At 44.2% G+C, this 72089-nt stretch overlaps 1 protein-coding gene across 1 annotated transcript; it reads right to left on the bottom strand.

Annotated features, from left to right (window-relative positions):
* Nucleotides 1-24105: 24105 nt before the first annotated feature.
* On the bottom strand, nucleotides 24106-53760 carry ERCC4 (ERCC excision repair 4, endonuclease catalytic subunit). The gene is made up of 11 exons (XM_019468626.2): nucleotides 53509-53760; nucleotides 51818-51998; nucleotides 45926-46121; nucleotides 44336-44543; nucleotides 41080-41260; nucleotides 39721-39849; nucleotides 38441-38551; nucleotides 35437-36034; nucleotides 33038-33130; nucleotides 27151-27263; nucleotides 24106-24844 (listed from the first exon to the last, which is right to left on the bottom strand). Exons 1-11 carry the CDS (start codon nucleotides 53713-53715, stop codon nucleotides 24111-24113), a joined length of 2751 nt encoding a protein of 916 aa, XP_019324171.2. The 5' UTR covers nucleotides 53716-53760; the 3' UTR covers nucleotides 24106-24110.
* Between the last annotated feature and the right edge of the window lie 18329 nt (nucleotides 53761-72089).

The following is a 72089-nucleotide window of genomic DNA, read 5'->3' as shown; positions in this document are numbered from 1 at the left end:
AAGGCAGAAACGTGTTCTTAACCACAGTGCTATGCTGTTTCTACACTCCAGGAAATTACTGTCTCTCCTGCCTATTCTTATCTTATTTTTCTCAAATTACCTCCCTTTGCCTCCATGTATCATACATGGCCCTGGACCAGTGTTGACAGAAGCAGGGTATGATCAGAGGTGGGTAAGGTTATCCAAGGATGACGTCATTCAAGAACATGCTTCAAAGACCAGTGAATCCCTGAGCACCACATCTGAAGAATTTCCTGTCTCCATCTACCTCGATGCTTTGATGATGACTTAAGACACTATTGGTATATTATTTTAATTTTTAATGTTTATTTATTTTTGAGAGAGAGAGAGAGTGAGCATGAGCGGGGAGGGGCAGAGAGAAAGGGACACACAATCTGAAGCAGGCTCCAGGCTGAGCCGTCAGCACAGAGCCCGATGTGGGACTCGAACCCGTGAACCGTGAGATCATGACCTAAGCCGATGTCAGACGCTTAACCGACTGAGCCACCCAGGCGCCCAAGACGCTATTGGTATTATTAACACAACATTGAACCTTACTAAGTTCCAGGCACCATGCTAAGTACTTTTCACACGTTTTCTGATTAAATCCTAGCAGCCCTGTGGAAAGGATCCTCCTGCGCATTATTCCTGTTTACACAGGAGGCAACTGAGGCTTGGAGCACCTTGCACAGGTTTCATGGCCAGCCAACAGAGGTCTGAGCCTACAGCCTGCATGCCTGGGCATCATAAGGCACTCAGCACGTGCCTGGAACCCCCCAGCCACCTTCGCACCAAGCCTGCCAGGAGTTACCCGATTCTATGCCTACTCACTAAAACGGACCCTCTATCAGCATTTCTGTTGGTTTCCAACAAGTTTATTCGATTGGATCCAATCACACAGGGCTCTTGGGTCTTGATTTTTCTGGAGCAAAACATGTTACTTGCTTGGGGCGCAGGCAGAAGGATACGACCTGTGGTTATAAGGGTAGTGACAGGATATGGGTCTTCTCTACCATTTGAGATGGGAATACATGGGCCCCAGTCTGCAGCAGAAGCCAATATCCAATAGAACTTGGTGACCACAGTATGGATCTCTCTAGACCTGTGATCTATCCCACTGTGACATCAAGTAAAGCCTGTGCCTAAATTGTTCACCTCCTCCCCCAATGGGGATGTCTCAAAAATCTATCTGTAATTAACAGTATCTCAATGGAAACTAATGTAGTAGTTGCGAATGCAGGCTTGGGAGTCGGAGTGCCTTGGTTCCATTTATTAGCTATGAATCCTCCCCCCAGGCACTTCATTTCTGACCTTTGAGGTTGGTAAAATAGTGATAATAGTATCTTCCTCTTAGTATTTGTGAAAAGCCATCAATCTGTTCACAGATATTCCAATTCCCCTTCCTCTCTAGGTATGTGATAAAATCAATATTATACTTTTTATGCACTTTGAAGCGAACCACACCCATGTGACTTGCCTGCCAGTGAAATGATGACAGTGATTTCCTGCCACCAGGGGGAAGCTTTGCAAGCTGGTGTGCGGTTTGCTTTTTAACTTCAGGGGTTCCTAGCAGCCTGGGTCCCTGAGTGTCTGTGATGAGCACAAACCCTCCTCCCTGGTTCTAATCATCACTGGATACGTAGCATGAGTGAGAAACACATCTTTGTTGTTTTAAGCCAATGAGGTTTGGGGGTTGTTTCTTACTGCCATCACCTAGCCTATCCTGACTAATACACTGTTGGTGGGAGGGAGGATTCAATTAAAAACAAACAAACAAAAAAAAAAGCAAGCACAACTAAGATACTGCCATGCACCCACAAGAATGGCTGTAATCAGGAAAACAGACAATGGCAAGTGTTAGCAAAGATGCGGAGAAAGCCGGTGCCTCCTATATTGCTGGCGGGAATGTAAAATAGCGCAGCCCCTTTGGAAAACAGCTTGACAGTTTCTTAAAAAGTGAAACATAAGCTCACGTACCACCCGGCACTTCAACCAAGTATCTGCCCCAAAGAAATGAAAGGTATGTCCACGCACAGGCTTGGATGTGTGTGTGTTCCCAGCAGTGTTATTCATGGTAGCTACGAAGCTGGAGCAAACCAGATGGCCATCATCCGGTACCTAGATACACAACACGCGGTCTATCCTTACAAGGTCATACTACTCAGCAATAAAAAAGGAACAAAATGCCAATACATGCTACCACAGAGACAAACCTCGGCAACATATGGAGTGAAAAGAATCCAGATGTAAGATCATGGATTGAAAGATTAAATTTCTCTGAAGTGTACAGAGAAGGCAATTTTTTTTAAATTTTTTTTTAACGTTTATTTATTTTTGAGACAGAGAGAGACAGAGCATGAACGGGGGAGGGTCAGAGAGAGAGGGAGACAGAGAATCCGAAGCAGGCTCCAGGCTCTGAGCCATCAGCCCAAAGCCCGACGCGGGGCTCGAACTCACAGACCGCGAGATCGTGACCTGAGTTGAAGTCGGACACTTAACCGACTGAGCCACCCAGATGCCCCCAGAGAAGGCAATTTTGTAGACACAGCAAGCAGTTCCGTGGTTGCCTGGGACTGAGAGGGAGAGTGGGAATTGACTGCAATTAGGTTTGAGGTGGCGTTGGGAAGTGATGGAATGTTCTAGAACCGGATTGTGATAGTGACTGCACAACTCTATACATGTTCTGAAAATCAGTGAGTTGTACACTCACAATGGGCCAATCTAACGGTATATAAATTCTACTCCAATAAAGCTGTTAAAAAAATGAAGTAAGCGGCAGTATCTGGCACATAGGGAAAGATCAGTAGACGTTTGTTATTATGTATCATTTTAGGAACGGGAGTCTAGGACTGAGACTCTGCAATGAACTGATGAGGAGTAAAGATCTACATCCACTGAAGAAGGGAGGTCTGGCAGTTGACCTTTGTGTTTCCACCCCTAAACTTTGTATTTCCTCTATACTGACCACTACCTGCAAAAGGCCCAGGGGATATTTACAGTACCAACTGCTGGAAAGATGGGAGTCCCGTCCTTGACTAGAATCTTAGTTTGTTCAGGCTGCTATAACAGAGTATCAAGGTCGGGTGATTTATAAATAATGGAAACTTATTGTTCATAGTTCTGGAGCTTGGAAGTCCAAGGTCAAGGTGCTGATAGATTTAGTGTAAGGTGAGGGCCTACTTCCTGGTTCATATATGGTCATCCTCTCTGTATCCTCCCATGGCAGAAGGGGTGAGAAAGCTCTCTGGGGTCCCTTTTCTAAGGGCACTAATCCCATTCATGAGGGCTCTACCTCATGACCTAGATTCCTCCCAAAGATCCCATCTGGGCTACATCACACTGGGGATTTGTTTTCTTTCTTTATTTAAAAAAATCAATCAATTAATTAATTAATTAATTAAAACACAACACAGAGAGAAATCATGAGTGGCGGAGGGGCCAAAAGAGAGAGGGAGAGAGAGAATCTCAAGCAGGCTTTGTGCTGTCTGCCCAGAGCCCAAGGCAGGGGCTTGATCCCACGAGTCGAGAGATCACGATCTGAGCCGAAATCAACAGTTGGACGCTTAATGGACTGAGCCACTCAGGCACCCTGGGGATTAGTTTTTAAGCTATGAATTTTAAGGGACACAAACATTCAATCTATAGCAATTAGGGACCATGTGGGCCCTCTGGTTAGCAGGAAGCACCAGCAGAAAAGCAGTGATGCATTATCTGCTCACCCGGCTTTCTGGATGCACAGCCAGGTCCCCATCAGAGAAGCGCGTGCGTGGTCGTTTCTATTTCCAGGCGCTTCTCCCCACCTACAACATTCTCACAGTGTGTTCATCTCTCTGGCTACTCCTTGGAGAAAAGAGAAAGCTTGAATGATTTTGTAATTAAATAAAACAATGTTTAAAAGTGAGCAATTAAGCCCTGAGATAAAAACTAAGGAAATAGGGGCGCCTGGGGGGCTCTGTCAGTTGAGCGTCCGACTTCGGCCCAGGTCATGATCTCATAGTTCATGAGTTTGAGCCCTGCGTCAGGCTCTGGGCTGATGGCTCAGAGCCTGGATCCCGCTTTGGATTCTGTGTCTCCCTCTCTCTCTGCCCCTCCCCTGCTCACGCTATCTCTCTCTCTCTCTCTCTCTCTCTCAAAATTAAATAAACCTTAAAAAAAAAAAAACAAAGAAAATAACTCTACAGATGGCAGAAGGAAAGAATGAAAAGTAAAAAAAGCAGATGTAAGCAAGTTAGAAAACAGAAAAACAATAGGGGTTGGTAAGAAAAATCAAAGACCTAATTCTTTTAAAAGACCAATAAAAGAGAGAAACTTCTGGCAAGGTTGCATAAGGAAAACAAAATACAAATAAATAGTGCTAGATTGAGTCTAAAAGGGACTAGAAACAAAGACATGGAAGGAGATTAAGCTAACGAAGAGCCTATGTTGAAATTTATGCTGATAAAATATTAGCCAAAATAAGACCACATAATTCACTCAAGAGCAGGCAGAGAAAACCCAAGTAGACAAAAAGTCATAAAGGAGACTGCTAAAGAAGTCTTGGGCACTGTGATGAAACGTGTGTGCTCCGATGATTTGGGGGGGTGGGGGGCAAATTCCGGCAAACCTCAAGGTAAGAGATAATTTCTACGTGATTTAGTTGTTCCTAGGGACTGAGAAAGTTTAAAAGTGTCCTAATTAGTTCTACAAATCTAACCCAACCCTGATAAACAAATACTGAGAAGAGAGGAAGAGAGAGACAGAAACGCTATGGGAGAGAACGAGAATATTATAGACCAAACCTACGTAGGGATAGCGGGCTACACTGCCTGGTGTCCGTCCCCCCACCCCCCACCCCCCGCCATCCACATCCACTCGGAACCTCAGAATGTGACCTTATTTAGAAATAGGGTCTTTTATTTGGGGGGGGAGGGGCAGAGAGAGAGGGATAGAGCAAGAATCCTAAGCAGGCTCTGTAATGTCAGCGCAGAGCCTGATGCAGGGCTCGAACTCACGAACCGTGAGATCATGACCTGAGCCAAGATCAAGAGTCAGATGCTTAACCGACGGGGGGGGGGGGGGGGGGGGCCCTAGGCACCCCCCCCCCCCCAGACATAGTTATTAAGATGAGCTCCTACTGGATTAGGGTAGGCCTAAACACAATGACTGGTGTCCTTCTAAGAAGAGGAGAGGACACACAGGGACAGAAGAAAGAGGCCATGTGAATGCCGAGACAGAGATTGGAGTGACACAGCCATGTGGCAGGAACTTCAAGCATTTCTGGCAGCCACCAGAAGCTGGAAGAAGCAAGGAAGGTTCTCCCTTAGAGCTCTGGAAGGCACACGGCCCTGGTGACCGCCTGATTTTGGACTGCTGGCCTTCAAACTATGGAGAGCTGTTAAAGCATATATTTGCTCCCCAGTTTGTGGTATTTTGTTATGGCAGCACTAGGAGACCCGTATAGATAGGGAGGTAAGGATTCCCCTATTTCTTTGGTGACTTCAGTCTATTTGTGTTACAAAAGTCCCAGCACTGCTTCCTGTTGCAGTCTCACCCAGATGGCCTCGAAGGGTAGCCTCAGCAGTGGGCTTCCCCCAAGCAACTGTGGGGCCAGGGGGCCATATGCCATATGGCTAAAGTATTTAAAGCTATAAATAAAACTGTGTTTAAAAATTATTAAACCGGGTGCCTGGGTGGCTCAGTCAGTCAGTTAAGTGTCTGAGTGTGGCTCAGGTCACGATTCGTTGAGTTCAAGCCCCGTTTTGGGCTCTCTGTTGTCAGCAGTGTGGAACCTTCTTCAGATTCTCTGCCCCTCCCCTTCTCTCTTTGCCCCTCCCCTCCTCTCTGCCGCTCCCCCTTCCCCTCCTGCACACGCGCTCCCTTTTCCTCTCAAAAATAAATAAGAACTTAAAAAAAAAAATTGTTCTACTTCTCCGATGATGAATGTATTTTCCTAACCACTTGGGGAGCCAAGCTTGGATTTATAATTCTTTCAAGCTCCTTGGTGGTCTGAAATATTATTGTTGTAAAGACACTTGAATGCCCTTTCCTCATGGCTCCTGGCTCCTTCCTACATCATAACGGGCCTTGTGGGAATACTGCGGACACTCCAGCCCACGTGTCCGGGCTTCGTCTGTACTCCACACAACCCACTGTGCTTGGTCACTGGTCAGGCCCAGGGGTGCAAATGTCTGTAGTGTGGTTCTCCCTGGGGAGGATGGACCTAGGAAAGAGGCCGGCACCAGTGCTGGGTACAGGCTAGCACCATTTAGGTAGAAAATTCTGGGTCCTGGCTATTCAGAACATGGTCTAGAAGGCAGGGGACACGCAGGCCCCCAGAATTCCCAACCCAGATAGGTCTGTGCTTACTTGCAGGGCCTGTGGTGTCCCCACCTGCTGGGGAGGAGTGTGGCGAAAAGAGGGATGGAGCAAAGCCCTATAAAGCCGCCCGGGGCCGGGTCTAAGGGAGTGGCTGCTTAGCACTTTGTCACACTGCCCCAAAAGATCCAACCCAACAGCACATTGAAGACAAGTAGATAATTCATTAATAGTTTGGTGGGACATCAGAGAAAGGAACCACGTTTCAAGCCACAGCAGATACTCTTACACGTCTCTGTCCTGTTGTTTAAGGTCTTCTCCCAATCACAGAGCCTCTAAAAAACAAGATTTCTTAACATTTACTTGTTTTTGAGAGAGACAGAGAGAGAGAGAGGCAGAGCATGAGTCGGGGAGGGGCAGAGAGAGAGGGAGACACAGAATCCAAAGCAAGCTCCAGGCTCTGAGCTGTCAGCACAGAGCCCGACGCGGGGCTTGAACCCATAGACCGTGAGATCATGACCTGAGCCGAAGCCGGACGCTTAACTGACTGAGCCACCCAGGCACCCCCAAAATAAGATTTCTTTATGGAGAACAATCTAGCTTTAACCTCGTTCCCCCAGCAAAACAAAAGCCAAGCCATCATCTACCAATGCACAAGCATATCTAGTGGGTGTGATAAAGTGTGACGGCCCCTCCCTTCCCTCAAAGCAGCATATTACACTATTTACCAGAGGAAATCAAGTAGGGGACAGTGGCAGTATGAGACAGAGGGGCAATAGGTGAATCTTGCTGCTAAAAAAAAAAACCAGTTGAGTGCCTCCTATTTCGTAATCATTAAATAAAACAGAAGATGGAACACGACTGTATATTTAAAAGAATGATATAACATGACTGAGTACAGTTTAACTCCATCAGTCACAAATGCAAGGATAGTTCAATAATAGCAAATGTATGGATTCATCACACAGGTCACAGAAGAAAACCATATGAGCTAACAGAAGTCAACTTTCTTTCTTTCTGCAATACTCCTATTAAACCGGACAGAGGCTAGGGTGCCTGGGTGGTTCCATCAGTTAAGTGTCTGACGTCGGTTGAGGTCATGATTTCACAGCTTGTGAGTTCGAGCCCCGTGTCGGGCTCTGTGCTGACAGCTCAGAGCCTGGAACCTGCTTCAGATTCTGTGTCTCTCTCTCTCTCTGCCCCTTCCCCACTCGTGCTCTGTCTCTCTCTCTCTCTCTCAAGAATAAAATAAACATTAAAAAATTTTTTAATTGGACAGAGTCAGAGGCTTAATATGAAGAATAATAAACCCAAGAGACTACGAAAAGGCTAACTGGTCAAATAATTGGAGGCACTTTTGCTAATTTAATAAAAGATAAGGCAAGAACGTCTGGTAGTCCAACTCAATATATTCTTAAATTCTGGAAGCTTCAGCTAAAGTGGGGCACATTGTGAGCCTGGGTTGAACCTAACTGTCAGTCTACATTTGACTTGCCTGATGTTTAAAAACGTTGAATTCATTTCAACATTTAAGATTCTTACAGATTTCACATTAGAAATGATCTTTGGCATACTTTTTTTTTTTTTTTTTTAAATCTGACCATCCGTCAACATGAGAGCTATTCCCCAAACAGCAAAAATTGGCTGGAGCTAAGTATGGACTTCCCCCTTGAGAAAAGATCTGTGTTCTGTTTGCCAAAGGCCTCAGTTTGGCCCAATTCATGCATTAATGTTACCTGCCTGGGCCCATGGGCATCTGAATTCTCCAACCCATGCTGGAGAATGGGTAAGAATAAGAAATAGAGAAATAGAGATAAGAAATAGAGAAAGAGGCATAAATATTGAAAAGGGGACAAAATTACCATTATTATTATTATTTTTTAAACCCACCCCAGCGCCTTCCTCTTGGGTGGGGTTGCAATTTTTTTTTTAAGTTTATTTATCTTGAGAGTGAGAGAAAGAGAGAGAGAGAGAGTGCATGAGTAAGGGAGGGGCAGAGAGAAGGGGAGAGAGAATCCCAAGGAGGCTCCACACTCAGGGCAGAGAACGATACAGGGCTCAATGTTATGACCAACGTCAAGACCTGGCTGCTTAACTGAACGAGCCACCCAGGCACCCCTACTATTATTATTTTTGAATGCAATGATGGCCTACCTGTATTATCCAAAGGAACCAGCCGAGAAAATGTTAAGATGAGTTAGAGCTCTGCGAGGTAGCCAGTTATAAAAGCCGTAAACGTTAATGCCGCAGAATGATGAGAGGCTGGGGGAGGAAAGGGAGTATAATCACAGTCTGCAATGGCAACAAATAACTTTGAATTAACTTGGCAAGAAATGCGTCAAGGATTTATAGGACTCAAACCACCAAATCCTACCAAAGAACCAAAAAAACCCGACTTCGGCACAAGTAAAGTAAAACGAGCCATTTTCCCAACATTGTAAGAGTGTCTATTATCACCCAAAGAACATAAGTGTAACGTAATTCTAATAAAAATCAAAACATAACATTTGTTAGAAACTTGACCCCAAATGTCCATCCGGAAGGAAGGATAAGTGCTTATGGATGGCCAGTTAGCCAATAAAAATTCCAAAAAGCATAATGTTAGGGAGGTATCTGTCCAAAAATGTATACCCAAACTTATTATGAAATGATAATTAAACTCACAAGGTCTTATATAGGCACAATCCTCATAACAGGAACAGAATTAGAAGCAAAGACCATATTCAAATATAAATATAAATACAGGAGGACAAAGGTGCTAATTTGCACTAGCAAGTAAAGAAAATATTCTTTCAACAAATGGTGCTGGCAGCTGGCTAACCATTTTGAACAAAGTTAGCTCCATCACCACCTGACATGAGTTGTCAATGGAACAGAGATGGAAATGTAAAGAAAGAGAGAAAGAGAGGAAGAAAGAAAGAAGAAGAGAAAGAAAGAAAGAAAGAAAGAAAGAAAGAAAGAAAGAAAGAAAGAAAAAGAAAACCAGAAGAAAATTTAGGCTTTCAGTTGAAAAGCCTATATATTGGGATATATATTCTCCAATGAAAAGGGAATTTTGAAAATACTGAAAGATTTGACAACATAGGCAATTTTGAAAATCTGAAAGGCAAAAAAGCATAGAAAAAAGGACAAAAGACAAATTTAGAAAAATGTACGCAATGCTCATGAACGTTACAACCCTCCACAGATAGAACTTGCACAAATAAATAAGAGAAAGAACATTTGATGGATAAAAGGGGGAATAGACACCAATACACAATTCACACACACACACACACACACACACACACACACACACACACACACAAATACATACTCAAGAACAAATGGCCAGAAAACATGAAAAAACTGAACCTCATCGTCACTGAAGAAATATGTACTAAGTAAAATGGCACTTGAACTTGGCATACTGATGATAAAAGGCACAACAATACTATTGTTAGTGAGGTTGTGGGAGAGAATAGGTCATCTTATATTCTGCTAATGTGAATACAAGTGAATAAAACCTTTTTGGAGAGCAATTCAGCTGTAAGTATCATGAAGTAAAAACATGTTCTTACTCATTAGGAATTCCCACTTACAGAATTTATCCTGAGAACATGATCATGGATGTGTGCAAAGTTTTAGTGTAATTAAAAGATGCTCATTTCATCATTGCTTCTAATAGCGAGTAATTGGAAATGTAAGGGTCAACAGTATGGAACTGGTTTAATAATGCCCAAGGCTGAAAGGAGTGTGTAAGAGCAGTAGTCAGCATCCATTAGGATTTGTTGGTGGCTGTGAGGCACACTTGGTGAATATTCTAGATTTTACCCACAAAAGGAGATACTCTGTACCCCTCAGATCATGGTGTGGAAAATATTTCTTACACTGGGAAAATGGGATACGATGTTAAGCAAAATAACCAATCCCTCCCCCCCACAAAAACCCTTAAAAAATAGCATCTACAAGAAGATTCCATTTTTAATGGAATATAATACATATGTAAGGAAAGATATAAAAAAGTCTAGAATACACATCAAAATGCTAGAAATCATAATTCTGGCTAGTCAAATTAGACATCATTTTGCCTACCCTTATTTTCTAGTAACTGCACAAGACTCTAAGTATAATTTTGTTAGCAGAAGTTCATTGTATTTTTTTTTAATGTTTATTTATTCTTAGAAGACAGGGAGAGAGTGGGAGTGGGAGAGGGGCAAAGAGAGAGGGAAGAAACAGAGAATCCCAAGCAGGCTCCACGCTGTCAGTGCAAAGCCCGATGCGGAGCTCCGACTCAAGAACCATGAGATCATGACCTGAGCCGAAGTCAGATGCTTGACCCACTGAGCCACCCAGGCGCCCCTTAAAGGACTTCTTAAGTGAAAAGCATTAATTATAGAAGACTGATACAGTTTTCCTATTTTAAGAACTTGGATTCATCAGGAGATACCTTAAAGAAAGTGAAAAGATCTAAATTAAAAATAAATAAATAAATAAATTAATTAATTAATTAATTAAAAAAAAGAAAGTGAAAAGAAGTACAAAGGCTCAGCATGAGATTACATGAAGGGCTCCTTTCATGAGAAGAACGCATACAATGGTAGAAAAATGAGCGAAAAAATATTGATATTTCTCAGGAGATATGAGACATATTTGGCAGATCGCATAGTAGTTGAAAATGCCAGTCAGGACCCTATGAGGTTCTTTTTCATACACACTCCAGCAGTGACAGTCCAGTGTGTCAGGGAGGGTGTGGATCCACCCACTGGCATACACATTGCTGACACAAAGTGTGGGTCCGCACAACTTCAGTACCCAGGTTGGCATTGTGCCCTAAAGCTGAGCATACATATACTGTCCGACGTGGCGATTTTGCTCCGAGGTACGTACCCAAGAGGAATGTTTGTACCCGTGTAAGACCAGGTACGAGGATGTTCATAAAAGAACTGTTTACAATATGGAGCATCAGTGCGCAGTCCAAACGATGCGTACCGAGAGGATCGGTGGGGTCGACTGGGGTATATTCAGAGAATGCAATACTACAGAGAGGCCAGAAACAAGTGAATGACAGTAACATGCACAGCAGGTTGGATCTTACCAACATAGGTCCCACCAAGTTACATACGACATGGTATCTTTTTTTTTTTTAATGAAGTTAAGAATCACACACACACACCACACTTTCAGCAATACATATAACGCACATAAGAAATTTAGTTTAGTTCTGAAACTAAATTTAAGAAAAGCAAGGGAATACTGAACACAGAAATCAGGATGAGGGTTCATTTTGGTTTTGGAGGAGCAGGGTCATAGAGTCGGGAGGGTGGACCTTATAGGGTTAGACGTAGGTTATAATCTTCTCATCAAAGCTCTAGCATTTTGCAAGAGGGACGGTAGCTTCGTGAGTACTTTTCTGCATTATTAAGAATAACAGTCGGGGCACCTGGGTGGTTCAGTCGGTTAAGCGTCCAACTTCAGCTCAGGTCATGATCTCACCACTGGTGAGTTCGAGCCCTGCGTCGGGCTCTGGGCTGACAGCTCAGAGCCTGGAGCCTGTTTCCGATTCCGTGTGTGTGTGTGTGGTGTGTGTGTGTGTGTGTGTGTGTCTCTGCCCTTCTCCCACTTACAATCTGTCTCTTTCTCTCAAAAACAAATAAACATTAAAAATAAAAATCTAGGGGCGCCTGGGTGGTTCAGTCAGTTAAGCGTCCGACTTTGGCTCAGGTCATGATCTCGTGGTCCGTGAGTTCAAGCCCCGCGTCGGGCTCTGTGCTGACAGCTCAGCCTGGAGCCTGTTTCAGATTCTGTGTCTTCCTCTCTCTCTGACCCTCCCCCGTTCATGCTCTGTCTCTCTCTGTCTCAAAAATAGGTAAATGTTAAAAAAAAATTTTTTTTTAATAACAATCTAAATCAAAGCAAGTTGTGCATGGATTGGTGGTGAGTGTGTTTCATAAACCAAGATTATGATTACTCCAATTCTGGGTAGCGAGAATCCAGTTAAGAAAAAAAAAACCCCATCTATTTTAAACAAAAGTTAGAATGTGGTAAGAGAAACAAGATTATTAATTAGAGAAATCCCACAAAGCTTGGATTGGGATGACAGACTGAAGATGCCATTGGAAGGGACAGAGCAAAGGCTAGGAGCACCTACTAAGAGCTGCATTACCAAGGTATCTTCTAAAGGGCCCTAAGGAGTAACACGTTAAACAGACCTACCTGGAGAACGTCTTTCCTTTTGTAACAATTCTCTCCCATTTCAAAAGTACCCTCTGGCACCACTCAACGACACCAGTATCTAGCCGGAAAGATCCTGAACAATGCGGACGCGGGTCCTTGGCTTTTCAAGACAACTGAAGTCTCTCGCCTGCTCGAAAGACCCCTCTCACGCTATCTCATTCCTACAAGGCATTAAATGTGAAATAAGGCCTTTTGCCTGGCAACGTGCCACGATGTATAGTCTTACCACTTCTGGAACCTGTGCTCCTCACAGCCCAGAACTCGGTAATGCATATCACAGCACTTTGAAAGTTCGGTCACTTCCAGGCAATGAGCGGGTTTTTGTTTTTGTTTTTAATAAGAGTAACACTTTACCGTAATTCCATTGTTATAAATACAAACTCTGGCTCTGCTTTTTAGACTCCAAGACGGGGAAAAAACGTCCTGTAACTCCAGTCTATGGGTCACGTTCCACTTTCCTGGCACACAGTAGGCCCTTCAGGAACATTTGCTGAGGAAACTGGCATTGTTTGCCAAATCATAACATGAAGACCCTGGATGTCAAGAGAAAACACCTGTCGGGAGAAACATTCTTCCTACAGGTTGTATTTATCCAGCAAAAACAAAAACAAAAACAAAAAAGATCTAAAAAGGTATGAATATATGTATGGGAGTATGGGATTACGGGAGCAAAACGAATTGTTGGAATTTGGTTCTGCCTTTGGAGATTAAGGACACACATAGCCATTATATGTGAGATCAGCTGCTGTGGGCAAAGACGTACCTTCAAAGTATACACAGAATCCAGGGAGTCAGAAAATAACACACACACATACCCGTCCACCACCCACGACCCCCACACACATACTCAAATGATCTCGTACGCACTCATATGCACACATACACACACACGACTCTCCCCACCCCCCCACAGTCTCTCACACACACATTTAGTGACAGCGACTGACTGAGAGATTAGGAAATGAAGACAACCCCCTCCAACGTTAATGACCCTTTTGTTAAAGATGACAGCCGGATCCCCCCACTTTGATGTGTACCCTGAATTTCTTCACCCAAAGACAGCAACAGGAAAAGACGTACAGAAACATGAAAGAAATAGGTAAGGCCTTTTCCTTAAGCAGTCAGAAGCAGGTATTTGCAAGATGAGTCACTTTTCCTGCCCACTTGAGAGCATAGTATCTGAAAGGAGAAAAATGTCAATTGCTTTTTGGAAGAAATGCATCAGCGAGCCCACGAGCAAACACGTGTCCCTATTTTCCTAACTGAGGTCGTCGGCTTTTATATCGGGGCCACCCCTCCTCTGCTCGCTGCTTTCTTTGGCTTCACCCCACCCGCCCGGCTACTTGGTTCTTTTCCACCATCTAAGCACATACATGTTCGTTTCCCTCTGAATTCACTCGTGCTCTGGCGGCCAAGTGTTAGGTCATTCACGTGTGCAGGATCTGTCGGCACAGCCCGTCCTCGGAGCTCCCGACTGCAGTCATGCAGCTGGCCTGACCTGACTTGTATGGGCTGAAATATGAAGGCACCCAGGGCATAAACAGCCTCCTGCGTTCTGCTGGCAGCCGGGGAGGCGGCGAGGAGCAGGTACATCGAGGGGGCTTATTTCTCCTTTTGCTCCCCGCCATCTGCCCTGACTCCAAATTTGTTGCCAGTGCTCCCTCTCCCTACCGCCTTCCTTCGGGAGAAATAAATAACTCGCCTACCAACACACACTCTGAGGGTTGGGATCGGCCTACCAGCATGAGGTTCCGTTCAGGTGCGGGCACCCTGTCTGGGTTTGCACCGAAATGCAAAGCAACAGAAGGGTACGGATAAGGGAGTGAGGGGGTGTGCAGGCAGCTTCATGATAATTCACAATAAAAATGGGTTGGCCAGGTTTTTTTTTTTTTTTTTTTTTTTTCCCCTCCTCACTAACTTGTTAACTGTATTTCTTCTTAAAAATCTTTGCAGTGAAGGGGCATCTGGGTGGCTCAGTCGGCTGAGCCTCTGACTTTTGGTTTCAGCTCAGGTCATAATCTCAGGGTTCCTGGGATCTAGCCCCGTGTAGGGCTCTGTGCCGACAGCACAAGGCCTACTTGGGATTCTCTCTTTCCCTCTCTCTCTGCCCCTCCCCAGCTTGTGCACGCTCTCTCTCTCTCTCAAAATAAATAAATTAAAAAAAAAAAAACTTAAAAAAAATCTTTGAGGTGTAGTTCACATACAATAAACTGCACATACTTAAGGTGCACCCTTGGATGATTTATTGGCAGGTGTGTATGTTGTGAAACCATTGCCGCCAGATTGCAAATGCTTCCATCATCAACTCTAAATGGGTCCTTGTGCAGGCGGCCAGTTTTATTTGGAAGCCTTTTTGGTTTTTTGTGGGGGGAGCATTTGACCTCATCTAGAAGCCCAGGGCTCACTGTGGGGGGGTGGGTCACTGATTGTATTTAAGAAATCACCTCTTCTGCGAGGGGGAAAAAAAATCCCTTCCACCCAACAAAAGACTTGCGACTTCCAGTGTGACTCACCCTCAGGCCTGGGGCACATACTCGGGCTCTGATAAGAGGCAGTCGATCTGTCCTCCGTTTGTTTATAATGAGTCATGCTGGAAACAGGCAGCTACTTTTCTTCTCTCCCATGTCACGGTTAGGCAAGAATCAGAGGCAGATACACCCCCATTCAAAGTGCGGTCGGCCTTAAAGCGTCCAGCGACTCCAGCGAAGCTGGCTTAAGGAGCTGTGACTCGATGGGGACCCCTACTGGTGGAGACAGGGAGCGCCGCGTCCCGGAGTTGAGGCCTTGCTTCCTCGCCCCACTCCAAGGACGGACAGATCCTGTAGGAAGTTACAGATTTGCAAGAGGAACGGGAAGGACCGGCTGAGTTTTCTGTGCATCCTGCCCAACCCCCGATTATTAGTGACAGAGTCGGGCGTGAGTCACAACCTTCAGCCTATGCCCACACTGGAGCGATTAACCACATAATTGCTTCAGCGATGGACCTTCTTCCAGCTACAACCCCCATCCCTCCCACCCCCGTGGTCGGGCTCTAGGCCCTGAGCCAGCCGTCTTCAGCCGCATGAATTGTGAAGGCCCAGGTTTAAAAAACCGAAGTTTCTATTATTCTTTTAGACAAGGCCTCCTCGGCCCCGATCGAAAATTCCTACACACAAGTCCTGATGGGAGGCACGCGGGATGTGCCAACCAGAATTAATGTCGCGATCAAATCAACATAAAGCAGATTTATCTGCTGTTTCCGTGTATTGCGGCAAAGCGCTGTTTGGGGAAGAAATCACCATAGCAACCCAGCCGCCCCAGTTACAGTAAGCTCAGGGCGACCAAAATAAAAATCCTTCCCAGTCTTAGGATTGGCTGGGAGAGCTACTGAACATCCACTTTGTTTGCAGACGACAGTAGCCAGCATACATTTTGGTTTCATAGTTCACTGTAAGGGATGCTTTAAAGAATAATAAAACTCCACAGCCAGGTTACAAATGGAGGGGTTCTAGGCCATCCCCCCTGCCAGTTTAAACGCAAGCAGACCTCACTGCCAAACAGCAGCATTTTGTTGTTAAAACAGGTTTCAGAAAAGGGCTCGTTGTGACTTCTTGTGGCCTGCCGGTTCCTTCCCAAGTTGGGGGTACATGGTACTATAAATGTTAGCTTTTAAGACCAGGCAAATCAGGGGCGCCTGGGGTGGCTCAGTCAGTTGAGTGTCTGACTCTTGATGTCGGCTCAGGTCATGATCCCGGGATGGTGGGATTGAGCCCTGCGTGGGGCTCTGTGCTGAGCATGGAACCTGCTTGGGATTTTCTCTCTTCCTCTCTCTCCCCCTCCCCTGCTTGTGCTTTCTCCCACCTTCTCTCTCTTTCTGCCCCCCTCCCCCAAAAGAAGCAGCAAATAGATACAAAAATGGGTTTTCTGTGGTTGTGAAAGGAAAAAAAGTAAAAATCACTTTTGTTTCCCTCCACCCTCAGGACCCCCAACAGTGGGTTTTGCTTCCACTAATGATCTGTTCTCTCTCTAGCATCTTCCTTTTTTTGTTTTTTAATTTTTTTTAACGTTTATTCATTTTTGGGGAGACACAGAGAGACAGGGCGTGAGCGGGGGAAGGGCAGAGCAAAACGGAGACACAGAATCAGAAGCAAGCTCCGGGCTCTGAGCTGTCAGCACAAAGCCCGATGCGGGACTCGAACTCACGAACTGTGGGATTATGACCTGAGAGACAAAGTCAGACGCTCAACCGGCCGATCCACCTGGGCGCCCTGCATCTTCCTTCTTTGGCTCCACTGCGCTCCTTTCTTCTGATCACCAACACACATGATCACCTTGGGAGTGCTGCTTGCCTATTCTCCTTGTCTCCAGACTCACCGTGCCCCTGTCTGGTGCGTGCCCTTGGGATCCCAGGAACCCCTGCCCAGGATGCCCTCTCATCACAGTGTGAGGCCACCAGCGCGTCCAAGCTCAGCTCCCAGCCCTGTGGGTCTCCCTTGAAGTTCTCTGCCGCTTTTGATTCTGGTGGCTGCTACACATTGAGGATCTTCTAAGAGTCTGCCTCCTCTATGCTCTCACTCCCAAGATTTGGGCATTTTCTAATTTTCTCTTGCATCTTTCTCTGTGTTAACCATTTATCTGATGCCTTCGGTTCTCACTTCCGTGCAGAGGTCAACTGCACCTTGAATTGAGACTGTCTGCCTATCGGCTATCTTGAAATCGACTTGGTCAAAACTGAACTTCACTTTCTTTCCAACACAACGGGGTCCTTCTGCAGACTCTTTGTTTCTGTTCACAGCATCATCGTTTTCTGAGCCTGGGACACCTGGGTGGCTCATTCGGTTGAGCATCTGACTCTTGGTTTAGGCACAGGTCATGATCTGGCGGTTCATGAGTTCGACTCCCGCACTGGCTTCTGTGCTGGCGGCATGGGGCCTGCTTGGGATTCAGTCTCTCCCCTTCTCTCTGCCCCTCCCCTCCCCTGCTGTCACTCTCTCTCAAAATAAATAAATAAACTTTAATGACAACAACAACAACAAAACCCAGAACTTCATTTTCTTTCCAACACGGCTGGGTCCTCTTTGGTTCTGTTCAAGGCATCATCATTTTCTGAGCCTGGGCTTAAAGGCAAGTGTTTAGACTCCCTGGCATTGACTTTCTTTGCCATTCCCCTTCGATGCCTATTCAATTTCTGTCCTTCTTTCCATTTCCAAAGCTATAATCTTCGTTCTGGCTGTCATTCTCTATTGCTTGGGTTATTACAAAGCCTTCTGAATGGCCTTTCCACCTCCAGTCCTTCCTTCTAGGTAGAAAGGGGCCGCAGAAGGAAAGGGGGCCGTGGAGTTTGAGTCCCGCCTCTGCTGCTTATTTCCTCTGTGACTTTCAATTCTTGCTCTCTCAATCTTACCGGCCCCATTACCAAAGCAGGGATGTTCCCTGCTTCAGGGCGTGAGGACGTACTTGGGGTACCAAAGCAGGGATGTTCCCTGCTTCAGGGCGTGAGGACGTACCTAAAATATCTGGCACACTGTAAGTGCTCAATTAATATTTCCATTTCAAACTCGCTACTCCCAGGCTGCAGTTGTAAAACAGACTTCTTGCTCACGCCCTTCCCTTATTTGAGCATTTCTTTTTCTACGAAAATAAGAACGCCTCGAGCCTAGCACTTGAGACCCCTAGGATATGTCTCCAGCGAATTGCCCCAACTCTCCCGTTCTCGACTCCTTCTTTTAAACACCACCATTTTCTCCATGTCTTTGCTAAAGCTCTTGCACATGGACATGCATGCTCCGCCCTTCCCTCTGAGGCCATTCTAGATCCCTACAGCCAGATGCGGCATCTTCCTCTGACCTCCAAAGCACTTCTACTTCTCTCGTGCATCTGAGTTGTTTTAGTCGCTTGGGTTCTTTCTCTGACTTGCCTTCACTGCAAGGCTGAATGTCCCTTGATGGCATGTGCTGTTACGGCATCGAACCCAGAGCTGGCCCTCTGCCCTCTGCAGGAAACGCCTTACGCTGAAAACGAAAACAAACCTGCCCAGTCATGCTTCTCTTAGTCTACTGAACTATCTTCTTCCCTGAGCTTCGGTTGGGCGTCCCCCTGCCCAGAAACAAAGTTGCACAGAGAAGCAAATCTCTCAGTGAAAGGCACGCACTGACACCAAATTCTGTTGGAAAAGGGTCCCCAAAGATCATCATCTTAAATATACTGTGCCGCTGCCGTTCCATCAGACCTGGTCTATTTACTGTTTTCATGAATCCCGGGAAACTCCCTTGGTGGAAATCACAAACTGATTTTGTTTACCTGTCTCCCAGGCCCTTGGGGAGCACTGTTCTTTTCATGTAGAAATATCTTTGTAGGGCAAATGGATCCTTGGGAATATCTAAAATTCCTCTTCTTTCTCATTCATGAATCAGTCTCCCGAACACTCATAGTCAGGGGCTGTAGGGAAACAGAGCTGAGATGAAACATTCAGTTAAGCTTTTGTAAACAGAGAAACAGGGGTCCACAGAGCATCTTAAAATGAGTCTATAGTTCTTAAATTTGATCCACTTATAGTCTGTAGTATTAACATCTTAGTTATCAAACCACAGTTCTTAAACATATGCATATGTATATTACCCATCTTCTAGTTTACAAGGTGCAATTTGGGGATGATTGAGGCTGGAAACACGGTTTTATCGTCATATGGAAGCTCATGTTGGCAACACCATTTGCAAAGCATGATTTTTTCAGAAAGTTAGAAACGTGGCTCTCATACAAATAGAAACAACAACAAAAGGGGTCAAAGATTTTATTAGATTCAATGCACGAGGAAACCAGTTAGATGTTAAGACTGATTTGAAGGAAAATTAAAGACCCAGAGATTGGTAGCTGGTCAGATGAATGCGGAAATAAAGTTGCTAATGAATGTAGCACTGGTTCATGTCTCACCAGGCAATAACCTTGCAACACTACTGAACAGGAATGGCTTGTATTGCTTTCAGGTTTTCTACAAGTTAACCTCTAGTCTCATAAAGTTGTGAAATAGTAAGAGGTACGCAGCCATGGAAAATCAGATAATCCCCAGGGAGGATATGCGTCTGGACAACATCCAGCTCTTTTTTACTTTATTTTATTTTTTAAGTAGGCTTCATGTCCCGCATGGAGCCCAACGTGGGGCTTGAACTCACAACCCCAAGATCTAGAGTGGAATGCTCCAATGACTAAGCCAGCCAGGAGCCCCGACATCATCCAGCTCAGTAATCTCTGACCTTTTTTCAAATTTTATATACTTGCTTTTGAAACTATTAACTAAGAGAGGCATGAAAACAAACCAATTTGCTTTCTCTGTGACATATTTGTAATGAAATATTTGAAAGTGGGCACAAACCTCTCTCCCCCCACCACTCATCACCATTGTTTCAGCATGGGCTCTGGAGTCAGACTGTTTGAGTTCAAATCAAGGTTCCATCATTTACTGCTGGGTGACCCTGGGCAAATGACTTAACCTCTCTGCTCCTCAGTTCCCCCACCGTAAAAGAGGCTTTTAAATAATAGCACCTTTGTCTTTGTGATGAAAAGAGATCATGCACAAGGGCTCAGTAAATGTGAATTGAATTAAATCACTACTACTAAAAAAGGGTTAATTATTCTACCAGTCTTTATTCCAATATTAAAACATTTTGCAAAATAACCTGTTTTATGCCTTGTTACAAAGGGATCAGTTCTACATTTTAAGACGGAAATGAAAATAACGAAATCCTCAAGATGAGCCAATTAGTAAGCTAATTAAATAATAATTAAACATAAGAGGTTATAATAAATTCTAGATGTGTCGCAAGGATTATTTACTTTCAACTCTGACGCTGAAGGAACAAGAACTTATGAGTCAGGGGCGGCAGGAAATTAATCTCTCTGTTGAGTTAAGATGTTCCAGGCATTGTGCTTAGCACATATTCATTACACGTCAACAAACGAGTGTTTTCAGAAGAATACTCTTTTTCTCCCCCACTCCTTAAGGAAATACGCACAAAATAAAAGGCAGTAAAGGAAAAATAACTGAAAAGAAAAATGTGCTGCAGCCTTAGAAAGTGGGTTTGTCACGCAAGTCAAACGCAGAAGCTGGGGTTTGCAATCATTTATTGTGCACAACAAAAAAGAAAGCACGTTACATATTGTCTTCGTTTCTGATTATAGTTACCAACATGTTGGTAAAAACTACCCGCTGGGAACACATGTCCTTTCACTATACATTGTTATTTTTATTTTGCCCACAGAATGCTGAGGAAAACACTGAATAAATACACATTTTATTAAACACACACACACACACACACACACACACACACACACACGCCTCTTGTTACAAATTGATATGAATCAGTCTCCCTTTTGGCTTACATAACCTTAAATTAAAAAAAAAAAAAACAGCAGGGGTGTGACCCACTAAAAACCTGTGGATAAAGACGGTTAAGTACTGAAGTTCAGAATTGGGCAGGAAGTAGCAATAAACCAAAATAGAAAGCAAAATAATTAAGAAAAATGACAACTCGTGTTGAAGTCTGGATACATTTGAATGTATTCAAGACTGAGAAAAGAACTTTCCTAAACTGCTGGGTTTTAGGAGGATGTTTCTGGGCTAAACTGAACACAAAAGAGAAGAGAAGTTCCCTAAAGAAGTTTTCTGAGCCAGAGGAAAATCAAATTACGCTTGAAAAACAAAAGCAAAGACTAACAACACTCTGTCTCTCTGCCCCCACCCACTTCTTTGGACTGACTTCGGGGTAGGCTTTCTTGCTGGAGGCCATTTATTAATTCTATATTCTGTTACCTCAACACAACCAAATCTAGACTTAACCCTCTGTGTCCCGATGGGTGCATGGATGGGACAATTATTTTCAGTCAAAGTGCTCTCTCTCCTATTTCATACGTGCTGATTTTTTTATGCAAAAAAGCTCAAAAAATAGTATAATGCCGATCTCAGGTTTTTAAAAAAGGTTTGGAAAAAAGCTAAGCGTGAGTTCATAAGTGAACTAGATATTTACTATTTTGAAAGGAAAAAAAAGGCAAAGGTAACAATATGATGCTGGAAAATAAAGCGATACGTTAGTTTTGCTTTAGGCAAAACTAGGACTCATGCATTAGTCCTTTGCCAAGAGTCTCAGGTTGTAAAAATGTGTCAAAGAATGTGATAAAAGTGAATACACGATGGTTGTGCTGAAGGCTCCCCACAACTGGACACACATTAAGATGTATTTCCTTAGTGGGAACGGGAAGTGGCAGCGGGAGACTTGTGTCTACAACGAGCACGTTCGAGTTCATTAGAAACTATCGTCCATAAATTAAATACACGTGAGGCAGCACGCCTGCCTGTCTTCAAGGGTCCGGTAGGTCCAACAGCAAATGACAGAATCCGAGCAGGGAGACAACAGCGCTCTGAATACAATTAAGACTGTTATCTATGTGGGACTAGATAACAAGGGCTGTTTAAAATGGTAGATTTAGGACTAGGGCTTATTTCTGAAGACTTCTATCGGAGGGAAACCCACATCAAAAAATGTGCTATGTTCGGATTTGCCTTTTATGTAATGGAAGAACAAAATACGGCAGGTGGGATTACACAAGAAGAAAACAAAAATAGCAATTTCATCTGCCACAAGCAGAAGAGCTAGAACTGGGTGAAGAAAAATTGTTAATAGCCATTTCCATTTGGTGCGGGATGTCTATTTTAATGTACTTTTAACTCTGACTGGACTCTTAAAGAAATACAGAATGTTCTCAACATTTTGTGTTCTATTCTCAAGGGTGTATATTTATTTTAATGTTTATTTATTTTTGAGAGAGACAGACACAGTGTGAGCAGGGGAGGGGCAGAGAGTGAGGGAGCTACAGAATATGAAGCAGGCTCCAGGCTGTTAGGTGTCAGCCCAGAGCCCCACCCGGGGCTTGAACTCAAGGAGCGCGAGATCATGACCTGAGTCAAAGTCGATCGCTTAACCAAGTGAGCCACCCAGGTGCCCCTCAAGGGTGTATTTTTAACTCTGGGGGAAAAAAATGAGTAGCCCAACTATTTATTCTACCTTAAACTAATTTTTGTTTCCTGTCGTCTTCTCCATTCCTCAGATCACTGTACACGGTTCCATGTAAGGACACGGTTCCTTGATCTCTCTCAATTCATTCTTGTCCTACCCTGGCAGAGAGCTGGAAATCCACGTCTGCTTTAACCTTATCAACAAGTGTTAACATATGGAGGGATGGAGACGTCAACATGAGTGGAAAGGCTGGTGGAAAGAACGTCTGTGGAGACTAAGACCACTCTCTGTTCGGTGCTCCCGCGTCCACTCGGAGTTCAAACACTGTGACAAACGAAAACATGGCCGACGCAGAAAACGCGAAACTGTGCGGTGTGGCTGGCGGCACTGCTGTCTACGCCTGCATCAGCTCTTGAGGTAGAAAATTTACTACTCGTTACTAGATGTGTGAATAATGGCTTAGTAAAGCTGAAATAGAAAAGTTTAAAAACTGCACAAAGATGCTATGAATGTCCTGTATGTGCACCTCAGTAAAAAGCTAACCTAACTCAATCGGAAGGTTTGAGAAGGAGATGGCTTTGTGAATTTTTAAGTGTGTAAATTTCTCTAGAACTCTTAGATATTCTATGCGCCGATCTTCCATTTACTTGTACTTCTTTTATCTCCACTCCAAGAAGGAAACCCAATCTTAAAGACTCGGGGGGGCCACCCGTTTGCTTGTCCGTCGTGAGTCCTCACACAGACGGCAGCGAGCACGCTGGCCCAGGGACAGAAGCGGGGAGCAGAGGGTGGGCTGACGCTGCGCGTGGAGAGGATGTGGCGCTGGTGGTCTCAGGCGTGTGGGGAGAGGCTTGGGGGGAAAGAGGAAGTCTTAAGAGACTCTAACGAGCCCTTCGGGCTTGGAGATCTCTGCGATTCAGGAGGTGAGATGTCTGCACAAGGGCGCGTCCTCAGTGCTCCTTCACCATCAAATTCTGGAAACAGGGAACAATTCATCTCACGTTTTAAAGCTGCTGGCTTTGCACAGTCGAGTTCTGGTACGCGTCACACACATTCGGGGGATGAGGAACCGGCTAGTTTCACGGGCGCCATCTTAGGTCAGTACGAGAAAGTCCCCATGGGTTTTTCTTAAAGGGGGAAGCGCGTATTTGCGGAAAAGAGGGTGAGAACTGGCGAGGAATGGCAGACAAGGTTCCTTCTCGGCGTTCCGGGGGCCCGTCCTGAACAAAGAGGGCAGGGACGTGACAGCGTGTCTTATCGGCCTGCGTGGGAAACATAAATCGCTGCTTGCGTCAAGAGCGGCCTCCTATAAGCCCCCACAAGACGCCTCGCCTGATTCTGACTCCCGACCGAAGAGCGGGACACGCTGCCTCTGGCCCTGACGGCGCAGGGAGGGAGGCGGGCCGGCATGGGAAGGTTAAAATCAGTGCCTAGACACAGAGTCCAGAGGGGCATCTGGGCTTGTGGTCCGCTGACCCCAGAAGCGGACTGCGCGGTCGTCAGGTGCTGAAGAGAGCGGAATTCTGAGCTCGTGATTCATCTCGGTCTGTTCATTCCGGTACAGGGTGGCTGGAAGTCAGAGTCACGGGATGAGAAAACGGCCGCCCTCGTTCACTTTCTCATTTTGCCTTTACACACAAACTCGGCATAAGGGGTGTGGATGAAGTCATAGAGCTGCTTCGCGTTCGAGGCGTTGCCCAAAATACCCGCCAGCTTGTCTTGCGACAAGCTCGCCAGCTCTGCGATGTTCTTAACGTGGTGCATCAAGGCGCGACAGTTTTTGGCATTTACCCCTGGCATTTTCAACAAGAAGTCCTGGGGACCCGGATTATACTTTTCTGACTCCGGGAGGGTTTCCGAATCCGCCGTGACGGCCATGGCCGTGGCCGCGTCGGGCTGCGGCTTGTTCTGTTTCAGCTCCTCGAACAGCTCGGCGGTGGCGTGGGGGGAGGGGCACCAGAGAAGCCGGAGTCTGGGGAAGTGAAGCGTGAGGAGGGTGAGCTTGGCACTGACGTCATTGCCGGAGATCTCCTGGTGGAAGGCACCTCGGGAAGTGAGCGAGAAGGGCTTGCTGGGGTCGAACTCGATCAGGAGCACTGGGCGCTTGTAGTAGCGGGACATGGAGATACACTGGCCGTAGAGGCGGCCGTTGTTTAAAGAGCCAATCAAATCACTGATGCTCTTGCGCTCCACGCACATTTCTGGAGTCAGAATGTAGTCTCCGACCTCCAGCGTCACCGGTTCAATGTCAATGCCCCGACGGTGGATCAGGGATGGGAGTTCGCTGCGGAACTCACGCATATCCACAACTATACTTTGCTGTGTACCGTTCTGCTCCTGGCCACCTGTTAACAAAAGGTGGCACGGTAAGTGATGTCACTGAGGAAGAACTCTCAAGTACGAAGCCGAACAACTAAAGTTTAAAATCTGGGTTGCTGCTGCTAACCTCGGATCCGCTGTCATATAATAACCCATGCTTATTCCTCCTTTTTCTCTATTTTCAGAAAGGTCTGTTTACAGAGTCACTAAAGGCGATTTTCTCTTAAACTGAACAGAGTTAAAAGGAAAAGTCACAAATGACTCCCGAACACCAGCATTCACTGTTGCCTTCTCTCTGCCCCTCTAAGAACGGTCCCTGATGGTTGCACACGGCCCCACTCTACTCCTGATTCCCACAGCAGAGTCCGGCACATACTAGATGCCTAAAAAGGCTCGCTGAGTAAACTGCCTTATAAGCTGCTATGAGAACCTTTGGAGCTGTTAGTGTTTGTACCAGTGAGTCCGGAGGTGCGAAAATGGAAGAAGGTGGAAAAACCGTAAGCCGGTAGATCAGAACTTCTCACACTTGAATGTGCACAGAACAGCCTGGGAGCAAGTTAAAGGCGGTTCTGTGTTCAGAGGGTCTGGTGTAGGGCCTAAGACACCGTGTTTCTAATGAGATCGCAGGTGGGTGCTAAGGATGCTGGCTGAAGGACTACACCCGGAAGGACCAGGGGCTGCTGTAGGCAGAATGGTGGCCCCTTTAAGATGCCCGCATCCTAATCCCAGGAATGTGTAAATATATTACTTTACGTGACAAAGGGGACTTTGCAAATGTGACTAAATTAAGGATCTCAAGATTGGGAGATTATTCTGGATTATCCAGGCCCACCTCAAGGGTCCTTACAAGTGAAACAGGGAAGCAGGAAGGTCAGGGTCAGAGGCGCTGTCTTTGAAGGTGGAGGAAGGGCCAGGAGCCAAGGAGCACAGGTGCCTCTAGAAGGTGGAAAAGGCAAGGAGATGGGGTCTCCCCTGGAGCCTGTGGGAGGGGCACAGCTGGCTTATACTTTGGTTTTAGCCCAGTGAAACCCATTTGGACTCCAGAATTTGAAGAAAATAATCATAAGATAATAAATATATATGTTTCGGGGCACCTGGGTGGCTCAGTCAGTTAAGCGTCCGACTTCGGCACAGGTCATGATCTCACAGTTTAGGGGTTTGAGCCCCGCATTGGGCTCTGTGCTGACGGCTCAGAGCCTGGAGCCTGCTTCTGATTCTGTGTCTCCCTCTCTCTCTGCAACACGCCCCCACTTGTGCACTCTCTCTCTCTCTCTCTCAAAAATAAATAAACATTCAAAAAAATGTATACTGTTTCAAGCCACTGGATTTGTGGCAAGTTGTTATGGCAGCTGGAGGGCCCGGAGGACTGAACTCAGAAGGACGGACTTCTGTAAACAGCGTTCTGCGTGGCATCTACGTGCTCAAATCTCACTTCCTTCGTATGGCTGATGTTCGGTAGTTCTGCATGAAATGTCAGCAGCCTATCTGAGTCAACGCGAATCTTCTTCAAAAAAGATATAGATGCTCTGAGGCCAGGTTTCCCAAAGTAGGGTCCCGGGATCACTCCTATCAGGAGGCCCTGAGAGGCCGATCCCATTCCAGACTCACTGAGTCAGAATTTCCATGGAGGGGGGCCTGTGGATCCGCAGCTCTGACAAGCCTCTGAGGTTATTCCCGAGGACCCTGACGTCTGGAGTCCTGCTGCTCTAACCGATCCCGCTCTGGACGCTAAGTCAACTCAGTCATATTGCTTTCCTCATGCCACCTGGCTGGCAGCAGCCACCGCCAGGGGCAAATGGGGACTTGGGGAGGGGGACAGGGTTATTCTTGGGTCACACCGCACTCGGAATTCAGCAGCTTTTGCTGGCATGCCACAGTGCAGACCGCAATGAGGGCGCCACACACCCGGGATCTGGAGACGTGCCAAGAAGCAACACGTGGACGCAGGAAGAGAAGTGGGGACGTGCCCCACACAGCTCCTGCCTACCTGTGAGGTAAACCGGCTTCTCTGGGTGAAGGTAAGAACCTAATTGCCACTTGTACAGGTTCCTTGAGTTCTGTATCTCAGCCAATCACATTTGCGAGCAATGCCGGGGCGTGACGGATTCCGAGGTTGGGGCGCCTGGAGCACAGCCCCCTTATTTTACAGATGAGCAGCCAACGGCCCGGGAGGGACACATGGTTAGCAAATGTCAGCGCGGGCACTGGGTATGGGAGCAGGCAGCCACCTGTACGAGGTTGCTGAGAAAAACCTCACCTCTGCGGAGAAGCTCTGGAAACCCACAGCCTCCTTTACAGGCGACGGGGGTGCCCAGCAAAGGGCAGGACTCACCTGCTTTCCGCGTGTCGGTGGGCGAGCCTGTGGACGCGGAGCCTCTCACCAGGTCCAGGTTCCCCTCATCTCTCCCTTCCCTCCCTTCAGGCACAACCATGCTAGCCTTCTCCCTGGGGCGGAAGATATTTTAAACATTTGTTTCAACTAATTTCAAAATTCCAGATTTTAAATTTCCATACATTATAAGAAAATGATCTGCGTGACTATAGTGGCAAAGAGAACACAAGAAATATGTTAGACCAGCAAGCACAGTAAATACACACGGACGAACAACGGGCAAAGGAAGGAGAAAAGAGTTTCTTGGTTGGGTGCTACTTCTGATCTTCCGGAGTCACAAAATCTGTTGTTTAGTTTCCATTCTGTGCGTCCTTCAAGCACTCTGACACATGAAATAAGCATGCAAAAAATGGCACAGAGAGATGGAGATTTTTTATAAAAATGTGCTAATGCGTTTCTGAGCGTTAAAAATAATGCAAGCCACTTATATTCCAATACTTTCAGAGTAAATCATAGGTAGAAATGTTAAAAATCAGTGATTAAGAAAATGAAAGCACAGATGATACAACTTTGATTTAAAAAAAAACAGGTGGGAGCCCCATTAAATACTTGCAATTTTACAAGACAATCCAGAGTAATACAAATTTCCAACAGAGATTCAACACAAAGATCGACATCTCAGGTGAGACAACGGAGCAGCACGGATTCATTCACTCGTGCATTTGCTGAAAAACCTTTCCGGAGTGCTCCTCCCTGCTGTGCTAGGTGCTTTGGATTTAAATATGGTTACACAACAAATCCTGTCTTCGAGGTAGCTCAGTATCTCACAGCTGGTCGACGGACAGGACCGAACTATCATAACTAAGGTTTGTGGTCAGGAACTAAAATCCTCAATGACCAAAGAAACAGCGGACCAGGTTTGCCACAGTCATATTTTTCAGAACCAATGAAGTCGGTTATAGTCAATTCATGAGCCAGCAAGCGCTGTGCGTCTGACTGGTGCCGGGAACGGCAGAAAGGATGCACAAGGCCGGGTCTCCTCCCTCGTAGAAACGGAGTCGAGAAAACAGAGCGAGGGTGAAACAACAGCGGCACTGACCAACGGCGGTCACAGAGCGCGGCGTAAGGTGAAACAGAAGGGGGATATTTAGTACTCACTAATAATTTCAGGAAGGGCTGAAAAACAAAGATTTTCCAGTTAAAGGAAATAAAACCAGATGGACCAATTTTGCGACCAACTCTGGATAAGTGATGTTTTAGCCACTACGAGCTACCACCAAAGAACAGAAATTACGATTTTAAATCCTATATATACCCTTTGAAACAATATACAAAGTTATTATTAGTACAACGTTTTATAGCTAAATGGCACAAGGGGGCGGCCACAGTACCAGTTCCATTTTTCCTATTTTTCTCAAAGTCAGTGTCCACCGTGGCCCTGCTGAAATCGGCTTGGCAGTGGCCATGGCCCCAACAGCCATTCGTTACGGATCCGTGACACCTACTAGACTCTAGTTGAGGACAAAGAGCAATCTATTCAGAAAAATAATTGCTCGTTGACTTCTTTTTCTTTAACATTTGGGATTAATAGTAGGGATTTTTTTTTTTCTTTATTTCCACTTACTTTACTGGTTACGCTACATATCACACATGGGGGCATCCCAATTTTCTGATTAATTTGTAGTCTGTGAGCGGCATAGTGGGTTAGCGTACGAACCCGTATTTTGTGGAATCTGAAACCACTCACTGGCTGTGTGGTCTCAGGCAAGTAGTTTAATGGCTCTGTGCCTCAATTTCATCTGTAAAATGGGGACAATAATAAAACCTACCCTAAAAGAGGCACGTTAGGAGGATTATCCAATACATGTAAAGTACTCAGAATAGCGCTTGGCATATAAAAAGCATTATAAAAGGTTAGTTGTTATTATAATTCTACTTTTCTTATAATGTGGTAAGTTCACCCCTTAATTATCCATGATAATGCTAAAACACTGGAGATCTGCCTTCAAAGGATTCCACGAGGGTTTCAATGAATATCGTTCTATAAAAACAGCCAGTTTACCGTGAAATGTTGTACAGCATAACAGCAAATGGAATCTGAGAAAAAATAAGCTCCTGAAATGAAGCCTGGATTGGGAGGAAAATCAGAAGTCTCCCTCAAATGAACAGAAATCTGCCATAATTATAAACATTCACTCCTTCGCCTTCAACATTTAGCATGATTACCCAAGTTCCATATGACAGAGAGAAAATAATTACAAGTGCAGACCCCTCTTCCCACTTAATCTAAAGTACTGAGGTTCCTTATTTTTACTTCAGCATCTTTAATGATATTTGAATAGCTTGTATAACGTGATGATGTAGGGAGGAGGTGCTGAACCGTAAGTCTCTTCCAACGGGCACGCATTCTGGCCTTCACGCTAACTCACTTTGGGATCACGAGCTATTCAAATAAGCTCACCCCCGCCTTTGCAAAGCAGTGACCTCTCCAAACTATGTCTACTCCGAACGTTACGGCCAATCTTTCTACCCGGGGAGCGTTTTATTATCAATACTTAGGAGTGCCATTTTTTTTTTTCTCCTGTCATCGGTAACCCACTGATCTTGCCCAGACAAGCCATCTGTTCACTGCCAGTTTGCGGGATTCATTCCTTTCTGGTTGTTTTAAATAGTAGCACTGCTTTTATTCTTACGACATCACCCACGGAGGTCCTGGCAAAAGCACATTGTCTTTTTCTCACATTAAATTTCTCAGTGCGGGCTCAGTGCAAATGCTCTTTCAGCACCACACCTCATATATATTTTCCTTTTCAAAACAAACACTTCTCAAATTCCCCAAGTTTTCTGGGAAAGTAAATATCTTGAGAGTCTAGATGGTGTAACTTCCCGATTGCTGTGTAATATGGGAAGATCTAACTTCTAATAAGTAGACAACCACCATTGAGTTAGGAGATTAGGCTGGACCACAGATAAAATTACATTAAACTCTGATATGGAAATGATCATGTAGACGGAAAGGCAGGGGACAGTCCGTATTCCAGATTCTGCCAGCTGGTTTCTAGGACGTGCCAGGCTTACCCACAGCTTATCACCGAGCCCTTTGATGTGGAGGCTCGCTCCAAAATACGAATGGCCCGGGGTCCCCGGCAGCTTGCTACAATCTACTAAAAGGACTCTTTTCTAGATGAGGTTCCCTGATGTGTTCGACAAGAGGCAGCCTGGAGCACAAAACCTCACACGCTCAGGCCTTCTCCCCCACCCCCACATCCCACCAGGCTCCTTTGGCTACGCCGCTGCAGGAAAGGCCCAGTCTCCTGAGGACTGGCCCTTGACCAGCTTCTGGGAGTTGAGCTCTGAACCCTTGCAATCGTCTGCCTCATCAAGGGTTTTGCACACAGGAGGCCTGGGGCCACCTGGCCCCGGTCTGATCAGATGCTTTATGCTAACTTGATGTGGTGTAAATACCTGCTTTTGCTCTGGGGGGCTGGAGAACTACAATCACGATGGGTACTCTGTGCTCACGTGACTGATCCCCAGTAAAAACTCGGGGCCCCAAGGCTCTGGTCAGCTTCCCGTTGACAACCCTTAGCACGTGCTGTCACTCTCCGCAGCTGGGAGGATGAAGCACATCTATGTGACTCCACGGGGAGAGGACACCTGGGGGCTTCCGCCTGGTTTTTCCTGGACTGTGCCACATGGGTTCTTACCCTCTGCTAATTTTAATCTGTGTCCTTTTGCTGTAACAAACCATGACTGGGAGTATACCAGTGTTTTCTGGCTCTCGTGGGTCCTTCGGGTCAATCCCCGAATCTGAGGAGGGTCTCGCGGACCTTCACACGAACGCCAGTAACCTAATCTGAATGGTCTTAGCTCTACGTGCTCATTTGGGACTTGGTGACCATCAACCAGAGCACGCTTGGGCAGAGGATGTTTTAAGAAGAGCGAAGGAACAGCATCTGCAAATCTCTGAAATCTGTTCCCTTCTCCTCGTCAGCCTAATCTTGGCTACCACCTTTTCTCCTGACTCGTTTCCCTGTTCCATCCCTTCCCCAGTTTGATGCCAGAGAGCGCCTCTAAAAATAGACTTCCCACTTAGAACGCTTCGGTGCTGTCTCACTGCCTCCACAGTCACGTTCTCGATCCTCACCAGGGCTTCCTGTATCTCGGCGCCTTCAGGCACACTCCTCTCCGCCCTGTCGTCTTAGCACCTAGGGCACATTCTTCACGCGTCGGCTTACGCGTCACCTCTCCAGCGAAGCCACCCGTTGTCCCCACACCGGGCCTGGTCTCTCTGGCACCCACTACCACACCCTGTTCTTTCACCACTGTGGCCGGGCTCCATGCAGGTCCACTTAGTGTAATATTCATGGTCACTTAACGCTCGTCTTTCCCACCAGAGGATGAGCTCGAGCAGCGCAGGGACTTCCGGCACTGCTGTGACTACAGCATGTTCCTAGTGGCACAGGGCTTGGCACCTCAGAGATGCCCGGTACGTGTCTGTTGGCGGTTTTGAGTCGTGGGGGAGAGAGGGTCTAGAAGGCACAGAAGAAACGCTAAAAGCTTTGGACAGGAAGAGGCAGCCTGTTGAATACCTGGTTGGTTATCACACTTTCTGAAATATTTTGCCAAAAAACATAAGTACACGCATATAAACCATCCCACAGAGCCTGTTAATAGAAAATACTTTCATAGGCTGAAAGGACTGGCCAGAAGCTGGAAGAATCCAGGCCAAAGCACATCGTATTCACAGAGGATTTGGCGGGGGGGAAGGGTACTGCCCATGTAACGAGCTGAGCCCCTCCACAGGGACCCAGTGGCACGGATTCAGTAAGCACCCGTTTCCAAGAAAGCATGCCCCAGAGGAAGTGGGGTTTGGGGACATTTTACGTGTATACTGAGAGCCCACAGCCAGTATTAGAGGAAGGCTGTCCATTGTGAAATTCTGTGGGGAGCCCTGGTGGGCTGATAGCCAGTGACAATGATTTCCGCCCTCTCGTTGCCACTGATACACTGCCAATGTCTGAGGCTTGGACGATTGGTCAGTCCAAGCCACGGTCTCCTCCACTCTAGCCTTTTCTCTAGCTCAGCTCGAGGATGCCCTGTCCAGCCCCTGCCCTGGCTTTTGAGGCCCCTGCCCTGGCTTTTGAGGCCCCTAAGAGATCATGTGGCCCATCTTCCCTCACCAAGCTGCCACCTCCTGGACAGCATCCTCTGGTGCAAGGTTATCAGATTTCCCCAGGACCTAGGGGGGTAAAAGGTAGCTGACTGGTTTGTGCATACCTCACTTAGAACATCTGCCTTATGTTACACAGAAGAGCATTTTCGATTTGGATTCGGCACACTGCCAGACGCTCGTCCTAAAACTCATACACGAATGTTTGGGTAAATGTCACACCGTCAAAAAAAATATCTTCCTGGGGTGATTCTACTGCTGGTGATCTGAAGTGACTGGGTTGTAAAAGCATTTCCCGGCCAAAGGGAAGGCAGTCACCCACCCCCAGACCATGGAAATTTTACAAGGAGGAACTAAATCATCACTCCAAGGCAAAGGAGAAATCTCGTGCATGGGGGTATGGGAAATTTAAGAACGTTATTTCTTAGGAAAGTAGTCGGTCGAGCTGTATTTTTGGTGTTTTGCGTCGCACGTCTTTACAAGCAGAGAAGCAGGTCTCTCCACGTTTCCAATATTCTGTCAAACCATCGAAAGGCAACCCGAGACGGGGGAGAAAGAAGAAAGGTGCACGTACCCCAGGGATGAAGCGGACCACAGGTTTATCTTGACGCGATCCTCCCAGGGTCTCCCCCTCTCCATCCCTCCTGAGGGTGATTATGCTATGCCTCCACTCAGAGAAGCCCCTAGACCTTGAAAATTTCCATGTATTATTACCTTATGAGTTTTTCAAAAGCTTCCTTTTCTTTCCGCAAAGCAGTGAGATAGCGCTGTTCCTCTGTTGAGCCTCCGTATATAAGAAAGTAAACCCTGCCAGTTAAAACAGAACTCTTTTAGGCTGTAAAAACATAATTTTTAATCCCTAAAAGGAAGAGCACAGCACAGCATTTGAAATCAGCAACCTAGAGGGCTGCAATAATAAATATTTGACCAAGAATAAAAGGTTCCATTAATCACACACCTAAAAACGAAGCTGCCTAAACCCCCACCTGTTAAAAGTCTCATTACCACATTTTTTTGCCCCCTTCACAGAAAGGAGGAACAGAGTTTAGGTAAACACTGAAATATAACTAGAGGGAGAGAGTAAGTCTTGCCTCAGAAGTATAAACAAATCAGAAAACACAGAATCTCGGCGGCTTCTCTTTTGTCACTTTTCTCTTTACCCCTCTGCCAAACGATAATTTGAAAAGCTGGCTGCTAGTTATAAAACGCAGCTTGTGAAAGTTCATGCCAGTGAGAAATAAACACATGAAATCTATATGACCTTTATCTTCCTTCTCGGTTCTTTTTTACCCATGTCTTAACAGAACCGAGTCAGTGCACGTTTTATATAAACACATGGGCATGGAAGACATATGGATGCTATCAGCCTCAAGACAATAATTCGATATATTATTTTCTCTTAGGAAGGGCAGCTTTCCTATCTTGTTTGTTGCTAAGAGGCTGAATTAAGCACCTCGTCTGTCCTCCTTCTTCACCTTTTACCGGAGGTTTTCAGTCCTCAACTTTTCTTCCAGACATCATACTCCTAGGTTATCTTTCTTTGAAGTGTGGACAGCTCAAAAACAAAAAAACATACAAAAAAAAACCATTGGACAATGAGTCCAGAGACCTCAGCTGTCCCCCAGAAGTGCGACATGGCCACGGGCAAGTAACTCATCACTTCTGGGCCTCAGTTTCCCACTGATGGAGACCAGTGGAACCCCAAGGTCCCTTCCAATTCTCACATTTTGTTTTCAAATATCACACTGTTCCATTCTCAGGCAACAGAGAACTTTACAGCGAACAAGCTATCTACACAGGTGATCAATAGCAAAGTATGAAAAATCTACCAGCCTGTAATTATTTGACCAGCTTCGTCCAATCTCTTCATCCTGTGTTATTTCTGACCCACCTGCTCCATTCATCTCTGCTCGGGAAGGTTGTGTCAGTTAAGCTGCTAGGAAGGTTTCTTTTGGCTCTGTTTTTGGTTCAGACTGAGTTCAGGATATTAATTTTGCTGTTTATTTCCTTCAGATAATTGGAGGGCCAGAACACTATATTCTTTGAGAGGCATCATTTTCTCAATCTGATATTTCTCTAGATTTTTTTAGCTGCTAATTCTTGAAACTCAAGAAAACTTGGTACAATAATTCCCCAAACACTTTCATTTTATGTGGATGTAACTTAGAGTCACTTCAAATTTATAAGGATGACCTTTCAGAAGATTGAAATTACAGAGGTGAGTCATAACTACAGTAATTTTTGGTGGAGGTTATGATATTATAGATTTTCTGGCCTTGTTCAGATCCAGTACCCCAGAAGCTACAACCAATGCATAAGGCACACAGTATGGAACAGCAGGGCAGTAAGTAATGGGAATACAAATCATTCCCTAGACTTGTTGTTCTGCTAGGACATCTGACACGCTTCATATGTAAACTTCCTAGATTGGTCAGAAAGCAAAAGAAGGTCTCATAAACTCCACCCACCCATCATGACAACAGAATGTTAAAGACAATCCATGTGTAGCTGGTGCGGTGTCTGTGTTAAAGCCTGAAGAACTGTGAAATTGGAGCCTTTCAGAAATAGTTCAACGGATGGAATATTACTTGGCCACGAAAAAGAATGAAATCTTGCCATCTGCCACAACGTGGATGGACCTCAAGGGCAGTGTGCTAGGCGAAATACGCCAGACGGAGAAAGACAAATAAATACCATATGATTTCACTTATAAGTAGAATCTAAAAAGAAACAAAACAAATGAACAAACAACAACAGAGAGAGAGACTCAGACAGCGAACACAGTGATGGTTGCCAGAGGGGGTGTGGGGAGAATGGGCAGAATGGGCGACGGGGATGAAGAGGTACAAACTTATAAAATAAATAAGCCGCGGGATGAAAAGTACAGCATTGGGAATATAGGCGATGATATCGTAACACACTTATCATGGTGAGCATTTTAGAACGTATATAATTGCCCAATCACTGTGTTGTACAACTGAAACTAATCGAACAGGTCAAGCTATACTTCAATAACAAAGATTATGTATATATATATATATATATATATATATATATATATATATATGCATCAAAAAAGAGAGAGGAAAGAGCTCATGTTCTTTATAACTTGCCTCAGAGGCTTCCCAGGCCTACTCGCCCGGTAAATCTCAAGTTGGCGAACAAACGTTAGCTCGGCGTCGTACAGAACCACGTATCTCGGTTCCACCTCGTGCAGCACCCTTGTCAAAGCGTAGGGGTCACTGCAGCCCAAGAGAGGGTGGATGATGGTGAGCGGGTCTTTCAGTATTCCATAAGCGGCATCGGATGACAAGTTTAAGTCAAATTCCTCGTGCTTGATTTCTTCTAAGGAACTGTCTGGGCTACTGCCCGTGTCTCCAGGACAGCCTTCCTTGGCATCCCCTTCCTCTTCCGGTTCTTCAGGCTTTCCTATCATCTGTGTTAAAGTTAACCGCCGCTTCTTCTTCTTGAGAGTCCTTTCTTTGGGGGCAGCCCTCTGTTTGCTGTGGGGGTCTTTAGGCCTTTTGTGAGATTTCGCCATTCTCTTTGCACTGTCCTCATTTCTAAATTGCACCCACACGTCCTCGGCTTTGCTGTCCCTCTCAAAGGTCTTCCTGTAGAGCCTCAACAAGAAGGCCTCTGCTCCGATCGTGATATACTCTCTCAGCTGGGAACACGTTCGCTCATCACTTGCACAAATCAGTACCTGACCTAAAATTACCAAACAGCGTAATGTTACCATTACCTCACGTGTCCCCCCACTGCCACCACACCCCCGTTCTCTGTCCGCCTGCTCGCCTCCTCCCCTGACAAAGAAGACACATCTGACCCCTTGGCGCATTTACAATTTGTTTAAAAAGGGTCTCAGATGCTTATCAAATGCTTTCCCTCTCTGACAGGATTAGTGAAATCTTTTGAGTAAAGTTGAAGCCAGAAACATTTAGTCTTAGGAAAGCCTAGCCGTGGTATAATGGAGGCTTTACAGAAGCTCTTTTTAATTAATAATTTTCCAGAGGATTTTATATGCCAAAATAAATTCCAAATGGATTACTGAGTCAAATGTTAAATATTAAATCATTAAAAAAAAAGGCAACTACTCTCCATCTCTGTGGATGGAGATGATTTTCTAGGCTTAAAAACAGTGGAAGATATCTCAGACAAGACTGATATCTATAATCTGAGAGGGACTCTATATAAGAAAAAAACTGTGCATTAAGAAAGCTAAAGACAGAAAAACGACTTTACAAAACAACTATCATAAATGATAGTATCTTTAATATATAAAAAGCCAATACAAACCGAGGACATACCCTAATTTGGCCAAGGAAAAGAAAGACAATTCACCAAAGAGGAAAAAGCATTAAGAAAGCATTGAACTTGGGGCGCCTGGGTGGCTCAGTCGGTTACAAGTCCGACTTCAGCTCAGGTCATGATCTTATAGCTCATGAGTTCGAGCCCCACATCGGGCTCTGTGCTGACAGTTCAGAGCCTGGAGCCCGCTTCCGATTCTGTGTCTCCTTCTCTCTGACCCTTTCATGCTTGTGCTCTGTCTCTCTCTCTCAAAAATAAATAAACATTAAAAAACGTTTTTTACATTAAAAAAAGAAAACAATGAGCTTAGCAAATACCAAATTTCAAATGAACATTTTTCTCCAAATTAATAAAATTGTTACACATATGTATGTATACACACACACGAATATATGATCTCCAGTCACTGCTAAGTGAAAAAGAGATGAGCTCTAACATTGCTAGAAGAAATGAAAACTCATAAAAATTTCATGTAAGTCAAATGTGGTAATATGTCTCAAGAACGTTATCATTTGACTTGCTAATTATATATCCAGAAATTACATTGCACTGTGACCTTAACAATGTGAAACAGAAAATACAGAAAAGAAAACCTGGAGGAAATACACCAATGTGGCTTCTAGACAGAATTTTTTCCTTTCTCTTTTTTCTTGGTACTTTTCAATTTTCCTAAGGGAGCAGGCATGACTTGGAGTCTTAAATCAAAGTACCATACGTTCTCAGATAATATCACCAGCGTATTTACTCATATAAGAATTATGTGCTTGCCTTTACTGATTCATAGGAGTTCAAAGTCTCAATACACTAAAGAAAAATCTAGTTTTTTTAAACATCTGGTTTTGGGGCGCCTGGGGGGCTCAGTCGGTCAAGTGTCTGACTTTGGTTCAGTCATGATCTCACGGTTTGTGGGCTCGAGCCCCACGTCAAGGCTCTGTGCTGACAGCTCGGAGCCTGGAGCCTGTTTCAGATTCTGTGTCTCCCCCTCTCTCTGTCCCTCCCCTGCTTGTGCTCTGCCTCTGTCTGTCTCTCAAAAATAAATACACATTAAAAAAAAAAGTAAATATCTGGTTTTATTTAAAAAAAAATTTTAGCGGGTTTGGTCTACGATGCTAATCTACTAGTATACTCATGCTTGAAGAGAGGGGCCCTAAAATCTGGAATTTTTTTTTTCAGGGCCACGTCAGTGTTGATCCATAGAACAGTTGAGACGTCTTTGGAAAGACACTTGCTGAGAATATAAAAAAAGCCCATTAGCTTTCTCCTCGGGGGATTCTAGATTGAAATCGTGGTGAATGTGTATGTGGAGATTAGCTGCATCTTTAAATAGAAGTCCTGAGAAGTCAACCAGCCCAGCAAGGCAATCTGCTTTCTACAAGTATGCAAGTATTCAACCAGGAGAAAATCACATCAAACGAACAGAAAGGAGGCTGCCACTAGGATTTCTGTGTTCATCTGGCACTTATTCTTTTACATCTGATAAACAAAATAACAGTAAGTTACTTTTTTTTTAAATTTTTTTTTTAATGTTTATTTTTGAGACAGAGACAGAGCATGAACAGGGGAGGGGCAGAGAGAGAGGGAGACACAGAACCGGAAGCAGGCTCCAGGCTCTGGGCCATCAGCCCAGAGCCCGATGCGGGGCTCGAACTCACGGGCCGCGAGATCATGACCTGAGCTGAAGTCAGACGCTTAACCGACTGAGCCACCCAGGCGCCCCAATAACAGTAAGTTACTTTTAAAGGACTAATAACGAAGACTCATTTGCTTCATTTTGAAAGCAAACGTCCTCTTCTCTTTTTTTCCTACCTGGACCCCCAAGGGCTTCACTCTCCTTATTTTCCGCCTCAATTTCTTTCAGTACTTCGGTCAGAGCTTCCCACTTCGGGTTGCTTTCTAGCACCAATTCCTTTTTTGTTTCTGTATGGGAATAAAAGGATAACCTCATTCTCCAGGGTAGTATTCACCTGTAAAGTGTTCCACAGGCTTTCAAAACAACACAACACAGACAACACAAGCGTCATTCCAAAAGCTTGTTCTTTTGAGCTTCCTTCCTGATGCCAGATAGAAACTACTTTCTTGAAAAAGGTCTCTTTAAGGTCTAAATAGAAGATATTTGAAACTGACATTAACAGAGGTTTTATAGTGGGGTGCCTGAGTGGCTCAGTCGGTTGAGCGTCCGCTCTTGGTTTCGGCTCAGGTCATGATCTCACGGATCATGGGTTTGAGCTCACATCAGGCTCTGTGCTTACAGCATGGAGGCTGCCTGGGATTCTCTCTCTCCCTCTTTCTCTGCCTCTCTCTGGCTTGCACACATGCTCTGTCTCAAAATAAATGAACTTTAATTTAAAGGAAAGAGAGGTTTCATAGTGCCTTGAGAGAAAGTTACATGTGCGTCATGAATTTCAGATGATTCTGTATTAGTTGTCATCCATGATACTATATATAAGCTGCTACATAAAACGAAAGAATTAGTACAGAGGAAGAGTATTTATTATTTCTAATCCGCATGACTTTCACATTCCTGAAAATGGAATACAAGGAGACCACAATCAAACATTTCTGTAAGTACCCAAATGCATCACTAATGTATTTAAGTTTTGAACTAGACCTTTGAACTAGGCAGAAAGTCAGCATCAATCCTATCCCATGCTTTAAAAAACCAATGATATTTGTCATACCCACTAGATAAGTATTGGAATAAACCTATTCTCGCCTCATTCTGGTATATTTATTTTTGTACAGCTAAAAGGAATGTTAAATATTCTGTTAAGACTGTAAGTGCCAAAAGTAGTTATTATTCTGAAGTAAAAAAAAAAAAAATGTATCAATCAATAGTTCTTATATAGCAGTAAGAACACTCTTGACTGATATTTGGCACTTGTTATCCGGAATCCTCTAACAACGGATTCTAGGACTTGCCATGCTGGATACTTTTAACTTACGTTACACATAACACGCCTTTAACATACAGGCACGCATTCTTCACACAGCTGAAGGAGACTGAGGATTACACGTTGACTTGGTAAGAATTTTCACACCAAATACTTAAATAAGAGACACAGTTAAAGATGAAGCCTACAGGATACCTTGTACTTGTTCAATTTCCATTTTTTCAGACACCTTGCCTTTTTTGTTCATTTTGGCATCTGGAAGATGATAAACCCTTGCTCGAGCATTAACAAACATCGAGGTGCTGGACTCAAGAAAGAGCCAACCTAATATGAAAAGTTAAAAAAAAAAAAAAAAGGCCTTCAATTTGGGATGAATTTTAAAGACTCTCTGATGGTCACATGCCCTATCTATACAACTGCCTGCCATAGTGTTCTCTGAACCGTACCTTCTCCCTTACTGAGGCCTCAATCACTGTTTGATTAGGCCAGTGGGCTTTCAAAGTGTGGCCTAGTGACCTCTGGGGGCCACCAAAATGTTTTCAGGGAGTCTGGAGCTCAAAACTATTCTCAGATGAGTAATAATTCCTTATTTTGTTTTTTTCCCACTGTGGTGACATTTCTGGTAATGGTGCAAAAGCACTGGGGGGTAACACTGCTGGGTGCCTGAGCATCATCAAGGCAGTGGAACCAAAGAGTACTAGTGGTCAATGTGTTCTTCACTGCTGTGCATTCGTAGCTTATTACTTAATGTCCCTGATGAAGCAATAAAAACTATTAATTGTAGGGGCGCTTGGGGGGCTCAGTTGGTGGAGTGTCTGACTCCTTCTTTCTGTTCAGGTCACGATCTTGAGGTTGTGGGACTGAGCCCTGCATCAGGCTCTGTGCTGAACATGGAGCCTGCTTAATATCCTCTCTCCCTCTCTCTCTCCCTCTGCCCCTTTTTCCTGCCTGCTTGCTCTCTCTCTCTCAAATAAAACAAAATAATTTTTAAAAGTTAAAAACATTACTAATGGTAGTAAATCTTGGCCTCAGAGGACAATGGACCCCATTTTGAAAATCAACGGTCTAGTCAAACAGTGACAGAGGTCACATTAGTGGGGCAGATGTGGCTGGTAGAAAAATAAGACGGTAGCCAACTGTTTAAGTATGTTTCTCTACAAATCTCTTCAGTCTTCAGCACTCTAGCTGATGAAACCCTAAACTCCCTTGCTGTTTCTTAGGAGAAAATGAATTTGAAGTTCTTAACAACTAAACTTCCAGAACACAACCTATTTCTAAGTTGGGGACTGCCTGTAATATACAGAGTCTTTTCTAGAAATAAAATTGCCCGGAATGGATATGAATATTTATTATTATACAGAACAGAAGTTCAGTAGGCGGAAACATTAGCTATCAATAAAACCTACATCCTTATGCTATGAACATAAAACGTAATTTGAAAGCTTAGTATACCGTGTAGTTGAATATAGCACTCCCCACATCTGATTCCCCAACAAAATCCGACACTTTATTCAAATCAGCTCCCATAATAATATTAGTATTTTTATCTCCCACCTGAATTCTGACCAAAAGCCTTCTCTGTCGCTCTCAGAGATTCCAGAAGATTAAGGAATGTGATACAATCATACTGAGAGAGATACTGCAGCAAAGTTCGTAATATCTTCAAATCCTGAACCAAGGACTTAGTCTTGGCTCCAAGCTGGTGCCACAAGGGATCCAGATAATGGCGGATCGTCTAAAACAAGAATACAGTTTAGTATGGCTAAAAATATATTGGATATAGCTATTATTTTTTTATTTATTATTTGAGAGAGAGAGAGCGAGCGAGCGAGCGTGGGAGCAGGGGAGAGGCTGAGAGAGGGAGAAAGGGAATTTCACACAGGCTCCATGCTGTCAGTGCTGAGCCTGATGTGGGGCTTGAACTCATCAACCATGAGCTCCCTGAGCCAAATTCAGACGCTGAACTGACTGAGCCACCCAGGTGTCCCCAATCATTTGTTTTCATGAAACATCAAAGCTTACAGCTTAGACCTGCCCAGTTTCTGCCGAATTTGGTTGTGACCCTATCCTGGATACATAAAGATGTGGGATCCAGCTGAACAGGGAACAGAGGGCACATACCAGGGAAACTACATGATATCAAATTAAATAACGACGTACCTTAACTTTGTGGTGTAAGTGATTTGCTTGGGTTTTCCGCCCCCCCCAATGTGATTCATGGATGGAAAAGAATTTGTTAAATTAACAAGGGACTACATTTGAATATTTTCTGGGATCCTAAAGTGTTGCCTAAAATGAAGGCTAGCTTTGGCATGTACTATGTAGGTATCTACGTATCCACTGCTACGTATATACACGTCCTTCACAAACTGATTCTTTTTTTTTTCCTTTTTTTTTTTTTACTGTTTATTTATTTTTGAGAGAGAGACAGAGTGCAAGCAGGGGAGGGGCAAAGAGAGAGGGAGACACAGAATCTGAAGAAGTCTCCAGGCTCTGAGATGTCAGCACAGAGACCGACGCAGGGCTCGAATCCACGAACAGCGAAATCATGACCTGAGCTGAAGTCGGACGCTTAACCGACTGAACTACCCAGGCGCCCCACAAACTATTTCTTAACTAAAAAGGATAATACCTGTAGCATGCTATGGAAGCAGTATCACTACACGGCACTTTACCCAACAAATTCATACTCAGAAGGAGTATCTGGGTGACCATATAGTTTACTGTCCAATCTGGGGCTCTTATGAAAATGAAATTATATTATTAATAATCACTCCGGGACAACAGACAGATCCTAGAACTATCCTAGACAAACTGGGACATATAACTGCATGCCTGTTTTGTAAAATAATCTACAAAAGTTAAATTTTCCGGGCACCTGGGCAGCTCAGGCAGTTGAGCATCCGACTATTGATTTCTGCTTGGGTCAGGACTCCAGGGTTGTGGGATCAAGCCACGCTCAGCGTGGAACCTGCTTAGGATTGCCCCTTCCCCACCCCACCCCCCCCGCCCCGCCCCTCTCTCTCATTCATGCTCTTGCTCTCTCTCCTATTCTTTTTTTAATGTTTATTTATTTTTGAGAGAGACAGAGACAGAACGCGAGCGGGTTAGGGGCAGAGAGAGAGGGAGACACAGAATCCGAAGCAGGCTCCAGGCTCTGAGCTGTCAGCACAGAGTCCCACACGGGGCTCGAACCCATGTACCATGAGATCATGACCTGAGCCAAAGTCGGACGTTCAACCAACTGAGCCACCCAGGCGCCCCTCGCTCTGTCTCTTAAACAAATGTTAATTTTCTGGGGCGCCTGGGTGGTTCAGTTGGTTAAGCATCCCACTTCGGCTCGGGTCATGATCTCACGGTTCGTGGGTTTGAGCCCCGAGTCAGTCTCTGTGCTGACAGCTTGGAGCCTGGAGCCTGCTTCGGATTCTGTGTCTCCCTCTCTCTCTGCCCCTCCCCTGCTCATGCTCTGTCTTTCTCTGTCTCTCTCTCTCTCTCTCTCTCTCTAAATAAATAAATAAATAAATAAATGTTTAAAAAATTAAATAAAAAATAAAAAAAATTTTAAAATGTTAATTTTCTAACAAGATGAGAGTCATGTCTGCATTTACATCTGGTTGCTGAAAGAATACCCAAAATAATACTTTGACCTTTACCAGGGAATGAGAAACAGAAACTTAGTACAAAACCTATCAGGTTATATTGTGTTTTTTAATAAGGACGCACACATTCTATTAAAAGAATGGGAAGGGTTTTTTTGTGGTTTTTCTTTGTGGCTTCACATGCACTAAACTGTAAGAACAGAGGAACAAAACATAATGTAATTAGTTTTATGTATCATTATTTCAATAAAAGCACTTTCTGGAAGAATCAGAGATACGAGGAGTTAAATTTTTCCTTTTAAATAATCACTCTGAATTATTTCCAGTGACACAGAGATGCATTCAGAGCTTAAAAGACAGGAACTTGTTCCACCAAAATATAGAAAAAAAAAAAAGCTGCCTGGAATTTTTTAAAAAGTCAGCGTTTTCTGGATCTACAATTCAATTTTAGACATTTACGCATCTGTATTAATATTCATCTACAATAGAAAACATCAGTTAGAATAAAAGTTCCTTGAACTAAAAGTCTTAACATTTTCTCAACTGAAAACGTAATTTTAGGACACAGCAAGGTTCACATTCCTCAGTAATGAAAACTCGTCCCAATTATTTTTATTCCAAACAAAAGATCATAAATTATGAAAGCATTCTCATGTAAAACTCTTCTATCTGTAGATATCCAAATGCTGTCATTTCAGAGCAAAAAGGTTATTTTTCCTTCTCTTAATTATCCTTGAAATACAAGATAATCACTGTATAACTGCAAAAATAAAGAGTTGTGCTTAGGGTCAATCCATGTATTCTACTACAAATTATGACTCTCCAGTAAACCGAACAGGTTGTACTTAAATCGCCTCCAGATTAGTTTTAAAATAACAACAATTTCTGGGGCGCCTGGGTGGCTCAGTCAGTTAAGCGTCCGGCTTCGGCTCAGGTCATGATCTCGCGGTTTGTGAGTTCGGGCCCCGCACTGGGCTCTTTGCTGACAGCTCAGAGCCTGGAGCCTGCTTCGGGTTCTGTGTCTCCCTCCCTCTGTGCCCCTCCCCTGCTCACACTCTGTCTCTCTGTCTTTCTCAAAAATGCATATAAAAAAACATTAAAAAAAATAACAGCGATATCCTATTGAGGACACCGCAATTAGCAAAAGAACCGGGAATTCTTTAAAGCTGTAACCTAACACACTGCGCTTACAAGGAAAAGAGGCAGAGTACCTTGTCAAACGGTTTTCCAATAGCATTTTCTAAAGACAAATCTTCAACTTCGAGCGATGGGTTGTGGCATTTCAGTTCTTTCAGACACGCATTTAGGATGTCCAGGATGGCAGTCTGTATGGCGAGCATGGCAGGCGTCATAGAAACGTGAATTTCTACAACTTCAGGTTTGTGCTGTTCTAAGAATGAGTTTACTGCTACATGGAACCTGAAGAGACAAATCGTTTCCAAACGTTTTCTCCGAGACCAGAAATAACACGGCTCTCAGTTTTTGCTCTCACAGGGGTTTTGGAAATGCAACTAAGACACAAACCAAACAGACAGCAAAATGACAATGTTTTCAGAAGTACTTTTAATCTCAACGAAAGGATGTATTCGTTGAATAAGGCAGGGGGTCAGCAAAAATATGGTCTGGGCCCAAACCAGTGCCTGTTTTTTTTTTTTTTTTTTTTTTTAATGTTTATTTATTTTTGAGAGAGAGGGAGAGAGAGACAGAGCACAAGCAGGGGAGGGGCAGAGAGAGGGGGGAGACACAGAATCCGAGGCAGGCTCCAGGCTGAGCGGTCAGCAGAGCCCGACGTGGGGCTAGAAACCATGAACCATGAGATCATGACCTGAGCCAAAGTCAGATGCTCAACCGAGTGAAGCCACCCAGGCGCCCCGTTTTTGTTGTTTCTTTTTTTTTCATTGCCTGTTTTTAGAAATAGTGTTATTGGAACACAGCCGTGCCCAGTGTTTATGTATTGTCTATGGCTGCTTTCCTGATGTAACAGCAGACTGGAAGCATTGTCACAAACCACATGGCCTGCAAAGCCCAAAATATTTACTATCAGGCCCTTCACAGAAAAAGCATGCCTATCCTTGACACAGCATAATCAAGAAAGGCAAAAGACCCTGGCAATCACTCTCAAATGCCATGTAGTGTAACCAAAATACGTATCAGCATAGGTGCGAGATGTTTGAACATTGGAACCTTCTGGGTTTTCCTAGACATTTACAGGAATTCTTCAAAAATCTTTTCGCTTTGGGGCCCCTGAGTGGCTCAGTCAGTTAAGCGTCCGACTTCCGCTCAGGTTATGATCTCACGGTTCATGAGTTCGAGCTCCGCGTCAGGTTCTGTGTGACCGCTCGGAGCCTGGAGCCTGCTTCGGATTCTGTGTCTCCCTCTCTCTGCCCCTTCCCTGCTCGTGCTCCGTCTCTCAAAAACAAATAAACGTTAAATAAAATTAATAAAACAATCTTTGTGCCTTATTCCCCGACGGGTAATTTTCAGAGGGAGTTTAGTTCTCCTAAACCTGTTATATACCTTAGGCTCTAGATTCCCTGGGGGTTTCGCTAAACGTAGAAGAAGCAATAAAGTGGCTGCCCTTGGATGGATGTGACGGGCTACCAGAAAAGGAAATATCAAATCTGTCTCTCCTTTTAAAATAATCACAAATGAGGTAACCATATGTTTCTATTTGATGCACTTGGTATGGACCTGGCTATCATATGTCAAGTGCAATTCCTCTAAATTTTACATCACTTTCAAGTGCACGCTTAAGTCGGAGTGGATTCTCTCACAGAAATCTGTCACATAAGGCTATTTACCTTGGCCACAGATACAGCTTCCCTACGAAAAGATTTCGCATCACTCTTTCCACGTGACAAAAACCAGTGTCAAAGGCGACAGCATTGTCTGTGAAAGCTTTAATAAAACCACGCTTGTTTTTCTGGCGAAACAGACGCAAGATGAATGCTTCTTGACAAGACTCGATTATCCTGTGCGCTCTATACACCAAGATGCCTGGGAAGAGATAATAATTTAGATTACAGAACAGACAAGGAAGTTCATGCTCGTTTTCATTCACTGATTTCACCACATTTCTCTTGAGCACGGGCGGTGTGCTCATCTGGGCCGGAGATACAGCAGTGAACACACAGATGGCAATCTGTGTCCTTGCGGTACTTACGATACACAATATAAACAAAGAGACGATTTAGTAAGTTGTACAGCGATAAGGGCTGGGGAGGAAAAAAGGAATCCGAGGAGGAGGAGAGGGAGTGTGTGTGAAGGGTGATGGGGGGCAACTTTAGGCAGGGTCGCCTCGTTGAGGCTCTACCTGGGCCAAGGCTAGATGGAAAAGAGGAGGTGAGCCTTGGAACCACGTGCACCAAGACCGTTCCAGGATGAGGGGACAGTAAGAGCAAAGGCCCTGGGGTGGGGTGTGTCTGGCACGGCGGAGGAAGAGTTTCTGAAAGCAAAGTGCCTCACTGACTCTCCTTTCATATGTGAACCAGATGTGGACTACAGAAAAGAGGGCCATTTCACAAGTCTGGGTAACATCTGTACCACCTACTAGAATAATTCAATTTTTGGAATCAGAGGATATTCAACTGAGAGATAAACTAGTCCATTAAAATAAAGACCTTTAATGAATATATTTACTACATCCGGGTTTGGGGGTGCTGTGATTAGGACACTTCTGAGATCACAAAAACAAGGAAATTATTATACGTTTCCTTATTTATAAAATGAGAGCACTGACCAGATAATCTTTCTTTTGTGTGTATAATACATCCACGAGACATGACACATATATGCCATTTTGATGCAGTGTGATTAGCAAGAAATTAGGAAGACGTATGACGTAAGAGTGCACGGATGTCATTTCTGAATCAAAAACTCAATTACTCTGTGATGATTGTTAGTCTTTGAGACCGACATCAAGCCAATTACCTTACATAAAAATTTGTCAAAAATGTGCTTCTGTGTTTTTGTACCAGTTCCCATGACTCCTAGCATCTGGGAAATGACACTAATAGTGATTTATGACCCCTTTTAGTAGTTCAGGAGGCTCAATGCAGATTCTGCTCTTTTGGCGTTTAAATTTTGGACTGAGGTGGAGAGAGCTACCGTCTATTCTAATTCTAGCTAAGCACACTATTTTTCAGATGTGCTAAAAATCAGTAAGTGTTATTTAGGAATTTACAAAGGGTTTTCAATAACTGCAATACGTGTACCTAACAAATTTACAACTCGGAAAAGATCCTGGACTTAAGACGCTGGGCTTTTCCAAGCACTTCACTGGGCTACGCTTTGCTGGCCTAGACTGAAGTATTATACAAGGTTGAAGTGATAAAGGTGGGCTTCTAAAGGAAAGATGGGCCTCAATTTAAGACAATGTTCTGCTCCAGCTCACCTGGTGGCTCAGGTGGGTAAGCGTCTGACTCGTGATCTCAGCTCAGGTCATGATCTCACGGTTTCGGTTCGTGAGATCGAGCCCCGTGAGATCCTGCCCAGAGCCTGCTTAGGATTCTCTCTCTTCTCCCTCTCTACCCCTCCCCCGCTCATGCACGTGTGCACACATGTTCTCCCTTCTCTCAAAATAAATAAACAAACATTAAAAAAAGAAAAAAGAAAGAAAATGCTGTGTTCCAAAAGGCTGTCATTCTTTTGGAACCCAGATGGAAGAAGAGAATACTCGATCCCGGGCACTGGGGTCAGGTACTTTTGCAGACTGTTATTCATTTAATCCTCAGAATTCTATGATGTAGGTATTATTATGAGATCAGGAGAGGCAAACAGGTTGATCAAGGTCATCCACCAAGCAATGGGAGGCTAAAGGTCCCAAACCATGTGTGCCTGAAGACAAAGCCTGGTTTCTCCTAAGTGACACCCCCTGAGGACTCCCCACCACCCCCGACACACCATTTGAAAAACCAGCAACAAGAAAACACGAGCAGGTGTATTTCTGGGGGCAACTGCGGTCTCACCAAAGCCTCCTTACATTTCATTCTGATGCTCCCACAACAGTTCGTTATCTCATCCTGTACTGCGAGTACTGCTTTCCACCTGCCTCCTCCACGACACCGCTCAAGGACAAGGACATCACAACGAGCAGTCATCAGAGAATGCTTGACTGTGTGCTGAGCATGAAGCTAAGAATTTTACAAACATGATCTCATTTCACCCGTGTGCTAAGCCTAAGAGGAAGGCACTGTTACAGTCTCCCATTTATGGGTGAGTAAACAGAGTCCTGATGACATTAAGGAACGTGCCAGGGGTCACAACTTTGGTACACGGGGGAGGCGGGGTCAAGCCCAGAGGGAGCCTAGCTCAAGAGTTCACCAGTCCCTCGTGCATCTGTCTCCAGGACCTACCACATCCCTACCAAACAAAGGACCCTTAGGACACTAAATGTTTGTTGAGTGAACAGAAAACTGGATTACAGCACTGGGCACACGAACCTAACATGTAACATGGGAGGGTTTTTAAGCGTCCCGTGGAAAGCGTGTTCTGAGTTCTAGTTGGGGATGTCAGGAGCCGTTTTAGCAATGAAAGCCTCCTGTCCTGTCTCCTGCCAGTACAACCAGGGTCGCTATCTACACAGTTCTCTCCGCACCGGGGAGTTGCGTTTGGCAGGGACCCTTGGGTGGGGTATGGTGGCGGATACCACGAGTAGCAATGGCAGCGGTGGAGGTGGGGGGGCAGGTTAGGGCCGGGGACATTCAGAACTTTCCGGAGGGTTACCTGTCTCAAGGACTGCTGTTTGGTCTGTCAGAGTTGTGGTGAAAGTGTCATTGCCAGCCTGGCGGGAGCGGGGGGGGGGGGGGGGGGGGGGGGGGGGGGGGGGAATGATCCCTTGGGGAGCAGAATCGGGCGGCGTTCTTGTCTGGCATTCATTCACCTTCCCTGCAGCCAAGCAGCGGCAGCAACAGCGCCTTCATTAGTGGCTGTTGATCAGATATGGGCCGGGAATTTTGCGGTTTTAATTAGGAACTACCTATAAGCTATAATTTGGAGGTTTCTTTGATTCATCCCGCTCTCTGCCTAAGTAGGTTGAATGGTGACTAAAAGTCAGAGCGATACTGACATCTAGTGGTAGTTCCGGTACACTGCCCCCATTTTATCCACTTAAAGCAATATAAAACTAAGCTGAGAAGAAAGCAGCAAACAGTGAAAGACTTTACGATGCATCAGAATTTCTGGTTATGAAGAGCCAATGCTTTTTTTTTCTTTGCTATTATTTATCATTTAGTATGTATCACGCACTATACTGAGCCGTTTATTTTTACTCACTTAATCCTTAAGATAACTCTAGGAGGTGCTCTTTTTCTCAATTTAAGAAATGAACCCACAACTATATGGCCAACTCATTTTCGACAAAGCAGGAAAGAAAAATGGAAAAAAGTCTCTTTAACAAGTGGTGCTGGGAAAACTGGACAGCGACAAGCAGAAGGATGAACCAGACCACTTTCCTACACCATACACAAAAATAAACTCAAAATGGATCAAAGATCTAAATGTGAGACAAGACACCATCAAAATCCTAGAGAACACAGGCAGCAACCTCTGTGACCTTGGCCGGAGCAACTTCTTACTAGATATGTTGCTGGAGGCAAAGGAAACAAAAGCAAAAATGAACTATTGGGACCTCATCAAGATAAAAATCTTCTGCACAGCAAAGGAAACAGTCAACAAAACTAAAAGGCAGCCTACAGAATGGGAGAAGATATTCACAAAAGACATATCTGATAAAGGGTTGGCATCCAAAATCTACAAAGAACTTCTCAAACTCAACACCCAAAAAATAAATAACCCAGTGAAGAAATGGGCTGAAGACACGAATAGATACTTTTCCAAAGAAGACATCCAGATGGCCAACAGACGCATGAAAAGATGCTCAACATCACTCATCATCAGGGAAATAGAAATCAAAACCATGATGAGATAATACCTCATACCTGTCAGAGTGGCTAAGATTAACAACACAAGAAACAGCAGGTGTTGGTGAGGATGCGGAGAAAGAGGATCTCTTTTGTGCTGCTGGTGGGAATGCAAACTGGTGCAGCCACTCTGGAAAGCAGTGTGGAGGTTCCTCAAGAAACTAAAAATAAAACGACCCTACAATCCAGCAATTGTACTATTAGGTATTTACCCAAAGGATACAAAGATACAGATTGGAAGGGGTACATGCACCTGATGTTTACGGCAGCATTATCAACAGTAGCCAAATTATGGAAAGAGCCCAAGTGCCCATCAACTGGTGAATGGATACAGAAGATGTGGTGTATCTATCTATACGATGGAATATTACTTAGTCATCGAAAAGAATGACCCCTTCCCATTTGCAATGATGTGGATGGAGCTAGAGTGTATTATGCTAAGTCAATCAGAGGAAGACAAATACCATAGGATTTCACTCATGTGTGGAAATTCAAGAAACGAAACAGATGAACACGTGGGAAGTGGGCGGAGAGAAGAGAGGGAAACATGCCATTCTTAACGACAGGGAACTGAGGATTGAGGGAGGGAGGGGAGTGGGGGATGGGCTAGATGGGGGATGGGTACTAAGGAGGACACTTGTGATGAGCACTGGGGGTTGTATGTAAGTGATCAATCACTGACTTCTACTCCTGAAATAATATTGCCCTGTATATGTTAACTAACTAAAATTAAAAAAAAAAGAGAAAAGAGAACTGAGGCTCACCAAAATTACACAACTTCCTTGTGAGTGGTGGCATCCCCATTCAAAGCCAGGTGAGTCCGACCTCACCACCTGTGCCCCAGCTTATTACAGTTATAAATGTTATAAAAGTATAAAAACGCTTTTCTTCAATCAGTTTACCATGAGCCACATAAAACATTCGTTCATACATTGATTCACTAAATGTTTCCTGAGGGTCTTCTGGGTCAGGGCAATAGTGGGATATACCATTATGAATGTCACAGTCGCTCTGCCCTCCAGGAGTTTACTGAAGATCACAGCTTATTCACACAACGTTCATCCAACAACTACGTGTTTAATACCCTGCGTATCAGGTTCTTAGCCTGCGATGAACAAATTGTTCCTTGTGCTTATGAAGCTTGTTATCCAAGAGTGAGACAGAAAAATAAACTGGCAAATATACTGGGTTGTTCTTTAGTGCTATGACTGGGGAGAAGCACAGGATAACCCGAGGACAGAGAGGTAGGGACCTCAAATGAGCTTTGGGGGAAATCAGAAAAGGTTGCCAAACAGATGAATAATAATGAGAACGAATTCCTTTTCTATATTAATTCTAGCTAAAATGAAGCCATTATTTCTCAAAATAAATAAGCAACGACTTGGTTTAATTTCAAATCACGGGGGGGGGGGGGGGGGAGAAAAACCCTTTAAAGAGAAAACCAAATATTTTAGGAAATATACAAAGAATATCTATAAACATTTCAAGGCTGATTAGATTCGAAAAGCAAATGCCAGCCAATTATGACGTATTAACCAGATAGGAGCTTAGAGAGCAAGGAAAAGTCATTCTTACTTATTCAGGCTACAAGTACTTTTTAAGCATCTAAAATGTGTCCGGTATTGTGCTAACCCCTGGGAGTACAATGCTGAGTCAAAACACCCAGTGCTGCCCCCAAGGAGGTTCTAGTTTAGACTTTAGCAGTGGGGACAGGCACAAAAAAGTGCTAGTTTGTATCATTATACAAATAATGACAAGGTGTCAAATTCTTACCAGTGATTAAGTCTGAAGGTATTCTATTAGTCAAGAAGTCGACCACAAGTATTCGACTTGTTGCAAATATCACACCTCCTTGGGTGTAGACCTCGTAGCGATTGTTACTTGTGATTTCATTTGTTACACGACGAGGGAGGTGTTCCACTCCTTCAATCTTCAGCTGACTGATAAAATACTCCTACATCAAATCAAGTTTGATTAGCAGTCTGTTTAATACAGGGCAGTTTTTACTAGGCGGCAAGGTCTTTGTATTTAAAAAGAGAGGCAGGGAAATTGAGGAATACACAAACCAAGTTACTGCTTTAGGTGATCAACCAATCATCCACATGCAACCAGGCTTTTATTTTTGTTGTGTTTTTGGGTTTGTGCTGAGGCATCACTGCACTTGAGTTATGAGCATTTTAACAACAATAACAAAGACTTTAAAACCCTCAGTGAAAAGACTTCGGCTAGCTAGAAAATACTTGCCATCAAAGCCAGGTTTGCAGGCAAGCACAGGGTGTGAGGACATCGCAAGGAATCCTTTTCCCAAGCCGAGTTTTAGACTGGTGGCTCTGTCCCCATCCGCCCCAGCGGGGCTTCAGGTCAGTGGGAGCTTGGCCCTTTGTGTCTTCAGGGCAACCCTGCCTCTCCTGGGGGCCCTGGGTTGTGCCAGGTACCGGGGATCCCTAGACAAATCAGACAGTATCCCTGCCGTCACGGAGTCTGTGGGCGTTCTTCTCAGCGGCCACCTGCCTCCTGGCCACCTGCTCTACCTAGGGGCGCAGCAGACTTGTCAGACCAGGCTGTGCCACCTCTCAATAGCAAACGCCCCGTTTTGGCACAGGTGTATCCGTCTTCCGTCCTCAGTGCCCTCCATTCCTTAACCGCCAGGTCCTCAGCTTCCAGCTCCCTTCCCTTCCGACCCTCCGCCCCCTGCCCCCAGCCTGGGTCAACCCCCTCAGACCCTCCTCTTCCCTGCAGGGCTCTCCCCAGTTTCGGCCTCTCCCTTCACATCCTGCAATTACCCTCTGAGACTCCCCCATCCCCGTCACTGTTCCCTTTTCCAGATCCCGCTCTTCTGACCCAACAGGCCCCATGGTATCCAGCCTGGGGCCTCTCTCATCGTTCCTCTCCGCAGCCTTCTCTGGCCATCGCGTCCTCTTCCGGCACCTCCAATCCTTCTCTCTGCCCCTCGCCTCCGGTGGTGACTCCCCTCCCCCTCTCCGAGCCCCTCCGTCCCTCTGTGTCCTTGCACCCTCGGCAGGGACCTGCAGCTGTCTCAGAGACCCCCGTTTCCAAGCTCTTCCACCAGTGTCAGAGACTTGCACCCTGCTCGGGCCCCCTCGCACCCTCGGTGTCCCCGCGCCGGTGTCAGGGACTTGCGTCGGCCTCGAGACTCCTCCCACTCCCGTGTCCTCCCACCCGCGTCAGGAACCCGCGTCCGCCTCAAGGACCCCTCTCATCCTTCTCGGTGTCCCCGCGCCCGTGTCAGGGACGTGCATCCTCCAAGGGACCCCTCCCACCCTACGTCCTCGCGCCGGTGTCAGGGCCCTGCATCTGCCTCACGGACCCCCATTCAACGCCCTCCCCCGGCGCTAGGGACCGCCGGCGCCCTCAGAGGCCTTGCGCCCGTGCCGGGCCTGCATCCGCCCGGAAAGCCCCTAACTCTCTCGGGGACCCCCTCACCCCCGCGCCGGCAGCCGCACCTCCTCGGCCGGCTGCGTGTTGAGCACCAGCACCAGGCACGCGGGGTGGCAGTGCAGCCGGAGGAAGTGGTAGAGGAGCCGATCCGCGCCGAGCCCGCGGGCGCACACTACCAGCCCGTCCGCGTCCAGTAGTTCCAGCACAAGCTGCCGCTCATACTCCAGCAGCGGCGCCATAGCTGTCGGCGGAGCCGGCGGTACCGGCTCCATTGGCGCCCTTCCGGGGCCGCGGCCGAGCTCAGCCGAAGATAGCCGAGTGGGAGCCGAGCTCAGCCGAAGAGAGCCGAGCGGGAGCCGAGCTCAGGCGAACAGAACCGAGCGGGAGCGGAGCTCAGGCGAACAGAACCGAGCGGAGACGAGCTCAGCCGAACAGAGCCGAGCGGGAGACGAGCTCAGCCGAACAGAGCCGAGCGTGAGACGAGTTCAGCCGAACAGAGCCGAGCGGGAGACGAGCTCAGCTGAACAGAGCCGAGCGGGAGACGAGCGTCGGTCGAAGGAAGCCGAAGGGAGCCGAGCCCGACAGGTCGAGAGCCAGCCGAACTCAGCCGAGGAGGAGCCGAAGCCGCGAGGAGACCTGACCGAACTTAGCCGAAGAGGAGCCGAGTGGAGCCGAAGATTCGTAGAGTTCCCCCGCAACTTGGTGCTTGCGAGCTCCCGACAGGTGTCCGCTCCAGACCTTAGGCTCCAGCCCACGGCCTTAAGGGAATGCGTCTTGCCTTGTCCCTTCGGTCGGAGGGTGGGGCGGCCTGGATCTGCAACTAGAACCCGAGCTACCCCAAAGCAAGGAGAGGAGAATTAAACCCAAGGAATTTAGTTCCCCAACCTCGGCAATGAAAAAGCTGTCAGTTGTCCAAGCGCGCCTAGAATTAGTGGCCCTCTTTGCCACGGTGAGGTTTCAGTTTTACTTTTGCAGTTGGCCTCTGTCTCCCTGTAAACATTTTTTTTTTTTTGAATGAGCAGAATAGTTTACTACTTTCAGGCCCTTGTTTCTCTCGAAATGTCTTGAATGCAATAATAATCTGTTTCTTAAAAAGTCGCGCCCGGGTGTCCCCCCAGCCGCCGCATCCTTTCTTCCACTAGAGGGACACCTTCGGAAGTTTTTGTTCTACACAAGGACCGCCTGATAATCCAACCAAAGGAATTGTTCTATGTGGACATTCCTTGCCCCACAACTTAATTATTAGAAAATGAAAATCAACCGTTATTCCATTACCCAGAAATAGTCACTGTAATACCATGAAATGTGTATTTTCAGTTTTTTTTTTTCCCTTCTCACAATTCTTTTACCGATTTGAGATAGTAAGTGAGGCGGGTTTCCAAGTTTGTCACGGATATTTGACAAACCTCGAGCATACTATTTAGTATTCTACAGAATCCTTTTACATGGCTGATAATATTTCTGTAATGAGGATATACCACACTTATTTATCTAAGCCCTGATTAATGGACATTTAGTTTGTTTTCACCATCACCCCCTATTATAAATAATATTTCACTGAACATTTTTGCACATAAATTCAACCATGCTCCTAAGATATACTTAGAATGGATAATTAGTGGGATAAAGAGAACCAGCATAAGGCTTTTCGTTACATTCATAGTGCAACATTGCCCTCTAGAAAGCCTGTACCAATCTACATTCACATCAGCAGATGCAAGAGGATCTGTTTCTCTGTCTCATTACGGCTTAACCAGGATTTTACTTACATTTTGTCAAGATTAAAACAACGTGTAATAATTCCTGAATGGGAAGGTTTGCCTGCAATGTTCTACAGGCAGAATTTCCTGTGAAACAAATATTAATCTCTCCAATTCTGAAAGTGACAGATGGAGCTTCAGGGAAGTTCTACAACTTGGCCGAGACCACGGAGTTAGTTAGTGTATTGCTTAGATTTAGTTCAGGACGTGGCAAGCAGGAACGCACCATGTATTTAGGGTGTGCATGTGGGAGAGGCAGTGCTGAAGTTCAAACCTGATTCCCACGCTGTGGTGTGCAGAATAATGGCTCCTGAAAGATGTCCAAGTCCTAATCCCTGGGACCTGCAAATATGTTACCTTCTGTGGCAAACGGGAGTCTGCAGATGTGATTTCAAAACGAGAAGATTATCTGGGATTATCCAGGTGGGGCCAGTGTAAATTACAAGCATCCAGAGGAGGGAAGGAGGGAGGCAGGAGGGTCAGAATCGGAGAAAAGGATGTGACAGTGAAAGCAGGTGTTGGAATGATGTGGAAGAGACCATGAGCCAAGGAATGCAAGCTTTAAAAGCCAGAAAAGGCAAGGAAATGAATTCTATCCTAAAACCTTCTTAAGGAGCATGCAGCCTTGCTAACCTATACTATAGACTTCTGCCCTCCAGAACTAGAAGATAATGAATTTATGTTGTTTCCAGCCACGAAATTCATGGCAGCTACTTACAGCAACAATGGGAAACATACACAGTCACTCACTATTTCCATGACACTGAGCTCTTCAGATATCCCCAGCAGACCAAAACCAAACAGAACAAAACAGAGTAGAGAATAGATAGTGAAGCAATAATTTTGGAGGGGCAGTGGTCAACATACACATAAAATTTAAATACTTGTATAGATACATATACACACGAAGATATATTCACTCAATAAACACTTATTGGACACCTGCTACATGTCAGGCAGCGAACCAAATGCTGGAGGTTCATCAGTAAACAAAGCAGGTGAAATTTTGCCACCATAGAATTTATCGTATTCGAGCGGGAGCTTGTGTACAAAAATGTTTATTCATCAGATCATTTTGTGAACTATCATTATTTCTCAGATATTGCTCCTAAATGTCCAAAGAAGGAGGCTAGTTAAAATCTCTTCATACATCTCTACTGAGCGGAATATCATATGGCTATTAAAAGGTGTATGTGGCAAGCTATCTCGTGCATGTTATTATATGCTGAAAAAAAGCAGTTACAAGACAATAATGTCTAGTACGGTCCCATTTGCCTAAAAACATTAGCAAAAAACCAATGTTTTCCCGTGACTGCTTAGAAGAGCTCTGGAATTAAATCTCTTAGCAAAAGCGATTGTTCCTGGGGAGGCGAAATGAGTGGCTGGCATCGCAGTAAGACCTTTACTTTTCCGTTGATTCCTTTCCATGATGTTGGTCTTGCTTACCTTGAACATGTATTGCTTGTATAATAAAAATGAAGCCAAAACCAATTCCCAGGTGCTATATACATACTTCATCAGTGCTAAAGATGATCCTCTTGTGAATTCGAGATTTAATATGTGGGTGGTGGGCAACACTTAATGTCAAAAGTTGGCATCTGGGGAGGCAGACATAAATTCTCACAGATTCTGTCTAGACTAAAATTTCAGTTTTTCCAGTGGGCAAACGTTTTCAACATAAGGTGACGGGACTCTTCTTTTCCCGTGCCTCTGTCACCACAGTTCTCCTAAACTTTTTCTTATTTCTTAGGGTGTTCTGATCGCCACAGCCATCTCCCCTCCAGGTCACTTTGTGAGTTCCAGTTATTTTTTGCCCATCAGGACACAGGGCAGGTAGTTGGCCTTTGGCCTTTAGCATTGAGCTGGGAATGAGATTAAGCATCATTTTTTCCCTCTGCCCTGAGATAGAACCCAGCATATCTCAGTTAACCTTAGGTTGACCACGACTGTGATTTCTCTTAGCAACCTCAGCCTTTCTCATACCTATGCGGAATGTCTGCTAAATCCAGAAGCTGGATAAAAAGCGAATGTTTCCTGAGTTTAACCCTGTCCTAGGGCCAGAGTACCTTTGAGTCTCTTAGAGTTTGCTTGTGGTGGTTTAAGGGTTCAGGCTCTAAGTCAGAAAGACCTGGGCTGAAAACTCAGCTTAGGTACCTACTAGCTGTGTGACCTCGTGCAAGTTACTTAACCTCTCTGAGTTGCCTCATCTTTAAAATGGGGGCTGATAATAAGAACTACCTCATGTGATGGGTAGAGAAGTTAACTGAGATGAAGAAAATAGCAGGACGTGAACATTCAACCAATTTTAATTTAAAAACTTAATGACAACCATTTTATTTTTTATATGTTTATTTATTTATTTTGAGAGAGAGAGAGAGAGAGAGGCAGAGAGAGAGAAGAGGGAGAGAGAGAATCCGAAGGAGGCTCTGGGCTGTCAGCTCAGATCCCGCTTGGGCTTGAACTCACGATCCATGAGATCTTGACCTGAGCCCAAATCAAGAGTCAGATGCTTAACTGACTGGGCCACCCAGGTGCCCCAGTGACAACTGTTTTAAAACACTCTAACCCATTCTAGGACCTGAAGCACATGTATTCCTAAGGATTAAAACCAAACCTTCCCTCTTAATGCTGAGGAGCATTTGGTGCCTGGATCATCCCTGCCCTCTAGCAAAGGGAAAGTTGCTAACCTTTGGGGTCCAGTTTCAAAATGTTTTAAAGATGATTATGAAAGGAAAAGAGAATATCAAGAGTTTTACGTAGGGGATAAAGAGGTTGCAGGTTGAGAACGTGATGGAAGATAGCAGTGTTGGGATGAAGAGCAAGCAAGGAGGTTTCTAGGTGGGGCCCAACGTCCTGGGACTGCCTCTCAGGGAAGTTGTCCAGTCCACCATCTGGAAGGGCGGAACTGAGAGGCGAGGTCTCTCAGGTCACGAGCCACAGTCTCGCTTGGCTAAGAACCTTCCATCCGGAGCCTATAACATCTCCCCCCTGCCCAAGTCTGTGTACTAGAGGTTGGGTTTACAACTCACGGCCCAGCTGAGACGACGCTTGAAATTACTCACAACACATAGAATTGCAATGCATCTGCTGTATTAAAATTTCATGGGGAAAGCAATTAGGAAAACCTAGAGGCTTAGATAATGTCTTAAAAATTAGATAACGTCTTACCAGGTAATGAACAGAAAGACATACTGAGCTAGAGTGTGTTTTTAATGATCGCGCAGGTTAGGACAGCTACTCACCTAGAGACAGGTGGACAAGTGACCTAACCATGGCGACAACAACCAAGTCACGTCTATTGTGGGCTTGCAATGTGCAGACACTGTGGCTGGGGCGGGGCACATTGCTAACCACCATCCCGGCTCTACCTTGCTCTGTTCAGCCCTTTCCTCTCCCTTATTCGGGGCTGGGGGCTTCTTCTACTGCCATGATTCTCCTTTGAGTTCAAGGTGTCCTGGGGGCACGATGAGGTGGTGTCCACTAAGATCATAAGGTAGCTACTATTATTTTCCTTATTTTACACGTAAGGAGAAGAGGACATAGGAGGGTAAGGAGCTTGTCCATGGCCCCCAAGTGGGAGCAGGAGCAAATTCTACTTGACTTCGAAAACTGTGGACACCCCTGCTCCCCCTACTGCTTCCTTAGATGCCTAACACGGGCAGGCCATGAATCACTGAGTCACTGAGTCACTTTGACTTGAACACGTGACTCATATGGTCCACATCCTTTCTATGCTTATACATCCCTTTAACATAAACTCAGAATACTCTTGGATCAATCCCTCCATGATGACAGTAGTAGATTTGTGTCTGTGGGTGGCAACCACACTTTAAAAAAATTTCTTGGGGCGCCTGGGTGACTCAGTCGGTTAAGCATCCCACTTTGGCTCGGGTCACGATTTCATGGTTCATGAGTTTGAGCCCCGCGTTGGGCTCTGTGCTGATGGCTCAGAGCCTGGAGCCTGCTTCAGGTTCTGTGTCTCCCTCTCTCTCAAGAATAAACATTTAAAAAAAGTAAAAACATTTCTTTTTTTAATGTTATTTATTTTTGAGAGAAAGAGACAGATACAGAGACAGAGCATGAGTGGGGGAGGGGCAGAGAGCTAGGGAAACAGAATTCGAAGCAGGCTCCAGGCTCTGAGCTGTCCACACAGAGCCTGAGGTGGGGCTCAAACTCATGAACTGCAAGATCATGACTTGAGCCAAAGTCGAGCACTTAACCAACCGAGCCACCCAGGTGCCCTGCAGCCACATTTTTAAAAAGCTACTATGAATTCAGCAGCAGTTTCAAATAGATCTGTGGTATATTAAACCAGACCGCGTCTACGAGCATGTGCAAATTTTTAGTATATGACCTTGAGAGGCCTGTTACAATTCTGTCTGCGGGCAATGGATGGTACGCGTAGGAGGGAGGAAACCATTGCAATACCTACAGAGCTTTGCCAGGGACCTGAGGTCCCTGGGAGACCCACTGGTGTGTGTCACTTACATTAATTGTCTGAAAATGAAGTCACCTGTGTACTAACACTGTGTCATTATTCCACCGAGAGAAGACTTGTATTTGGTTAACTAATTATTACTCATAGAGGCACAGGGAATTTAGTCATTAAACTAATCTCTTTTCCTAGAAATAAGGACTTTTGATGACTCTAATTAAAATAAAAATATTTTTACTGTTTGACAACAGAAAAGGAAAAAAAAAAGTAAGAATGAATCTGAACCTGAAAACCAATTACCTGCCCCTCTTTGCAAGGACATCAAGAAATGATAGTGGTTCTTATGGATTAGGCAATTAGCCTTTTGTAGGAATTTATGAGGAACCCCGAGGAAACTCTCCCATGGGGAAAAGAATATGTGAGTCAGGCAAATTTTGTGAAGTGTGTTTTTCTTATTTTTATTTATTTTTTTTTTAATTTTTATTTTTTTAACATGTATTCATTTTTGAGAGGCAGGGAGAGACAGAGCATGAGCAGGAGAGGGGCAGAGAGAGACAGAGATACAGAATGTGAAGCAGGTTCCAGGCTCTGAGCTGTCAGCACAGAGCCCGACGCAGGGCTTGAACTCATCAGCAGAGAGATCATGACCTGAGCTGAAGTCGGCTGCTTAACCAACAGAGCCACCCAGATGACCCAGGTTTTTCCTTAATTTTAGAGACATTCCTTTTCCCTTACCGTCTTCTCCCTCTTAGAATGTATTCTGACAAGGAACAGAGGACTGGCTACATAGTTTGTGGGGTCCAGTGCAAATGAAAATTCAGGGCATCTTGTTAAAAAAGTAATGGGAATTTCAAGATGGCGACAGCAGAGCGTTCAACCAAGCCTGGGACCCTTCTGAGCTTGGGGTCCGGGTGGCTACGCAAGCCCTGACCATGGCGCTGACAAAGAGCTTTGACCTTGTGAATAATAATGATCTAAGAGCTGTTCGTCTTTGTCAGTAGGCATTGATGATGCTGTTGTAATCCATTTGCCTGACTTGGAGTTAGTGTCATGTGTGGGGAATGGAAAGTAGGGGTGGTGGTGGCGGGGCTGTTTCCCAGGCATCTTGTTCATGAGGGGACTTACACATAGACTTCCGGTGTTTTCTCCATATGTGGTTCCACCTACAGTCTCATACAAGCACAGACGGGGGAAGAAGCATAGGTAGAAGATGCTAAATATGGGTCCGATTATTGGACCACATTGCTTGTAGTGACCTATGACAATCTTTAATAAACCATGTCATTTTCCTATAGGAGTTTGTCATTGGGGTAGAGCATGTATACAGAATTAAATCTGTAAATTATAAATTACAATCAGTTATCATCCCAAGCATACATGCAAAAATATTATGATTGCCAAAATATCCTAATATCTGGCTGCAATCCATCCACCCCCCTCACCCCCCCCCCCCCCCGCCCCCGCAAAACCCTGTGGCTTTTTATTCATCAAAAACAATTGATTCTGTTAAGTGAAAAAAGCAAAGTACAATGTGATGTGTAAGAAATTTTTTGTGAGTGTAGTGCTTGAATATACGTAAAGAAAGTCTGGCAGGATATATAAGAAGCTAAGGTTGTTGGTTTTCTATTGGAATTTTCAGATGGGAATGAGGAGGAACGGGAATTTTTTTCATTGTTTATCTTATATTTGTTGTTTTGAACTACATAGTTAAAAAACGTATTAAAAGTTAAACCTGGGGCACCTAGGTGACTTAGCCAGTTAAGGGCCCCGGCTTCAGCTCAGGTCATGATCTTGTGGTCCATGAGTTTAAGCCCCGAGTTGGGCTCTGTGCTGACAGCATGGAGCCTGGAGCCTGCTTCAGATTCTGTGTCTCCCTCTCTCTCTGCCCCTCCCTTGCTTGCACTCTGTCTCTCTCTCAAAAATAAATACACATTGAAAAAATTTTCTAAGCTAAATACAATTAACATAAATTAAAATTAAACGTAACAAAAAATAATACAAATAAGACATCAAATATGCATTGTGCTGTATTTTGGGGATAAAAGTACTAATTTGTTAAATAAATGAAATTAAATTATAGCCTATTAAAAACGTCCTGTAATTAGTGCTCCTGGGTGGCTCAGTCGGTTCGGCATCCGACTTCGACTCAGGTCATGATCTCGAAGTTGGTGGGTTTGAGCCCGGCATCGGGCTCTGTGCTGACAGCTCAGAGCCTGGAGCCTGCTTCAGATTCTGTGTCTCCTCCTCTCTCTGTCCCTCCCATGCTTATGCTCTGTCTCACTCTGTCTCTCAATAATAGATAAACGTTAAAAAAAAAAATCTGTAATTATTTTTTCATGGCCTGGTCTTTTCCTGACCCTCTGAGATGCTTAATTTGGAGTTTACTTCTTCTATCTGCCTAAGAAATCCCATGGGGTGAAGGTGCTTTCTTAGTAAAAAAAAAAAAAAAAAAAAAAAATGGACTCAGGAAATTCAAAGTTGATTCATTTCAAAAGTGGAATTTATTATTATTTAATGTAAATATATAATGTAAATATGTTTAATGTAGTTTTACCTGCACAGGGAGATAGGATATAGAGCCCTGACATTTAGAGTGAGGCATTATGTTTAGAAGTCAAGACATGTACTTGGAACAACAGAAAGGAGGAAATAATTTGATAGTTTACCTATCCTTTCGGTGGGAGAAATGAACTTGTGGAAGAGCTTATTCATGGGAATTACTCTTTAAGACAAATAAATCACAAAGCAGGTTCTCGTCCTGCTCCTAATGCCGGTAGCCTCCGGCTGAGAAACGTGTGCATTAAGAAGCATCCAGGGATGCCTGGGTGGCTCAGTCAATTAAGCATCCAACTTCGGCTCAGGTCATGATCTCGCGGCTCAAGAGTTCGAGCCCCGCATGGGGCTCTGTGCTGGCAGCTCAGAGCCTGGAGCCTGCTTCGGATTCTGTGTCTCCCTCTCTCTGCCTCTCCCCTTCCTGTTCACACTCTGTCTCTCTGTCAAGAAAAATAAACATTAAAAAAGAAAACAGAAACATTAATTCCCCACCTGGTGGAAGCATTGAGGGCCAAAGGTTCTTTGTCCTAACCTCTAAGACTTGCTCTCAGAAGAAGCCTGTCACTTCTCGGGGCTAGCTACGTGTAATTAGAATGGACATATTTGGCGGTTGGCAAATCCCCACAGCGGTTTCTTGGCTATCATCGTGTGCCTGGGCCGGGCTGGCGGACTAATTGGCTTCATCGAGGGATCTCCATGCTCCACATTCTCCAGATATTTCCTCTTGGCCACGTTTGTTTCTTGGGAGAAGAATCCACCCGTATGTTACCAGCTTCCAGAGCTCTGGGACTTTGGCCAGGAGGTTGCTGCAGAGGAAAATCTAATACTGGTCATGCCTTGCCTCTGGCTTTAGTGGAGATGTTCATTTCTACTTTAATACACTTCTTCCGGTCTGAGGTAGTTTTCATACATATAATTTCTCCTTTTTAGGAGTTTATTTCAAACCTGGAATGGATGTTGGATTTTATCAAATAGTTTTCAGCATGTCTTGATACAATCATGATGTTTTCCTTTGATCTGTTGAAGAACTATGTTGAATTCTCGATTTCCTAGTATTAATCCATTCTTGATTTCCACAAGTATTTTAGTTAATTAGCTAACAGCACATTTGGAAAGCAGTGTATCTGTGGGGGGGTAACCATGGTAACCAAAAGACTCTCCATGCCAAGGTGGTTCAGCCCAATGGTCCTGGCTGGCAAAAGCATGGGGTCTGGAAACAGGAAGCCATGTCTTGGAATCCAGTTTCTGCATCGTACCAACTTCATGGCTGTGGGCAAGTTTCTTGAGCCCCAGTCTTTCCACTTGTAAAATGGGAATACAGGAATGAAAAGTAAATCATAGGACTATTTTGAGTGTTAACCAAGTTAACCTGACACATGGTCATAGCTTGGCAAATATTGGGCGAAGGATTTCTTTTTAATTTTTATTTAAAAATTTTTTATTTTACATTTATTTATTTTTGAGAGACAGAGAGAGCGCACAAGCAGGGGAGGGGCAGAGAGAGAGGGAGACACAGAATCTGAATCAGGCTCCAGGCTCTAAGCTGTCAGCACAGAGCCTGACGTGGGGCTCAAACCCATGAACCGCGAGATCGTGACCTGAGTGGACTGAGCCCCCCAGGCGCCCCAGGGAAGGGTATTTTTGAATGAAGTAGATGCTGACAAGAGCAGAGCAATTTGGTAACCATGGATGTCAAAAGTCAGTGTGTAGGTAATTTTTTAAGTGTGAGCTGCAGCTTTAAATAACTATATTTCATATCAAAATGTCAAGACTCTGAGAAAACCCATATTTCTCTTCCAATCTTTTTATTCACCACCCATTTTAGTCCAAACACCAGTTACATATTAAATTATATTATTAAAATTAAATAAAGAAAATATATTTGGATGAAACTTTTTCTTACTTCTTTCCCCAGCAAAATTACTATGGCCCCAAAGAACGAAGATTGTAATGAAATAAACGGAAATGGAATATTAACTTTGTGAATTTATTTTGAGTTAGCAATAAATCCAAGGGAAGGAACTGAAGAATAAATGTATAGATTCAATTTAGTTAAAATATAGATGCATTCTGGATGCTATGAGTGTATGTGTATTGTATTTGTATCGATCTATATGTAATAGAGACCAGTGAGTTTGTGCTTTGCCAAAAGGTAGCACATAGAGTACATGTGAATACAATTGCAAAAAGTTAATCTTGATGTGTGTGCCTGTGACAATTAGTATGTTTTGTTGATTTGGTTCTAACTGACCAGCATTAATGCAGATTTCTACCTTGACGGGATCAGTAATAGATCATGTAGACTTTGTCATCTTTTCATATCCTATTCTTGAATATAGTTAGTGTTTACTATCTTTTTGGGATGCGAGCAATTGCTTGTTTATTTTGATGAAGGAAATAAATTACCTTCCCATAATATCGGAGTGAGTCCCTCATCTCATTAGATAACGGAATTTAAAAGACTCCGAAATGATTCCAGACTAGTTAATAGCATCTTAATTATCTCACATCATTTCAGGAGAAACAAAACATCCCTCTGGGGTATACTTTGTCTTGGTAGGAATAATGACTGATGAAGGTCTAGGGAATAGGCGTGTATTACTGTATCAAATTCTTCAAGAAGAAACACACAACTCAATCAGATGTGTTGCCTGAACTCCTGCAAAGTGGCTTGTTGGAGGTGAGAGGAGACAACACGCATTAACAGGAGGAAGAGGGACAACACATGTCTGGGACAGAGTAGACAAGGCCAGTAAAGCAACTGGTTTCCTCTCCCGTGGAGCACGATCGGACACTTGAATTCTCTGGGAAGAGTTTCCCTTACAGGGTGAGGGGAGGAAAGATGTAAGAAAAAGCCTGTCGCAAATTGATCGAGGGCAGGAGTGAATCATGTTTCTACTCAAACTCTGAGGCTGACAGACACACTACCAGGGCCAGGCACGATGGCTTTGGCATCACTGCTCATGTCTCCAGATGCGCAAGCACATAGGAAACCAACTGACATAGGAAAGTAGAGCGATCTCAAAACCGTAGGATCAAACTCAGCCATCAGAACAAGACTCGCTGGGGCGCCTGGGTGGCTCAGGCAGTTAAGTGTCCGATTTCCGCTCAGGTCATGATCTCACTGTCTGCGGGCTCGAGCCCCTGCTTCGGATCCTCTGTCCCCCTCTCTCTGTGCCCTTCCCCCACTTGTACTCACTCTCTCTCTCAAAAATAAGTAAAAATTAAAAAAAAAGAACAAATCGCCTTGCGAACTAGGGGTATTGCAAGACATTTTAGGATATGTCTCATATTTTAGGATATTTCTAAAGTATATTTTAACACAATTCTTTGGAGCATTGCATTTGGAAACATTACATTTGCGGGTGATATTAAAGAGGAAAGAGGTGGAGACTGGAAGGATTGTATGGAGAGAAAATCCACACTGGATAAATGAAAATCTGCAGTGGACACAATTACTATACAGAACACAATTGTCTGTTGTGGAAAATGGAATCAGAGCAGTGTGAGACGTGTTTAAAAATTTCTCCCCAAACCCAAAGGGAGAGGACAAAGACATGAACACAGACTTAAGAAAAGATCAAAGAAATGCAGACTAGAGGGAGAAGAATGAGAAGAATTTCAGAAGGAGCAAACAGCACATAGAGACGGAATCATTCAAAGGAATAATAGAGATGCCTTTTTTTTTTTTAGCTGAATAATGTTAAATTTATGGTTTACTGAGCACAGGCCAAAACAAACTTATGAAAATAGACTAGCAAAGAGTATAACCCACATAGCATCAAGGCTAAGAGGGTTTTATGCTTGATTCTTTTCCACAGGTGTCAAATAGAAGGAGTTTGCAGAATCATACTGCCATACGTTAGACAGTGACTGTAAGTTGTACCCTGATTCCAGAGGGTGTAAACATGTGATAAAATGTTCATTTTCAAATCAATCAAACAGGCTATTTTTATGAAATGTTTGAATTTTTTTGAGAGAGAGAGGGAGAGAGAGCATGTACATGAGCAGGGAAGGGGCTGAGGGGGAGAGAGAGAGAGAGAGAATCTTTTTATTTTTTTAACATTTACTCAGTTTTGAGAGACAGAGAGGGACGGAGTGTGAGTGGGGGAGGAACAGAGAGAGAGGGAGACACAGAATCCGAAGCAGGCTCCAGGCTCTGAGCTGTCAGCACAGAGCCTGACGTGGGGCTCGAACTCAGGAACTGTGAGATCGTGACTTGAGCTGAAGTCGGATGCTTAACTGACTGAGCCATCCAGGTGTCCCTAGGGAAAGAGAGAATCTTAAGCAGGCTCCATGGAACAGGGCTAGATCTTATGACTTTGGGAGCATGACCTAAGGTGAAATCAAGAGTCAGACACTCCATCAACAGAGCCACCCAAGCACCCCAAAATGTTTGAATGTTAAGAAGAAAAAGAATATGATGGGCATTCAGACAGGATAAAAGACTACTTACTTAGGAAAAAAAATAAGGCTAAGATATTTCTTATCTGCAAAACCAGTGATCAAAGGTAAGGATCTGGCTCCTCTCTTGTTCATGTGGGAAGGCAACAGACAATTTCAGACATGATCAAGATGTATATCTTTTTATTAAAAATATTTATCTTTGAGAGAGAGAGAGAGCACAGGAGGGGAGGTGCAAAGAGAGAGAGGGACACAGAGGATCTGAAGAGGACTCTGCACTGAGAGCAGAGAGCCCGATGTGGGACTCAAATTTACGGACCTCAAGATCATGCCCTGAGCCAAAGTCCATCACTAAACCAACTGAGCCACCCACGTGCCCCAAGATGTATATCTTAACATACACTTCCTGAAAGTATTTACCATCATACTCCAGACAACTGGAAAATCAAAGTATAGAAATGAAGAATGTGGAACTCAAGGTATAAAATAACTGCTTACACGAAGTCTAAATTAATCCTAATATAGCTATAAAACAATGGAAATGTTTAAAGAATCTATAAAGTGAAGCATATAATGTATAAATGTATTAATTAGGGTTCTCTTGAGAAAAGAAACAAATGAGGTGTGTGTGTGTGTGTGTGTGTGTGTGTGTGTGTAGATTCTAAAAAGATACAGGAAAGTCAATGGTATAATTCTAGTCCGAAGGCTGGCAGCCTGGAGATCCAGGAGAGTGGATGATGTAGACGAGGTCTAAAGGCAGTCTGCTGGAGACTTTTCTCTTACTCATGGGAAGGTCATTCTTTTTGTTCTATTTAAGTCTTCCTGATATTATGGATGGCAATCTGTTTTCCTCTATTAAGATGTTAATCTTGTCCAAAATTACCCTTGCAGAAACACCTACAATAATGTTTGATGAAATACCTGGGTACCCGATGGTAAAGTTGACACATACAATGAACCATTACAGTAAATAAAAGTACTTTAATGATGATAACCAAGATCTAAGATGACAAATTAAATCCATAATGCTGGGAAACATTGAGGACAGGAGTGAAGGAAAGAGGGGCATACACAGTGGTGTGCTGGTAAACCAGCTCTCCGTAAAAACAAGTACTAAAATGTCACTAAATGTAGAGGTAAGAAGAGATGTGTATAGTCCGCTGTTGTGAGTCAGTGCAAGGTGCCTCCAGCACATCCTATCCACGCCCATGCACATATGTCGAATTTTCACCTACTTTATCTCTCATCTATGCTTCATTTTCAGTTTGCGTTTGTCTGATAGATCTTCCTCTATTATTTTAATCTGCCTTTTTGGTATATACATTATAAGCAAAATAGAGTTTTCATTTATTTATTTATTTTTAAATGTTTATTTATTTTTGAGAGAGAGACAGGCAGACCACAAGTTGGGGAGGGGCTGAGGGAGAGGGACACAAAGAATCCGAAGCAGGCTCCAGGCTGTGAGCAGTCAGCACAGAGCCCAACACGGGACTAGAACTCATGAAGCGTGAGATCACGACCTGAGCCCAACTTGGACACTTAACCAACTGAGCCACCCAGGTACCCCTAGAGTTTTATTTTTAATAAACCTTATTTGAAACTTCTTTTAGGGGCGCCTGGGTGGCTTGGTCGGTTAAGCGTCCGACTTTGGCTCAGGTCATGATCTCACGGTCCGTGAGTTCCAGCCCTGCGTCGGGCTCTGTGCTGACCGCTCAGAGCCTGGAGCCTGTTTCAGATTCTGTGTCTCCCTCTCTCCCTGCCCCTCCCCTGTTCATGCTCTGTCTCTCTCTGTCTCAAAAATAAATAAATGTTAAAAAAAAAAAAAGAAACTTCTTTTAAAACCTTATTTGAAATTCCTAACCATTTGACAGGGAAGTGTAACCCATTTATATTTATTGGCAATGTCAGCATGTTTGGTCTTTTTTTTTTTTTTTTAATTTGAGTACGGCTGAGACATAATGTTACATTAGTTTCAGGTGAACAACTTAATGATTCAACAAGTTTATACATTACTATGCTCACCACAAGTGTAGTTACCAACTACCATCCATGTAGTTACCATACTATTACAATATCATTCACTGTATATCTTATGGTATGCCTTTTATTTTCATGACTTAATCATTCCATAATTGGAAGCCTCCAACTCCCCTTCACCCATTTTGTCTATCCCTCTATCCCCCTTCCCTCTGGCAACCATCAGTTTGTTCTTTGTGTTTATAGGTCTGATTCTGCTTTCTATTTGTTTAATTAATTTGTTTTGTCTTGTAGATTCCACATATAATGAAATCATATGGTATTTGTTTTTCTCTGACTTATTTCACTCAGCATAATGCCTTTGAGGTCCATCCATATTGTCGCACATGGCAATAGCTCACCCTTTTTTACGGCCAAGTAATATTTCATTGTTCATGCTAACCCATTTAGTCTTATATCTGATATTTTGTTTTATGATTACTGCTTTTGTACTTTATCCTTCAAAAATTGATTTTCATTGCCTCTTTTTCCCTACTCTATAATCTTTAGGGTTTTCTAAGTTTCCTATAACGCAGTTTTCTACCATGTTCTTTCTGTTTTAAACTGTCTCCAGTGTGGATTTTAATTCTCCTATTAGAGTTTAGATTTCCTTAAATTCTTTAAAAATTTTATTTGGCTTTTTCCCCTGCATTTTTGCCTTCATCTCTTATGGCCTCCTACTTTTGTTTCATAGAGGACTCTTGATTTTCTATCTATCTATCTATCTTCCTTTAAATCGATCAATATAAAATTAATTGCAATTTTACCAATATTTAAAAAAAATTATGTCCATGTCTTTTAGAAGATGATCATTAAGTTCTGTTTTTCCTCTAAGTCTTTAAGGTAATGTTCTCTTTCCTTATGCTTTAGTACCTTTTTATAGCCTCAAATGTGAATCATAATTTTAAGGTTTTTGCACCATTTAATTAACTATTCCACCTAAATATTTCTGATGGATAATAAGATTTTTGATATTTTATGATGATGTATCATGGATACTGAGTTGCAGAGCACTTAAAGAAAAGTACATTCTGTATGTCTTTGAAGTCCTGGAATAAAAGTAGCTTTAACATAACTCATGATATATAGAACTGATTTTTATCTACTGACAAAAAGTATAGATATAAGAGGGATTGTTAGAAATGTATGTAGATGAAAAACAAAATGGCCTCATTTTATTAGTAATATTTATTAAATCAGAAAAATTAAGTTTTATTTTAGCCTTTCCCAAAACCCTATTCAAAGTTTGATATTTTAATATAATTCATAAGATTTAGGGTTTAACAATAATAAAAGCAAGATGGATATTTACAAATTTGTTTAGTGAAGAAATCTCAGAAAAAAACAACCCACCAACTTATTCAAAGTTGTCTTGCCTCTTCCTGCCTTTCTCGGGAACAGTGAATTTCAAGTGCATTAGCACCAGAAATTTATGAATATACAAATATCTATGCTCATGCATCAGACTGAGCAAGCCCCTAGTTACAGTGGAACAGCTTTATATTTCATATAAGATGTATGCAGCTTTCCAAATGTTGTTTGTTTCTAAATGTTCCTATAGAGGAATGTGAGAGATGCCTATTTTTACAGTCTTAGAAGGCACATACATTTTCGGCTCCGGGAGTGAGAAACACCTGGTGGGGTAAAAAGAGCCAAAGATACTCCATTTGGTCTTCAGAACAGCTATCAATATTCCACAAGAGCACCTGTGCCGACAATTAGCCCGTTTTTGCTCTCAGACACCCTACTGCGTGATTCTCCTTCTTGTTGCCAGTGTGCAGGCGAGGGGTGCTTCATTAACGGGTCTTGAGTTAAATATCATTCTAATATAGCTGCAGGGATTTCTGCCCACATGCACTTGGTGAACGTGACCCAGAAGTTCCTCTTAATTCACTGCTTTGATGTAGTTCAGTATCTAAAGTGACAGTGGGCTTTAGGGATGGAACGTGTACCTCAGTCATGTACATCTGGATTGAGGTCCACTGTTGGCCTTAATTAACAGTGTGGCCTTGGTAAGTCACATAGCGCACCATTTATTAAGAGATTTGTCTTAAGTTAGAGTCCCCACAAGTAGACACCGAGAAGAGGATCCTCGTGTGTATCAGCAAGGGTTCAATCAGAGCAGGAGAACCACAGAGAGTAATGCGGAGAAAGGGACTTATTAGAGGGCTGAAAAGTGGGACAACTGAGAAATTATAACCAGGAACCCTTTATTCTGAGTCTCTGTTGCCTTATCTATAAATGTGAGATAATGATACCTTCCTTTGTAAAATGCTAAACACTGCAGATTGAGTGCTCAAAAAAGTAAATTTCCTTACACAGCTAAAGCAAGCTCTAGGCAAAGCCATTAACTAGGTCATTGGCTCCAAGAATTTCATTTTTCAGACTGACACAGTAACTTTAAAACATGGTGAAAGTTATGAGCGGCTGCCAACCTTTTATTTTGCCAAGTTAGGACATTAGATAAGCAATTACTAACTATGATCACCATCAAGTCAAAAAAGAAATGACATTTTAAAACAAAAAAAAAAAAAAATCTAGGAGGGCCATTTATTATTGTCAATCTTAGCAACACTGAAGGATTACACTGCCAATTTAGCTCTATAATGACATGTTCTTTTTTTTTTTCCTTTTACCACAGCTCAGCGAACAACGTCATGGGCAGGCATTTGTACATAGGTGCATCTTGAGAACAACGGAACTGAGCAACACCCCATGGTAGTCTCTTCTCCAGTTATCTGCATCCCTATTTCTCTGTGCTTCCTCCTCATTGGTTTGCAAGTTGCCCTTTTTCCTCCTCTGGAAGGAATCGCACTGTGATAATCACTGTTTCCCATCCTACCCCCCTCTTCCTGGACACCTAAAAGACTACATTTCCCAGGCTTCTGTGGTTGGGGAAGCCATGTGACTAATTCTGGCCAATGGCTTGAGAGTAGGCGTGTCCTCTGACACTAGGGTGAAAGCGTTTAAAGGCTGTGTGTGATTCTCTGTGTTGTTTCTCTGTCCATCGTGAATCATCTGTTGGAAGTGCCATGGGAAGTAGTTACCACGTGGAAGGCAGCTTCCCCGGAAAGCTGCCCAGACTCAGGGCTTTGCAGGAACAAGAAATAAACTTGCATAAAGCACCCGAGATTTGAGTTTTGCTTACTACTAGAGCTTAACTTGGTCTGCTAACTATCCGACACCAGCACCATCAGCGGTTGGACACAAGCAAGCTCGCATCTGATTTTGTTAATTACTACACAGAAATAAATATCAGTCTGGAAAGAAAATAATATACGATTTTCAATTTTTAAGAACTCTAATATCTTCTTCTATCTGATCCATAACAGGGAAGCTATGTTGAATTCTTCTGTTAAAGATCTAAATTAAAATCAAGTAAGTTGATGGAAAAAAAAATTCAGCCATCCTTGAATCTCCTTTATTACTGACCAGATGTGTTTTTAAAGCTGCTTTGTTTCTGGGAATTCTCAGAGAA

Source organism: Panthera pardus, unplaced genomic scaffold (genome assembly GCF_024362965.1).
Source record: "Panthera pardus isolate Hobbes unplaced genomic scaffold, ASM2436296v1 HiC_scaffold_5, whole genome shotgun sequence".
NCBI classification, from domain to species: domain Eukaryota; kingdom Metazoa; phylum Chordata; class Mammalia; order Carnivora; family Felidae; genus Panthera; species Panthera pardus.
This window is presented reverse-complemented; position numbering and strand designations above follow the sequence as displayed.

Bases quoted from the DNA above. Each gene is read 5' to 3' on its own strand.
- ERCC4 (XM_019468626.2), bottom strand. From the start codon at position 53,715: ATGGAGCCGGTACCGCCGGCTCCGCCGACAGCTATGGCGCCGCTGCTG. The intron at 39,850-41,079 runs GTGGGAGATAAA...TTTTCATATTAG, and splicing joins GGCTTTTGGTCAGAATTCAG to GTTGGCTCTTTCTTGAGTCC. The intron at 38,552-39,720 runs GTATCCTGTAGG...ATTCCCATACAG, and splicing joins GGAAATTGAACAAGTACAAG to AAACAAAAAAGGAATTGGTG.